This window comes from Ictidomys tridecemlineatus, chromosome 3 (assembly GCF_052094955.1).
Source record: "Ictidomys tridecemlineatus isolate mIctTri1 chromosome 3, mIctTri1.hap1, whole genome shotgun sequence".
In the NCBI taxonomy this organism is placed as follows: Eukaryota; Metazoa; Chordata; class Mammalia; order Rodentia; family Sciuridae; genus Ictidomys; species Ictidomys tridecemlineatus.
The window spans coordinates 81,548,764-81,619,412 of record NC_135479.1 but is presented as its reverse complement, the minus strand read 5'-3'; the positions used below and the strand labels follow the sequence as shown (position 1 = coordinate 81,619,412).

General features: G+C 47.6%; 1 protein-coding gene, 1 long non-coding RNA gene and 1 other non-coding gene across 5 annotated transcripts; 1 reads left to right on the top strand and 2 right to left on the bottom strand.

The window, feature by feature from the left end:
• Positions 1–3,231: 3,231 nt before the first annotated feature.
• On the bottom strand, positions 3,232–3,302 carry Trnaa-agc (transfer RNA alanine (anticodon AGC)). The gene has a single exon. It is a non-coding gene; the product is annotated as a tRNA-Ala (tRNA).
• A 7,921-nt stretch (positions 3,303–11,223) lies between these two features.
• LOC120884298 (uncharacterized) lies at positions 11,224–31,640 on the bottom strand. The gene is made up of 3 exons (XR_005726687.2): positions 31,241–31,640; positions 19,553–19,649; positions 11,224–11,624 (listed from the first exon to the last, which is right to left on the bottom strand). It is a non-coding gene; the product is annotated as an uncharacterized LOC120884298 (long non-coding RNA).
• Positions 31,641–37,994: 6,354 nt separating this feature from the next.
• Positions 37,995–55,094, top strand: Amotl2 (angiomotin like 2). Of its 3 annotated transcripts, none has more exons than XM_005327033.5 (10): positions 37,997–38,188; positions 41,046–41,820; positions 44,506–44,821; positions 45,739–45,883; positions 46,260–46,352; positions 49,529–49,824; positions 50,585–50,892; positions 51,388–51,605; positions 52,009–52,185; positions 53,212–55,094. In XM_005327033.5, the coding sequence occupies exons 2-10, from the start codon at positions 41,108–41,110 to the stop codon at positions 53,268–53,270; spliced, it is 2,325 nt and encodes a 774-aa protein (XP_005327090.1). In that variant the 5' UTR covers positions 37,997–38,188; positions 41,046–41,107; the 3' UTR covers positions 53,271–55,094. The 3 variants fall into 3 exon arrangements, with proteins under 3 accessions (XP_077899469.1, XP_005327090.1, XP_021583233.1); XM_021727558.3 differs by lacking the exon at positions 37,997–38,188 and adding an exon at positions 38,714–38,836; XM_078043343.1 differs by lacking the exon at positions 46,260–46,352 and having other exon boundaries at positions 37,995–38,188.
• Positions 55,095–70,649: the final 15,555 nt, after the last annotated feature.

Here is a 70,649-nt window from a genome sequence, read left to right as displayed (position 1 = left end):
CTCAGCCTCCTGAGCCACTGGGATTACAGATGTGAACCACCATACGTGGCTCTTTTGCCTTTTAAAAGGCTCATTCTAAAATTTATTCCACCTTTGAGCATTTTTATTGTTGTTTCTCTTCCACTAATTTCAGTTTTCATTTCCTTTTAAATCCCCCTTGCCCGATTTCTTTATTTAAAAGGAGGATCCGGGTTTTTTTATTATTATTAGTATTTCTTTTGATTTATTTTGTTTTTCTAACTTGTAAAATGAAGATTTAATTCCTTTAGTTTTTAGTTCCTTTACTTTTATTCTTAAATAATGAAGATAGTTTAAGCTATACAATTTCCTCTAAGTGTGGCATCCGCAGTGCCCACTGCCTTTGATGTGACCTAAATAGGTTATTGCTTTCTGGATTGTATGTGAGATACCTTTGCATGGTTTTATCTAAGAGGTGAGGGATATGGTAAAACAGTTGTAGGTTCATAGCAAAATTGAGAAAATAAGGCTGGGGTTGTGGCTCAGTGGTAGAGCGCTCGCCTAGCATGTGTGAATTACTGGGTTCAATCCTCAGCACCACATAAAAATAAATAAAATAAAGGTATTGTGTCCATCTACATCTAAAAAAAAAATTAGAAAAAAATTGAGAGAAGAGTACAGAGTTCTCACAGGTGCCACCCCTGCAAGCCACCCTGCCCACATGGCCTCCCGTGCTATCACCTCCCACCCCACATGCTACCTTGGGTAATGAATGACAAAACCCATGCCAACACATCACTATCACCTGAAGTCCATCATTTACACCAGGGTTCACATGGGTGTTTAGACTCTATGGGTTTTGGCAAATGCATAACTGACATGTGTCAACCACTATTAATATTAGAGTAGTTTCACAATCCTAAAAATCCTCTGTGCACTGCCTGTACCCCTCTCCCTCCCCACGATCCCTTTCTATTTCCTGTCTTCAAGGTTTCACCTTCTCGAGTCACATAGTTGAAATCATACGGATGAAGTCTTTTCAGATGGGCTTCTTCACTTAGAAATATTCATTGTTTCCTCCATATCTTTTCATGGCTGGATGGCTCATTTCTTTTTAGCACTGAATAATACTATACATATTGTACATCTCGATGTTCCACAGTTTACTTAACCTTTCACATACTGAGGGACATCTTGGTTGCTTTCAAATTTTGGCAACGCTGCATAAGGCTACTAGAAACATCCACAGGCGGGTCTTTGTGTAGAAGGAAGTTCTCAACTCGTTTGTGTAAATACCAGGGAATATGATCACTGAATTGTATGGCAAGAGTGTGTTTAATTTTCTATGAAACTGCCAGATCGTCTTTCAAAGTGGCTGTGCCATTTTTCATTCCCACCAGAAAGGAATAAGAGAGTTCCTTGCTCCAAGTCCCTGCTAGAGTTCGGTGAAGCCAGCATTCGAGCCATCTAGAATGGTACATCATCCGTGGCGTTTCCTCGTGGTTTCAACTGGCAAATCCTCAGTGACAAACAAGCATTTTCAAAGAGCATGCTTCCTAACTTTCAAGTGGGTTCGATTTTTGTGGGGGGTCACCTTATAATTATTGGTCACTGATTTAAATAATTACCATCAAGAATAGTTGGTAAGGCCACTACTTATTAAAATGTGTTAAGATTTTCATTAAGCACATGTCAAGTTTTTGCATCTGCTCTATGAAGATGGATATGCCTTACTCAAGAAAGGAAGATTCACCAGGCACAATGGCACAATCATCCCAGCCACTTGGGAGGCTGAGGCAAGATGATCACAAGTTCAAGACCAGCCTCAGCAACTTAGTGAAACCCTGTCTCAAAATTTTAAAAAAGGAGGCAGGGGCTAGGGATATATAACTCAGTGGTAAAGTGCCCCTGGATTTGACCCCCAGCACCAAAAAAAAAAAAAAAAAAAAAAAAGTGTGTGTGTGTGTGGGTGGGGGGGTTCTTGGGCTATTAAATTAGGGTTATTGAATATATTAGTTGATTCCTCTATATTAATAAACATAAACAATTTAAAAATGGTTTGATGTACATTTTTTTCACTTGATTTGTTTTGAAAGTGATATGCAGGGGCTGGGGATGTGGCTCAAGCGGTAGCGCGCTCGCCTGGCATGCGTGTGCGGCCCGGGTTCGATCCTCAGCACCACATACCAACAAAGATGTTGTGTCCCCCGAGAACTAAAAAAAATAAATAAATGTTAAAATTCTCTCTCTCTCTCTCTCTCTCTCTCTCTCTCTCTCTCTCTCTCTCTCTCTCTCTCTCCTCTTTAAAAAAAAAAAAAAAAAAAAAAAAAAAAAAAAAAAAGAAAGTGATATGCATTCCATAGAAACTGCACTTCAAATTTTGAAGTTTGATCTTTTCCCAGGTTAGCAATACACAGGATGGTGACTCTTTTTGTGACACTGGGTAGCCAAGTGATCTGCAGCTCCCTGTCATCCACTCAATTCACAGAGCAAACGACAAGCTCTATGTGGTGGACCAGGTGCTGAGCTGTGACATTCAGTAGTCAGGTGCATTAAATGCACTTTCAATTATTGTGACATAACCCCACTGTAAGTCAAGAAGCAAGTTAAAAGTGTGACTCCTAGGAACATAGAATGAATACCTGTAGAAGATTTTTATTCAACAGATTAACTAGTAATTGGCAAAATAGTTAAATGACTCAAAGGGAAATTTGAAGGCTGGATTTGTATAGGAAATTTGATCAATCAATGTTAGAGTAATATTGTCAGATTAGATGGCAAAAATTGGTTAATGTCCTATGAGGCAGTGAATCATAACCTTTTGAAACAGACTGAATTTGTCCCCAATTTGAAATTAGGAATGGCTTCCTCATGCTGAGAGCAAAGATGGCAGAGGCTGCAACCCTCTCCCAACTGTTTCTCCAATCTATTCCTCCATCCCTAACATCCTCTCTTTTACTATTCTAAGTTCTATAGCAAGGCCCCCTGTGATACCCTTTCTTCCCCGCAGTTAAAAAGATAAAATGTTTGGCCAGGCACGGTGGCATGCGGCTGGGGAGACTGAGGCTAAGCAACTCAGTGAGACCCTGTCTCAAAATACAAAATAGGGCTGGGGATGTGGCTCATGGTCCAGTGCCCCTGAGTTAGGCTATAGATCTATACCCTCCCAAACTGATTTTTTCCCCTAATTTCTATCTCTTTATTTTTTGCTTTCCGTGAACTGTATTTTGTTGTTGTTGTTGTTGTTGTTGTTGTTGCTGGGTTGTTGTGTTTTGGTGGTGCTGGGGATGGAACCCAGGGCCTTGTGCATGCTAGGCAAGTGCTCTACCACTGAGCTACATCCCTGGACCTGGATTTTTTACCTTAGTTTTCTCAGTTACTTATCTGAAATCTGAATCCCTATAATGACCATTCTCTCCTTCAGTTCATCCGATGAGCCATTTAGTTGGAAAATCAAATATTTTTAGCTCTGTACTCAGTTTGCTCTATTTAAATTTCTGGTTTTTTTTTTTTTTTAAAGATTTATGTTGTCATCTTTCTCTTTCAGTAGTTTTATGTCATTGGGTGTGTGTGTTGTTTGTCCCTCCTGACCTCCCTGTCTCTGCCAGCTCACTGGGGCTCAGGTCTAAGCCCGGAGGCACCCGAAGGAATGAAGGGATATTTTCTATTGGTAGAGAAAGCAAGGAAACACTGTCCTAATCATGGCAGCTGCAGGCATACTCCCCATCTCCCACAGAAGCCTCCCTGCTCTGGGTTCTGAAAGTATCCCAACATCAGAAACAAGGAAACCTAGCCCACTTGTTCAAGGGCTTCTTAGTCCTGAGATAAGGCACAGGGGACCAGGTGTCTTCATGTAGTGCAATGTCTTCCTTCCTTTGGGGATCTCAGTCTTTGAGGTCCAAGCCCTCCCTGGGATCCACTTCTCAGCCCTTGTTTCAAGCCTCCCCAGTATTTGTTGAACTAATGGTGAAGAGCTAGAGACCCAGGCCACACAGAGGCCCCCCCCCAGGCGAATAGGGCTTGGAAGGTGCTGGGTGTGCTGCTGGGGGCAGGCTCTGCCTGCAGCACAATGGGTGCTTCTCCACTACCTGGTTCACTGGTCTCTACAACTGTTTGACTCAAGAGGGAAACGGAGAAAAAAGAAAGCACATCCAGGTTACCACATCCCCAGAATGGGGTTGTAGTTCAGTGGAGAGCACTTGCCTAGCACGTATGAGGGACTGGGTTCAATTCTCAGCACCATGTACAAACATATAAAATAAAGGTTCATTGACAATGAAATATCTAAAAAAAAAAAAAAAAAAGATTTTAAAAAATAAAATTAAGTTTAAAAAGATTTGTAAAAAATACTTTGTTACAGAAATCACAAAGATGGTATGTAAACAGTAAAGTTTGAGAAAGACTACACCAGAACAATGTCCAGCTTCCCTTCCCCCTCTAGTGTTTGATTACGCTTCTCACAGAGTTTCCAGAATGTTCTAAGGGTGTGTGTTGGGTGTATGGCTGAAAATAAAAGGAAAAAAAAAAAAAAAGAGGGCTCACAATCATGATCAAGCTAGCCAAATAACTAGTTTAATGATTTTCTTCATGGCTGGACAAACCATACATCTCTATCATACGAGTCCCACATGCATAGGCAGACCTCGAAATAGAGGTAGATAATTAAAGAAAGCAAGGAAGCAGGAATTGTCATGTTCTAGAAACTGTCCAATTGAGTGATGACAGCAAGGACACAGAACCCTGGGACTACTAGGGAAAGGCAGGAGAGAAGTTCTGACTGTTCTGAGGGACATCCTCTCACAGCTTTCCTTCTCCGTGAGAGTCTGGGTTACTATGAAGGAGATTTTTCTTAATATCTTTATTTTTATGTGGTGCTGAGAATCGAACCCAGTGCTTCACGCATGCCAGGCGAGCGCGCTACCACTTGAGCCACATCCCGGCCCCTCTTTCTTTCTTTTTAAATAAGAACTTCACATTTCTTTTTGTTGTATAGTATTATCAATGCAATGTAGAAGTTTGAGAAAAAGAGCACACGGTTGCTGGCACCTTCTAAAGGCCCAAAGGCCCGGCTGGCACACACACATATCTCTCAAAGCCACAGACACACAAGTACCTTAAGCACTTGCAACCCCAGGTCACTCCTGTTGCCATTATCTCCACCGCAACAAATGGGTCCTGACACCTGATGTTGGTGAGTCTGGCCTGGACCCACATGGTTGCTTTATACCTTCCCGAAAGACTAAGTGTTGTTACCACTGTTCACTGGTGACGAGTCCTTACTTCCCCGAATGCACCAGGGAAGCACGCCAAGGCAAGTTTAGAGTGGAAAGTAAAAGCTTTATTAAAGGACAGCAGAAAAGACTTCTCCCTGGAGGAAAAAGAGGACCCGAAAGGCAGAATCCGTGGAAGGGGGAGTTCTTCCCTTTTTTATAGCTAAGGTCTTTTTAGTTTTCCCACATTCATGTCTTTTGTTTCCCTTTATCTTTCAATGATAAAATGCAGGTGGGAAGGCCCAAAAGGTGGGAGATAAGTGGGCTGGAGGTGTAATGTGGGCAGGAAGGGCCTGGGGCAGCTTTTGATTAGCATTTCCTTGTTTGCTGGGAGCTGTTTCATAAATAGTTGCATAGGATGGGTTCCGGCCCTTGGGGACATTAACATTTCAATTTCCCCAAGTGCTGCTCTGGTTTCCTGGACCCAATTCTCTATAATGGCCTTTATCTTACTTGATAATGGCCTTTATCTTACTTGATAATTAGATCCGATTTACCTAACCACACTAACTACCTATCTGTAAATCTGGCTTCAACTGTGACACTTAGCTGAGGGCTCACAAAAATGCCTTCCTGGCCTCAGGAAATTTTCTGTCCTGAGAGCTCTGCTTTCAGATCACCTGCCTCAACCAGGTTCAGGTCATTTTGTTTCAGATGGAACGGAATGCACAGGTAGGGGAACAGGTCATCTTTCAGTGTTGGGAAGGGGAGGGGACATTCCCTCCCCTCCACCAAGTGGCTGAGCCATGATCCACCTCTGATTCAGAGATTTCGGTCCCTGCCCTACCCGGGGCACTGAAGTCAGCTGTGTGCCATTGAAGAAAGCCACTGTGCCCTGGGCACTTGGGCTCACTGGCCCAGGGCCCCGCGTGAGTGTGTGTTCAGTATGTGTGTGTGTGTCTGTGTGTGTGTGTGTCCCAGCACGCACGCGGCTTTGGCCCAGCACTCTCGCCCCCAGCTCCTGGGGGACGCCGGGCACATTTGGCCAGAGCAGCACAATGGCCAGCTCTCCGCGGTTGGCGCGTGGCCGAGCCCGGGGGCTTTCAGTCGTTTTGCAGAATTCTCTTATTGTTCGCGAGTCTCGGTGGCCGTCGCCTGCGGCCCGGCGGGCTGCAGATCCATTCACCCGGCTGCCCGGCGTCCCGCGCACCTGCCCGGCGCCCCCACCCCGCCCGCCCGCCCGCCATCTGTCGTCTGAGCGCCATTGTAAGCAGCCGCGCCTGGCGTCCTGGACGACACCCAAGGGGACCCGGAGCTGAGGCCCGACCGGAGGCAAACAAGGAGGGTTTATTCTAGTCCCCGTTTGGAGGTGACCTTGAACAAAATAGCCAAGCCTGGAGCATCCGCCCGCTCCCCCGCCCTCCAGGGTTTCTTTAGGACCTTCTCCTGCACGGGGACCCGGGGGTCGGCCATCTGAGCCGGATCCTCCAGTTGAGGACGTCTGGGGTGTTCTTCTTTCCGGGAGGAGCCCTGCAGCGGGCAGATCGCGCCACTTGGCTTCCCGAAGAGCCCCCCCACCCCACCCCGGGAGCCCGTTTCGAATGCAGATGTGGGTTTTGTCTCCCGGGAGCCGGATCCTCTGAGTTCATCCCGATTGTCCGCGCCTCTTCGGATGCTGGGCTGAAAGGAGAGCTTCTCTTTCCTGCAGTTGCAAATGCAGCCCTTTCAAGCCACCCCCCCACCCCCACCCCCACCCCCGCCCCAGCCAGTCTGCGGCCTCAGCAGTCTGCATTTTGCCCATATTTGTTTTCTCTCTCACGTCCTTCCTATCAAGCGCTTGGCCATATTCTGACAAAGCTATGTCTTTGTCGTCGCGAGGTCGCGGTGAGCTTGCCTTTACATACAGACCATAGCCGTGCGCCTCCAGGATTCTACTCCGACCTCCCTCCCAGGCATCTCCCCCTCCTAGGCATCTCCCATCCCAGTGTAAGACTTGCATGGGTTCCCACTACCCGCTGCCCCCATGCACAACAGGGACATCAACTCTCCTGAGGGAAAACAAAGGGTCAAATACCCTAATACAGGAGGCGCCCACGGGCAGATGTGAACCTTATCTCTTTGTGCTTGTAAAACAAAAGCAATCCACACTCAATTTGGATTGCTATCACCCACTAGCATTTCCCTGCTAAGACAGGTGTCAGGCGGTCTGGGGCAGGATTTGAAGCTGGTCTTTCTGGGGTGACACCCCAATGCAGCTGTAGCTCCCTTTCTGTTGTCTCTTGACTGTTGCCCTGAGAAGGGAGGGCGAGACCCTAGAGGTTCCAGGAATTGCTGGGCTCTGCCAGTCAGACTGGGTCCCTCTGCCTCTTGGACTGGATTCCAGTTTACAGTTCTCTGCTGGGGAAAGTCCTGCAAGGGTCGTCATGGCTCTGGAACTCAGAACCAGGAATGCAGGAAACTTGAGTCCCTATTACAGTGCAGATCCCTCTTGGACAGAGTTGGGGAAAACAAGGAAAAAGAGAAGTGGATCTTTGAATCCCTCTTCCCATTGCCTTCAATTCACAAATGGTGTGTTTGTGAGTGTGTGTGCGCAGTAGTACATGTAAATAACACACACACACACACACACACAGCTAAATTAAAAGGAGCATAACGATTCAGTGAAAAAGCAAGTCTCCCTCCAGCCTAGGTGTCGTTTTTTTTTTCCTTTTCTGTTACGGGGTGGCTCCAGGGGGCCTTACACTTCCATCTCAGGTTCTGTGCTCCTTTATTATTGTTTCCAGCTGTGGGAGCCTCATCAAGACTCACCACTTGCCCTCCATAGTAAAGCAAGGGTAAGAGGCTACTGCAGAGGCTTTAGGACTGAGAAAGTGTTAAATGTGTTCCAGGCCAACAGAAGTGCTGTTAACCACTCTGTGAGCCAAAGTACTCTTATCTGTCCCCTCCTCTTGTCTGGCAGGGATTGAGGAGATAGGATTGAAAGGTCTTGGGTAAAAAAAGGAAAGGTTTGGCAGGTGGCAGGTTCTTAGAAAGTGCCCACTCCTAATCCCAGCTACTCAGGAGGCTGAGGAATGAGGATAGCAAGTTTGAGGCCAGCCTGGTGACTTAGCAAGATCCTGTCTTGAAATAAAAAGGGGTAAGGATGTGGCTCATTCATTGAGTCCCCCTGAGTTTAATCCCCAGTACAAAAAAAAAAAAAAAAAAAAAGGAAAGAAAGTAGAGGCAAGCTGGAGTTGAGGGGGGAGATAGAGATGGAGCTCTGGAGGAATGTCAGTTGGGTTATGCTTTATAACAAACAGCTGCAAAACATGCACAGTAACAAGCACTTCTCTCTTGCTCTGCCTTTGCAGGCTGCTGCAGGTTATGGGTCTGTGAGATGGCTGGGGTGGTTCTGTCCCCTGTGTCTTATTTGGGAGCTGGAATAAGAGGCTCAGCTCTCTAGGGGATTTTCTGGCAATGGCTGAACTGTGAGATGCCAAAGCAAGCTGTACAAGTGTAATACTTGCCTAGTGTTCTACGGGTCAAATAAGTCATATGACCCAATCCAGAGTCAGAGGGGATCAGTCCATCTGCCATGAAATAGTGGCAAAGTTGTATACTACCAGGGAACAAAGATTTGGAAGCAATTTTTCGATCTCTTTATATTATTTTTTCAGATGATGGCATCCATCTCTACATCCTTAAATACTGTTGATATAGCTTGGTTCTTGAATGTCCCACAAAGGCCCATATGTTAAAGGCTTGATCGATCTCCAAGGTGGCTCTGTTGGGAGGTAAGACCTATTGAGAGGTATAATTTGGGATGTGCCCTTGAAGGAGACTGTGAGACTTCAACCTCTCCTAGTGCTTTCTTTTGCTTCTGGATAATGAGGCAAGCAGTTTTACTCCACCACATACCTGCCAGGTGGAAAAGCAGTGGGTCTGCCCATCATGGACTGGAAAATTCTAAAACCATGAGCCCAAAACACCTTTTGTCTTTGTAAGTTAATTTTCTCAGGTATTTTGTTATAGTGGGGGAAAAGCTAACACACCTACTTGCTAAGATTCCCTAATGTACATTCCAGCCTATAGCTAACCTGGAAGATGCAAATAGCCTACAATTCCCACTCCCCACAATAGCTCCATGTGCACATCTCAGACTTCTCCAGATAGAAATCTCGACTTCCTGTCCCTAACCCAAGTCTGATTTCAGCAGTGGTCCCTCCTTCTACCTTCTTGTTCAAAGTAGAGGCAGAGGGTTACTTCCTCCAAAATGTGCCTTTCCTTAGTCCAAGCCCCCCAGCATGTCACACCTGAATAACTGCCATTTTCATATCTATGCCCCCTGCTTCTGCCCTACTCCCTTCAGTCTCTTCTCAATACAGCCACACTGGCTACTCATAAGTTATAAGTCAGATCATGTCCCTCCTCAGCTCCCATCTCAGAGAAAAGTTCCTTATAATGCAGCTAGAAGACCCAGAATTGTCCCGGACTTGGATGTCATTCCTTAGTTCTCAGTCCTCACACATCTGTTCCAGTCTTGCTGCCTCCCTTATTGCTCTGCAAATACCACCATGTGCCCCTGACCCCAGGGCCTTTGCTTTAACCATTCCTTCTACCTGGAATGCTCTTCCTCAAATATCTGCAGTGCCAGTGTCCCTGCTTCGCTTCTATAGGAAAATCTTCCTTAGCCACCTTATTATCCAAAACCTCACCCAACCCAAACTTCCAGACCCCCTTTCTTATCACCATCAAACACATGAAACAATTTGTTAGCTTTTTTTCCTTATTTTCTGTCTCTAGTGTGGATAGAGCCCTTTCCATGTATAGTAGCCATCCGAAATGACCATGTCCTAAGGAATCTCTGGAAACCTGGGATGGCTGGTTATCAAGAAGGCAGAGATTTTTCTGTTTTGGTCACTATTCTACACCTATCCCTGGTGCTTACTGGCACTCAGTAAGGAGTGGTTGAATGAATGAATGAACAGTTAGAATGATCATCTAACCATTGTAAATCAGAACATATCCCTGCTACGCTAAAAACTGTTCAGTGGCTCCAAGTTACTGTTTGGATATGAGGTGTCCCCCAGAAGTTCATGTGGGAGACAATGCAGGTGTGTTCAAAGCGATGGGGTTTATGAGAACTGTAACCAAGTGGATTGATCCACTTGAGTGGATTAACTGGGTGGTGACTGTAAGCAGGTAGGGTGTGGCTGGAGGAAGCCTTTGGCATTTACTTGTATTTCTGGTACCTCTTTCTCTCTCTCTCTCTCTCTCTCTCTCTCTCTCTCTCTCACTCTCTCTCTCTCATTCCTCACTGTTGAGAACTGAGTAAATAAATTCCTTCCGCCATGTCTTTCCACCATAATGGTCTGTATGCCTCACCTTGGACCCAGAGCTGTGGAGTCAGCCGACCTTGGATGGAACTTCTGAAATCGTGAGCCAAAATGAACTTCTTCTCTAAGTTTTTCTTGTTAGTTCTTTTGGTCATGGTGACAAAAGATGGCTAAAACACTCAACATTGTACCTAAGACAAAATCCAAACTCCTCACCTGGTCTCTGAAGCCTGCCTCTCCAGCCTGACTCTCACTGAGTCTGGGCCACCTGACCCCCTTCCGCCCATCATTCCCATACCTCTAGTTTTTGTAGTCACTCTTTCCTTGACTTTCCTTAAAGGCTCCTGCTCTTCCTTTGAGTTTCAGTTCAGACAATATCCTCCATAAATCCTTTTCATGTCGCTTTTCCAAGAGGCTTCTGGCCAGTGCTCCAGCCCCTCAGCCTGTTGATTTCTGGCCCACCACTCTTCACTAACATGTATCTTTGTTTATTTCTTGCTACCCATAATCACAGGAGCCACATCTGCCTGTTTTCTACCACAATCCCAGCCTACACCACCGGTGCTCTTGGGTATCTGCTAAAGCAATATTTTATGGTCAGGAAGAGAGAAGGGAGAGTTGGAAAGATTTCATGCACAGGGAGAGGAGTCGTTAATTTTACTGTAGACCAAATGGGCTCTTTGAACAATGGAAGGAGTATTTCCTTGAACCTTGTCAAGGAAGATACTAATGGCAATAAAAACAACATACATATCTTTTATTTGGTACTTAACATGGGCAGGGCATGGTGCTAAGCACTTTCTATTGAATCTTCACAATAACCTTATTATTATCTCTATTTTCAGGTAAGAGAACTAAGCCTAAGTAATGCTATCTGTTGTTTATCTAATATCCATTTTCCACGTCTCTACTAACAGGATTCTGAATGTACTCAGCCCTAGGTGATGGAGCAAAGTATTTCCAGACTCCCTTGTAGCTCAGGGTGACCGTTTGAGCCATTTCTGGGCGATGTGAATGAAGTGGAGTCTGTTGGAGGTGGAGGTATTCTGAGAATACTTCTTCTTTCTACCTTAAAGTGGTGTGTTGTCTGGAACCATGGCAGCCATCTTGTGACCAGGAAAAGCCCAAGGATGAAATCCATCTAAGTATGACAAACCAGAAAGAAAAAGAAGTGCTTGAATATTATGGTCACGTTGTTAAGCAGTTGAATCGACAACAGGCAACCATCGACCTCCTATCTTTCTGTTGCATGAATGAAATAAGGGCCTATTTGTTTAAGCCAAATTTGTAGTCACTTGCAGCAGAACACATTTTGAATTGGTAGAAGGGGATTCAGATAAGTTCAAAGAGAAGCAAGCCTAGAGAGGAAGAATCCCGTCTGGAGGTTGTGACCATGAAACTGCAGCAGTGTCAGGACTGGAACGAAAGCCCAGATCTTGTTATGGCAACTGAAAACTAAACAGATCCCGAAGACACGACTTGTGAGATGTCTTATGAGAAGGCACAAAAGGTCACTTCCTCTGCTGATCGGGATGTGATGGTGGAATTTCCAAAAGCGACAAGGAAACCTGTACAGAATGTTAAGGTACAAGATGCGAGGTCTCCTCCAGGCATGGCAGTGCATGCCTGTCATCCCAGAGGCTCCGGAGGCTGAGACAGGAGGATCACGAGTTCAAAGCCAGCCTCAGTAATGGCCAGGCCCTAAGCAACTCAGTGAGATCCTGTCTCTAAATAAAATACAAAATAGGACTGGGGATGGGGATCAGTGGTTGAGTACCCCTGAGTTCAACCCCTGGTACCCCCCAAAAACAAACAAGATGCGAGGTCTCACCATATGGGAAGCTATAAAAGAGTCAGCACTTTTTAGTTTCTACAGTGCTCCAGGCATCATGCCAGAAGATTTAGTGTCCGCCCTGGGACCCTCCCAATGGCCTTGCAGGAGAGCAGCTCACAGTACAGAAGAGAAACGGAAGCCCAGGAAGGCAGGGAAGGGAAATGCCCAAGAATTACAGACTCAAAGCAATCCTGCCCGAGCCCAGCGGGGTCTTTCTTTCCACTTTAAGTTTTTTTTTCATTTTAACATATAAACTAGCAAGCTGATTCTGAAGTTCCTATGCAAATATGAAAGGCTGAAATCTCAAAACAGCCTTCAAAAGGAGCTTAGGAATGAGAGGAGCAACACTCGATTTCAAGAATTATTGTAGTCGGGCCTCAGTGGCCCACCCCTGTAATCCCAGCGACTTGGGAGACTAAGGCAAGAAGATCACAAGTTTGAGGCCAGCCTCAGGCAATTTAGTGTGACCCTGTGTCATAATAAAATAAAAAGGGCTGGAGATGTAGCTCAGTGGTAGAGCATACTTGGTTCCAATCCAATCCTAGTCCAGTACCCCACCCCCACACACACCAAAAAAAATGTATATATGTTTTAATATTATAAAATATTAAAGCCAAGTGCAGTGGTACATGCCTGTCTTCAGAAGGCTGAAGCAGGAGGATCCCAAGTTCAAAGTTGAAGACCTGGGGGCTGGGATTGTGGCTCAAAGGTAGAGCGCTGACCTACCATGCGTGAGGCACTGGGTTCGATCCTCAGCACCACATAAAAATTAAAAAAAAAAAATGAAGATATTGTGTCCACCTATAACTAAAAAATAAATATTAAAAAAAAAAAAGTTGAAGACCTGAGCAATTTAGCAAGACCCTATCTCAAAATGAAAAGCAAAGCGGGCTGGGGATGTGTAGTTCAGTCGTAAAGTGCCTGCCTAGCACGCATGAGACCCTGGGCTCCAGCCCCAAACGGCAATGCATGTTTAATAAAGGACTTGCATCCAGAATATTGAAAGAACTCTAAAACTCAACGACAAGAAGAGAACCCAATTTAAAAGGGGAGGGGTAAAAAAATTTAAAAGGACACAGCACCACCAGGAAGATATAAGCTCATCAAACAAGGCAAATGAAAAGATACTCAACAACATTAGTCATTAGGGAAATTCAAAACAAAAACGAGATACTACTGCATTCCATTTAACATGGCTGAAATGAAAAAGATTGGCCACTCCAAGCACCAGTGGGTGGGTAGAAGTGATGCTCTCGTACATTATGGATGAGCATGCACAACCGCTTTCAAAAATCACTTGGCAATTCCTTTTAAAATGTTATCTATATACTTACCATATTAACCTGCTAGTCCTCTCCTAGGTGACTACCCAGGAGGAAAAGAATGTCTGTTCATACAAACACTCGTACATGAAGCAACAAAAGAAATAAACTATGTGCACAATATGGATGAATCTCAAGAGAATTATAGAGCTGAGGTTGTGGCTCAGCGGTAGAGTGCTCACCTAGCATGCATGGGGCACTGTGTTCGATCCTCAGCACCACATAAATATAAAATAAAGACATTGTGTCCACCTATAACTAAAAAAAATATTTTTTTTAAAAAGAGAGAATTATGCTAGGTGGGAAAAAATAGATAAAAAGGAGTACCTACTGGATTCCACTTATGTAAAGGTTTAGAAAACATAAACTAATTAGGAACAGAAAGCATATCAGTGGTTATCTGGGTATGAGGGGTTGGGGGTAAGGGAAGGACCATAACCAGGCATAAAGAAACTGGGAAGTGATGTATATGTTCACTCCCTTGATTGTTGTTATTAGTCAGCTTTCCTTTCCTATAATAAATAGATGAGCAAATCAACTTATAAAGACAAAAGGTTTGTTTTGGCTCACACTTGGCCCCACTTTCTGAAACTGTGACAAGATGGCACATTGTGGTGGGAGCACAAGAGGGAGAAAAACCAACTCGCCTCGTGGCCAAGAAGCAAAAGAGAGTGAGGAAGAGACCGGGGTCCCACAGTTCCCTTGAAGGACATGAAGATGTCTCTTTAGGCTTTACAGTCTCCCAAGAACACCACTGTGGGGACCCAGCCTTGAACACATGAACCTTTGAGGGACATTCAGGATCCAAACTGTACTAATGGCTTCATGGGTGTGTGCATTCAATCAAAACCTGAATTGTTTATTGCATGCCAATAATATCTTTTTACCCAATAAAAACCTTTTCTGAAAATACTCAGGAGCACTGAGGGGTGAGAGGGAATGTCAGAACCCTCACCAGATCACCAGGGCTCAAGAGCACCCCCACGGGCTGCCTCCCTACCCCCAGATGGCCAGAGTCTGTTGGCAGGAGCTATGTAGATGCAAATTACGGCTGGAATAGCTGGAATTCTTCATCTAAATTCCAGGAAATCCAGGGGATTCTGGGCACCATATGAAAATATAAGAGGGAAAATGTGGCTCATTTTCTAAAGAAAAATCAACTGTCTGTGATGAAATCCAGGAACCTCTGCAACATTCCTCCCCTTCCCCCCCCCCCCAGGCCTTTTCCTTGGTGTTCCTGGGCTGGGGTGGGTGTTGGAAAGAGAAAGCTCCAGTTCCGCCTGACCACTCCAGTCAGGGTCGGTGTTCACTGAGGCTGGCAGGAGATTCTCCATGGACAATCCAAATAGGTGAGGGACAGGCTGGCCGCAGCCCCAAACTGAAACATAGGAAATTAGACTGTTGGTGGAGGGGGCGTTAGAGCTGTGACCCGAAGGAGACCTGTGTCACTTGCAATTTTTCCTGGTGGCCAGACTGAGCTGAGGGCTGTTCCTAGCAAGCTCTGCTCCGGAGGCCACACCCACACCTCACACCCGGACCCTGACACACACCGACCCTGCCACCCTGGTGGCGGTGGGCACCTCGGCAAATCGATTACCATTGTTCTCCTCACCAGATGGAACTCTATCAGCAGAGTTTATCAATTTGTAACTTGGCCTTGATATTAGCTAGTCCTTTTCTGTGTCAGACACTGAGCGCCTACTGTATGCCAGGCACTCTTGTAGTCTCTGGGAATCCTGGCTTTGCATTCCAGAGGGGAAAACAGCCCACCAACAGGACCAAAAAAGGGAAGGTACAATGTGTCAGAGGAGGAGCAGGGGACAAGGACAGGGGATAGGGTGTGGGCAGAGCTGGGAGGGGGAGGAGATGGCATCCCACCTTTCTCCTAGGATGGTCCACCCACCCCTGATCTTACAGCAGACTGCAGAGAATCAGGGTTAACTTTGTTGCGCCCCCCCTCCATGCTGTATGGAGACCCCCTCACATTCTCAGTAGCTTCCTAGTCAGGCCCATCCCAGCCCCGTGACTACCCACTGTTTCAGGCTGCTTATCCCTGGGACCAAGAAAGAGCTAATTACCCCCAGATTTGAGTCCTTTCCTCATGTCCCTACTAAGAACCCCCTCATCTCACCACCTACACTTAGGAAGTTCCTGCCCCACAGTCTCTCATTATTGCTGCTCCATTACCATGCACCTTCCATTTATTCTGGGCTGCTTCTCCACCATGAGCATGTGGCACCCATTCCCATTTCCTTCCTGTGCCAGTTCTCATGGCCTCTTCCCCTAGACGCTCCTCACCTAGAATGCCTTCCTCCAGTTCCAACATCTTTAATGCTCAAAGGTGAAGTTCTCACCCACCTATGTCTAAAATCCTTCCCCTGCCCACATTAGGCCTAGGAACAAGCCCCCCCCCCTTTTCTCCATCTCCAACAGCAGATGAGGTCTGCACCTCATGACTGAGGGGTGTCTCTGTGCCACTGTTGTCTCTGACTGTTGACCTGGTCCCTCCCATGTCCTTTTTCCTTCTGTACCCTTGAAATCCAAGTTGGCACTGAGCACACAGAAGGTGCACCACAGATCCAGCTCATTCCACCCCTAAGAACAAAGCCTTGCTTTGTCCAGATCTCTCCCTTTCCATTGGAGACTTGAAAAAGGTTTGGAAAATTCCAGCATGGGAGTATTCAGCCTTATTTGAGTTGTGCAAGTGGGAAAAAAAAAAAATGTGCTTTTCCAAAAAATTAAAAAAATTCCCCAGCCTTTCCTCCCAAAGCAGTGCATAAACCTCTGAGCCCAGTGTGTGAGCTCTCCAGTTTCTTCACCTCCCTAAGGGAGTGAATTGTCCTCCATTTCTACATGGTGTGCACACATGCGTTTGGGGGTGAAGGAGGAGGATGTGGAAGTTAACCAATCTTGAAAATGAAGCATGTAACAAGTGGAAAGGAGTAAGCTTTTTCAAGGAGCGTGTCCCCTGGCTTTCCAGTGTGTAAAGGAAGCCGTGTCTTAACAGTAGAGTGCTCCTCTGATCTCTATTCTTCCTCTCCATTTATCCAAATTCATTCACTCACTCAACAAACACTAACTGAAGGTTAAATGCCAGTTGCAGCCTTAATTGCAATTGCAGCCCATAACGTGGTTCCCAGCACTCCCCATTTCCTGGGACTTCCATCTTGGGGGACCTTCCTCCCTTGAGTTTGCACTGGACCTACTTAACTGGCTTCAATGAAGAGACCTCAGAGAAAGTGCTGGAATGCCAAGGCCAACATTGAGTCCAGAGACATTCCCTTCCTTCTTGTGCGCTCTCTCTCTCTCTCTCTCTCTCTCTCTCTCTCTCTCTCTCTCTCTCTCGCCTACCGTCTTCTATGCAGTCAGTTGCCATGTTGTGAGCTGCGCTATGAAGAAAACCCCGAGTGCCAACCTGCAGTGCAGAATCTGCCAACGGTCAGCAAGGAACCGAGGTGCTCAGTCCAAACAGCCTGAAAGAATCTGAATCCTGCCAACAGCACATGAGCTTGGAAACAGATTGCTAGGGTTTGGATGTGTCCTCCAAGGGCATGTGTTGAAAGCTTAATCCCAGAAGCCTTGTGGCATTGGGAGAGGATCCTAATGAGAGGTGCAGAGTCACAAGGGTGCAGCCCTGGTGAGTGGATCAATGTCACGATTGCAGGATTAGGTTAGTTACCACAAGAGCAGGTTATTATAAAAGTGAGTCCTCCCTCAATGCTTTCTCTTCTGCACATGCTGGCTTGCACCTTCCCCTTCCGCCATTTAACATGAGCACAAAGACCCTTCCCAGTTGCAGGAGCCATGCCCCTGGGCTTCCCAGCCTCCAGATCTATGAGTTAAATAAACTTATTTTCTTCATAAATTTCCCAGTCTGTGGTCTGCTGTTATAGCAACAGAAAACAGACTGACACTCAGATTTTCCTCCATTTGAGTCTTAAGATGAGACGGTAGCCACAGCCACCACTTTGCTGGCAGCCTAGTGGGAGATGCTGAGCCATAGGTCTCGGCTAAGCAGCATCCGGATTCTGACGGACTGTAATGTAATGTAGTAAACACTGCTTTAAGCCATTAAGTTTTGGGGTAGTTTGTTTTGAAGCAATAAACATGACATAGGATATATGTCATTTGACAATTATGTGCCGGGAGCTCTTTTTGACCCTGGGGACACAGAAAAAGTAAACATACCTATCCCTTCCCTCATGTAGCTAACTATCTAGTGAGAAGACTTTGGCAGATGATCAATAAAACTTGATGGCCTCAATGGTCTGGGTGAGTCCCTTAGTCTCCTAAATTCATATGTCAGAAACTGAATCTCCAATGCAACAGTATTAGGAGGTGCAGCCTCATGGAAGTCCTTTAAGCCATGAGGGTGGAGTCCTTCTGAATGATGGGAGAGGCTTCTCTCTCCTCTGCTCTTGACCACCCCGTGGGGACACAGTAAGGGAGTCCAGCTTCTTGATATTGGACTTTCTCGCCTCCAGTACAGTGAGAGAAACCATTTCTATTCTTTATATATTACCCAGTCTCAGTTATTTTGTTATAGCAGCACAAAACAGGTTAAAACAAGGACAGAGGGGGGCTGGGGCTGTAGCTCAGTGGTAGAGCACTTGCCTAGCATGTGTGAGGCACTGGGTTCCATCCTTAATACTATATAAAAATAAACACATGGGGGCTGGGGATGTGGCTCAAGCGGTAGCGCGCTCGCCTAGCATGCGTGCTGCCCGGGTTCGATCCTCAGCAGCACCACATACCAACAAAGATGTTGTGTCCGCCGAGAACTAAGAAAAACTAAATAAATGTTAAAAAAATTCTCTCTCTCTCTCTCTGTCCCCCTCTGTCTCTCACTCTCTCTTTAAAAAAAAAAAAAAACACATAAAATAAAGGCACGCTGTCCATCTACAACTACAAAAAAATAATAACAATAAATAAGAAGGAAAAAAAAAGACAGAAAAAAATGAAGCCTGAAGAGGAGTGGGGAATGGATAAGGGTTCCTGGTGAGTGGTTGAGGTGGAAGTCACAGAGGTTGTGTCTTTAAACAGGGCAATCAGGAAAGGCCTTCAAGCGGTGATGTCAGAGTGAGCCATATGCTGTTTAGTCAAAGAGTGTCCCACGTGGATGGAACATTCTAGAATAAGCTTTTGTTTTACTTGGCAACGTAAAATTTAGAGATGGGAGGGCTCTTGGCTTGCCTTTCTATCTTAAAAGAAAGCAACTAAACACTAGCAACCCATCGGAAATGCATTCAAACTTTCCTCCTGTCCCCAAAGAGAGCTCAGAGGCCAGATGGGGTACGCTGCGCTTCCATGGGGTCAGTTTCTACAATTCTCAATATAGGCAGTTAACTCACCTTGGCAGCTGGGATTTCTGTGATTTTTAGAAGAGAAAAGAAGCTGCCCTTCTGGTCCTACTGTCTGCCCTGGCGTAGCTTTCCTGTCTGACTTGGAATGGGAGACCTGGGGGCTGGAGAGCTGGGACCCCAGCCGGAGGCACACCCTCTGGAGGAGACTTGAACTGTCCGGTTCACTTTTCGATCCTCTGTGTTACCAGTTCACATTGGGCCAGACCCCCTACCCACCCACCCCTCCCCCACCCCGACCCTGGATCTCAGAAAGTGAGTGGCTGTCCAGAGGTGGTCAGACCCAGGGCCGTTGATGACTATCGCTGCTACCCACATGGGCCTTGAGGCTTATCTAAAGAGTACAAGCAGAGAGCCACTTATAAAATGTTTTTGGTCAATTGTTATATTGTGTGTATAAACGAATATGTAACAACAAATTCTACTCCTATGTATGATTATAATATGCACCAAGACAAAATGTGAGTGGAGCTGCCCTTTGATAAAAATAGTTCTGACAAATTATTCTAATGTGAGAGAAAACAGAGGTTGGGTTAGACTCAGCAATTCTTACCCCGGTGGCCCATGCTGTAATTGTCACCCAAGCGATTCAGGAGGCTGATGCAGGAGGATTGCAAGTTTGAGGCCAGCCTCAGCAACTTGGTGAGACCCTGTTTCAAAATAAAAATAAAAAAGGACTGGGGATGTGGCTCAGTGGCAAAGCACCCCTGGATTCAATCCCCAGTGCCAAAAAATAATAAGAGACTCAGTGATTCTCTCCTTCACACCACGGTGCTTTGCCACCATGTTGTGAAGGTGGACATGGAGACCCCAACACCACAGAATGCTGATTTGTACTAGGAGATGCTAAGAGCAGCTGCCCTTCGAAATCCTATAAGAGTCAGATCCAACCCTTGGGTCACTCACTGCCTGTGACTCCTGCCAAACACTGGCTTTACTAGATACCTCTCATAGCCAAGAAAGAGGATGTGAGCTTTCCACCCAGCCTAGGTCACCCAGCTCTTCACCGTGTCCTCCCCCGCAATAAGAGTGCTCTACTTCTGTCCACAGGAAGGAAGGATGGGAAAAGGCACATTCCAGCCATTAAAAATGGGAACTTCTTTTTTTAAATCAACAAACCCACCTTGAGGAAACACTTATGGGACAAAAGAAAAATGATCCCAAAGGGCAGCGTGGAGATGCCCAAAGGAACAAGGAGCAAGGAAAAAAAAAAAAAAAAAGTACAGGAGTGGCTGGGTGTGATGGTGCATGCCTGTTCTCCTAACCACTCAGGAGGCTGAGGCAGGAGGATCCTGGGTTCAAAGCCAGCCTCAGCAACCATGCGGTGCTAAGCAACTCAGTGAGACCCTGTCTCTAAATAAAATACAAAATAGGGCTGGGGATGTGGCTCAGTGGTCGAATGCCCCTGAGTTCAATCCCTGGTACCAAAAGAAAAACAAAAAACAAAAAAACATGAACACAAAAGCACTAGATGAGAGAGAGAGAGAGTGATATAAAGTGTTCTAAGTCTTTCCCTTGCACTGTAGGGTGGAAGAAAGTGTTCATTTAACAAGTCAAGCTCTCAGGTGACCACTAAGAAAAAATAGAGGAAAGAATAACTCATAAGCTTAGTAGGATGAACAATAAAAAACTACCAAGTCCAAAAGAAAGCAAGAAAAGAGGGAAAAGAAATGTAAAATAAGTAAAATTTTAAAAAACAGTAAGATAGTAGATTTAACTCCAAATATATTAGTAATTTTATTAAATATAAATGGGCTAAAAGTTCCAACTGAAATCAAAGATTGTCAGACTGGATTTTTTTTTAAAAGAATACTGATTCAAGGACATTCATTCACCCATTTTCCTGGCTCTCCTTAAGCTTTGCCTTCTTACTCCGTGGAAGGCAAATTTGATAACTGAAGCTGCAGTGTTTATCTTACAACCATGAGGCTACTTGAGTGTGAAGCTGTGGCCAGAGGATGGAGAAGCAGGAAGAGAAGAAGAATCCGAGACACTGAAGACTTTACGGTGCTACCATACCAGCCCCAGCCTGCCCACCTGCTCACTCGATGCTTAAAAAAAAAAAAAAAAAAAAAAAAAAAACTTGTTTAAGTTCAAATCACAATTTGTGTAATATCTGATGTTCATGACCAAACACAATTCCAGATACACAAGCTCAGGACAATATATCTGCAAAAGCCACTGATTGTCAGATACTAACCTTGCCCAATTAAAGCCAGTGGGTTGTACCACATAAAGCCTGTAAGGAGCACATTGTCACCTGACCGAAAGAGAAGAGGCCATTGGACCGATCAGATCACAAGGAAGTTTTATTTTTGTAAAACTTTTTCTTTTTTGGGGGGAAAAAAAAAAAACCCTAACATGCACAAAATGTTGTAAATCTGATGTCAGCAAAAAAATCAGATAAAATTTCTCATATTTCTAGCTGCATTTGGAAAAAAAAACTTTTTATTTTGAGATAATTTTATATTCACATACAATTATAAGAAATACACAAAGATCCTTTGAGCACTTTTTTAAAATTTGCTTTTTATTAGTACATTATGATGATACATAATAGTGGGATTCATTATGCCATATTCATAGGAGCACATAACAGATCACAGGGAACCAACCGCCATTGATTTGGACTAGCCTTGGGCCTACACCATTAAGTGACCACTTCTCACACCTACAGAAATACTGCTTCGCTACCTTACAAGGAACAATGAGATGAGCGGTTTCCTCCGGGCAGCCACTAATCATAGAACAGCTTGGATCTACGTAGATGTCCAAGGGTTCACTCCACACACAAACATTTACAGAACATTTGCCATGTACTAAATACTGTCCCAGCCATCGGGGATACGGTATTGAACAAAATGGGTAAGACTCTTGGGCTACATGAAAAAAACAATTAATAAGAGAAAAAAAAAAAAGAGAGAGAGAGAGAAATAGTGTGTAGAACAACAATAAGTTGATGTGGGGGGGCTGGGGCCAGAGAAAGGGATCAAGGACTGGGGCAGGCTGACGTTTCATTAAAGTGATAAGGGAAGTTCAATGTGATGTTTGATAATGACCTGAATGGAGTCAGTGGAAGACCAAAAACAATGGGAAAAGTTCGTGCCCAAGCCGAGGACAGAGTCCAGGATGAATAAAACTTATCCCCAGGAATGGCTTTGGCTGGGGCTGCTGCTTGCTTGGCATGGCCCTGAAGTCTTTGTTAGGGGAACCTGGCACTGGGGAGGTCCCGCTGCAGTGGGGAGAGGTGGGACTTTAAAGAACCGTTCCATAGAAAGGGTCATCATGAAGCATGTTCTGGATGTCACTGGATGGATGGCTCCATCAATGCTCCCAACCTTGTGCCGACCTTGAGGTAGGAACTGTTAGGATGCTTCTTTTTTCCTGCACAAGCTGCGAGTTAGGTTAATCTTTTTGTCCAAGATGGCAAAGCCAGTGAGCAGGTGGGAGTCTTTCCCAGGCAGGTGGACTCAGCCCCTCACACAACCAGGCATTCCCGTCTCTAGCAACTGCCTGCCAGGCCAACACCCAAGAGCAGTCGGATCTGAAGGAGTTCCACCAGCTCAGAAGCAGAGAGAAAGGACCCAAAGGAAGACTTTGCCCTTCTTGGAAGTCTAGGCCGAGTGCTTCCCTCTTCCTCTGACTTGGTATTGTAAGGGGGCATTGTGGGTCCAGGAGACCGCTGGCAGTTGCAGGTGTGGGGGACAATGGGCCGGCCAGGTCCCACTATGAAGGGCTTTGCAGTGGCAGAGGAGAAGTTGTCATCTTTGTGTTCCCCATGCCATCCCCTCACCTGCTCTCCATGCACACTCCTCTCTAGACCTGCCTCCTTTAACCCTTGTCCCTGTGGAAATGCTTTTTGTGCCTCCAAAGGAGAGGGCCTGGAATGTGCTGGGATAATAGATCTCCCAGGGAACCCCATCTGGAGCAGGATCACCAGCTCTGCCAGCCGCTCACCATCAATAAGACCTTTCAGCCACAGGGTCAGCAACAGGGACTGGACCCCAGCAGATGTGAAGACACATGATTGGGGGGCTGGGGATGTGGCTCAAGCAGTAGCGTGCTCGCCTGGCATGCGTGCAGCCCGGGTTCGATCCTCAGCACCACATACAAACAAAGATGTTGTGTCCGCCGAAAACTAAAAAAAAATATATATATATATTTAAAAAAAAAAAAGACACATGATTGGGTCCACCCCAGATTTCAGATTCTTCTTTCTGAAGGGCAGAGCCAGTGAGTTCCCTGGGAAGTCTTCAGAAGAGAGACCCAAAGTCCTTTTCCTTCCTCCCACTTATTGTGTCTTCAGGGCCAGGCCCCATGAGGGGCGCTTTTCATCCTCACAACAAAAATCCACGAGGAAAAGTCCAGGAGGAGACTGAGGAAGAGAGAAATCACAACAAAGGCAATGCAGGCTCCTGACCTGGGGTCTTCGTCCCTCTCTCCTCCCTCCATTGTCCCCTTTCTGATCTCTTAATCCTCTCTCTGTTTCCTTTCTTCCTTCTCTTTCTTCTTTTCCTCTTTTTCTTTCTTCTCTGTATTAAATGATTCAATAAATATTTATGGCCAGGCGCGGTGGCACGCGCCTATAATCCCAGCAGCTCAGGAGGCTGAGGCAGGAGGATCTCGAGTTGAAAGCCAACCTCAGCAAAAGTGAGGCACTCAGCCATTCAATGAGACCCTGTCTCTAAATAAAATACAAAACTAGGGCTGGGGATGTGGCTCAGTGATCGAGTTCAATCTCTGGTACCCAATAAATGAATAAATAAATAAATATTTATACATCGATTGTTAGATCCCTACCCTGTGATTGGCACGGGGATCAAGCAGCAAAGACAAAGTCCCTCCCCTTCAAGTCCACATCAACTGGGGATAGACTGACCATAAAGAAATAATCAAAAGCATAGAGTATTAGGTGGCAGTGGAGGAGAGGCTGTGTCAAGTGTGTTGTTAGCCAGCCCTGAGCCATGGGGAAGGGGAAGGGCGATGAGGGTGAAACTTACAGAAAGGAAACCAGACATATGCTCCAAGGAGAGTCCACAGGTCACAGGACTGGGGATGGTAGGAAACGTTATCAAAGCAGGCCAGCATCAGGACACGGGAGCTGGAATGTCCAACCATTCCCAAGCCACAGAGAGTTATAATCCCTTAAGGAAAGTATTACGTAAAATCATAGGAACCTTATCAAAGCAGACAAGCTTCAGGAAAATGGGCCCAGAACTTTCCCCCCAGTCATGATTCATTATAATTCCTTAGGGGAATGACTGGTTCCAGACCATATTACCACTATCTCTTGTGACTAGATCACCAGGACTCTTCTTTATCACCAAAACCAGATCACCACTACTACTGTGACTGAGTCATCAGGATCCTCACATAGAAACTTACTAAGGGTTTGTGGCTCAGTGGTAGAGCACTTGCCTAGCCTGTGTGAGGCACTGGGTTCCATTCTCAGCACCACATGAAAATAAATAAATAAAAGAAAGGTCCATTGACAACTTATATATATATATATATATATATATATATATATATATATATATACACACCTTAGAAGTGAACCCTGTGGCTCTAGTCAGTGTTTTGGATAACGGCAGCCCAACCAACAGCATAACTTCAGGCTCCTGACAAAGTCCATGTGAGAGGCCAAACTGCTCTCAACTTCTGTCCACAGAGACTGATAGAAATAATAGTTCGTGATTGTTTGAAAAGTCACCAAGTTTGGGATAATTTGTTACACAGGAGCAGATAGCCAATACAGCAGGAAGAATGTTGAGATGGCATAGAAGGGAATCCAGAGAGGAAACCAAAGGTCTGCCTGTCCACCTGTGTGTGCCTTCAAGCTGAGCATGCAGGGATCTCTCTGCTCATGGATGCTGATCTGTTCAGAGGTGCATCCACAACCATCGCTGTTGACTGTTCTGCATGCCTGTTTATATACATGAGGACAGTTCTGAAAGCAATTTCTCTAATTCTCAGGGGCTATTATGTGATGGCACTCAGCTAAATTCTCAGTAGAACTTTGCATTAAATCTCACAACAAACCTTTGAGCTGAATATTATTATCCCCGAGTCTAAGACTATATCTGGTACACAGTAGATATGTACATTAGCATGGACTAGAATCTGGCAATGTATAGACATCCAAATTTCAGAGACTTATTAAAGAACAAGAAGTTTTAGACCTTTTTCATCAAAATCCTAGAGTTTTGGGCATGTAATGTGAAAACCCAGTGAATATAACCTTGACTGCTGTATTAATCAGAGTTGTCCAGAGAAACAGACCCAATAATATATATATATATATATATATATATATATATATATACACATATACATCTTACAGGTGTGTGTGTGATGTGTGTGTAAAGAAAGAGACGCATTGGTTTTAATGAATTGTCAAATTTGAAATCTGCAGGGGAGGATGACAGGCTGAAAATTCCAGCAAGCATTGATGCTTCGGCTGCAAAGGCAAAGGCAGTCTGCAGGTAGAATCCCTTCTACCTCAAGGGACCTCAGTTTCCTCTCTTGAGGTCTTCAGCTGATTCAGTGAGGCCACCCACATTACGAAGGGTAGTCTGCTCTGCTCAAAGTCTACTTATGTGATTGTTAGTCACATCTAAAAAATACCTTCACAGGAACATCTAGATCAGTGTGTGACCAAACTGGACACCATGGCCTAGCCAAGTATACTTAACCACTGAGACACATCCCCAGTCCTTTTTATTTATTGATTTTTTTTTTTTTTTAGACAGGATCTCGATAGGTTGCTTACAGCCTCAGTGAGTTGCTGCAACCCTCCTGCCTCAGCCCCTGGAGCTGCTGGGATTACAGGTGTACACCACCATACCTGGCTAGCTTTGGGCTTTCCGTCCTCCTACTTGAGTTAACAGGATTACTGACATACACCACCACGCCCAGAAAAATGCAACTATTTTGAGTTGCATTTTATATCCACAAGGGATCAAATGGATTCTTTTCCTATGAGTAAAAAAGCATAAATATTTCTGGGGAAAATATTTTACCATGTGCTTTGCTGAGGAGGAGATATTGCTTAAATATGTCAAGCATTTTATTCTTTGATATTTATTTATTGTGCTTATATGTTGCTAAGCTATTGCCACACACACACACACACACACACACACACACACACACACACACCTGCCTCCACATACTAACTCTGTGCATCAGCCGTGTGAGGGACACAGGAGCCTTGGAAGATCCAGGAAACCAGGCTGGACAATTCTCTCTGTGACCCTGGGGGTACCTATGGGCTTGCCAGTAACTATAAGGCTACAAATTGTTTTTACAGACTCATTTCCTAATCTCTTACCTATACCTGTGGGAATGGAGATAAGATCAGACATGAGATAAGATCCTAAAGGAGATTGTGGTTCTCTGCTTTTGTGTCTTTTCATGAGAAGATTTCAAGCAAGACAAAGTGAAAGTATAGCAAAGTTTACTAGAGGTGAAAGAAGGAATGGGAAGCACCCGCAGGGAGAGAGGCAGATCCAGCTTTTATTGGGGCAGAAGGGAGATTGTGAGAAGGTCCCACCCGAGTATCACCACTGGGCTTTGGATTGACAGACTATATTAGCCAACAACCTAAAGGCAATAGCTGGCTATCTTGGCCTGACTGACAGGTCCTCATTAGAGTATTACAGAGAAGCCAGGCGCGGTGGTGCACACCTGTAATCCTAGAGGCTTGGGAGGCTGAAGTAGGCAGATCATGAGTTCAAAGCCAGCCTCAGCAACAGAGAGACCCTAAGCAACTCAGTGAGACCCTGTCTCTAAATAAAATACAAAATAGGGCCGAAGATGTGGCTCAGTGGTCGAGTGCCCCTGAGTTCCATCCCCAGTACACCCCTCCCCCAAAATATGAACTATTATTATAGAATTTATGGTCGGTGGGCTCCAGTCTTTACCATTTCCTAAATCTGGACGTCTCTGATCTGAGTTGTCTGCAAAAACCTGTCTTAGAAATTAGACCCATTTGAGCAAATAAATCCTTGCCCTTTGGTTCTTACCCCTGCATTTATCTTTGGGACTTCCTGTTGTCCTGTTGTCAGAGGAACACTTTATAGGGCTGAAATCAGTCTAGGGTCCCGAAATAGCTCTCCTGTTAGACCTCGAGGTGTCACAGAGGCAGGGCTGCCCATTAACTGATTTGTTCTGTAGTAAACATTTTCTTAAACACCTGACCCACTGTTCATGTCTTACTGCTACCTATCCATAGAGGTGTCCCCTGGACTGCTTCCCTTCTGCCTCTCACCCTCACCCTCTGTTCTGGGCAAAGAAGTATCTCCCAGATAACCTGTCAGGACACTTACCACATACCCCATTCACATCAATGAGAAACACATGTCCAATAAAATGTTACCTTGTTTAATAGTTATTTGCCAAAATATGTTTTGGTCAATTGTATTCTAATGATCATTGTAATAACTGGGAATGAATGTCTCATTCCTAGAACATTTGAATCCTAGAAATTATGTAAATGTATGATTCGCTTTTATTTATATTTTTATTGCAGAGAAATATAAGGGATCAGCAAAAGACTTTCTAGAATCAAATTCTTTAGGGGAAGAGAATAGAAATACTGTACTTCACTGAATGATCATCGCCATTGTGTTAATATATATTCATAACTATTCCATGCATCCTAATCTTGAGCCAAAACCAGTTTAGTAATAAATGATTTTAAGTAATGCTAGCACAACTTAAAAAAAAAACTTCACATAATGGTTGCACCCCACTTTTTTGTGGTGTTGGGGATTGAACCCAGGGACTTGTACATGTGAGGCAAGCACTCTACCAACTGAACTATATTTCCAGCCCTGCATCCCACATTTTTTTGTCAAAAAAATTAAAATTGGCATAAAATCTGTGATGATTATGCAATGGAATATGGTACAATGACAATTTTTTAAAATTTTGGATTCTTGGGCTGAGATTGTGGCTCAGCAGTAGAGCACTTGCCAGCATGTGCAAGGTCCTGGGTTCGATTCTCAGCACCACATAAAAATAAATACATAAGCTACACATGACATTACAATGATCTTGGCAATTCATACATTTGAATCAATTGGGGCATAATTTCTCATTTTTCTGATTGTACATATTGCAGAATCACACTGGTCATAGAGTCACCTATATACTTACAGCAATCATAATTTAAAAAATTAAAAATAAATTATAAATAAATACATACATAAAACAAGGATACAACTACAACTAAAGAATAAATATTAATATTTATAACCATAATATTTATGATTAAAATTTTAATATTTATAAATATTAATATGTATAATCATAAATATTATGATTATAAATATAATAATTATAAATATTATAAATTTATATTTATAAATATTATAAATATGATTATAAATATTCACTTCCCAGGAAACAATAGCCTTCTATAGCTAGGCAGTATCAGGCACTTTCTAACCAGTTAGGAATTAATTCTTACAACAAATTTATGAGTAGATAGCATTCTTTTTCTTTCATAGTTGAGATATGATTGGTAGGCTTGAAGATCCGTACATAGACATATCCATTATGCACCATTCTCAATATATATATCCTGGGCTCTTCCTTCAGCTAAGGTGACCTTCTTCTTGATGTGGGGAGCATGCCTGTAGCCCCTGCAACACTGACAGCCTGCATGTAGCTCAGCTGCCTGGCTGCTGCCACTCTGACTGCCAAAGATGCTAGGACTGGTAAGTAACATTTTGTATTATTTGACTTATCCTTGAAGAAGTTAAGGTGCAAGTCACTTGCTTAATATTTGTTGCCCAGAGAGTAAGTGGATCGTCTCCATTTAATAGAGAGGGGAGAGAGCTGGGGATATAGCTCAGTTGGTAGAATGCTTACCTCGCATACACAAGGCCCTGGGTTTAATTCCCATTACCACCAAAAAAAAAAAAAAAAGTGAGAGGGAGATGATGGAGGGGGATAGACAAGTCACAGACTAGGAGAAAATATTTGTATAAAGAGCTTATATCCCAAATCTATAAAGAGCTCTTGCAATTCATTAAAAGGAAAGCAATTCACTGGGGTGGAAGCTCAGTGGTAGAGTGCTTGCCTTGCACTTGCACGTGTGAGGCACTGGGTTCTATCCTCAGCACTGCATAAAAGTAAATAAAATAAAGGTATTGTGTCGATCCACAACTAATAAAATTTTTTTTTTTTAGAGAGAATTTTTTAGTACTTATTTTTAGTTTTCGGCATACACATCTTTGTTTGTATGTGGTGCTAAGAATCTAACCCGGGCTGCACGCATGCCAGACAAGTGCGCTACCGCTTGAGCCATATCCCCAGTCCCTAAAAATATTTTTTTTAAAAAGGAAAGCAATTCAAGTTTTTAAGTGGGCACATTTAGACAGATATTTTATAAAATAAGATATGGTGGTGGGAATGTAGCTCAGTGGTAGAGTGCTTGCCTAGCATGGGCAAGGCCCTAGGTTCAATTCCCAGCACTGAAAAAAAAAATGCCCAATATCACTAGTCACTAGAGTTGCAGACTAAAACCTTAATGAGATACCATTACACACTAGACTGGGTAAAATTAAGAAGACTGGCAAATACCAAGTATTGGCAGATGTGGAGTATTGGGAACCCCTACCACCCATGGCAGGGATCCAAAATGGCACAGCACTTTGGAACATAGTGTACCAGTATGTTATAGGGTAAAGCATATATTTCCCATATACCTATTTATTCTATTCCTAGCTATCGACTAAAGAGAAATGAAAATGTATGTCTCCACAAAGCCTTGGATGTGAATGTGTATAGCAGCTTTATTTGTAGTTACCTCAAACTGAACACAACCCAAGTATTCATCTCCTGGTGAAAGGGCAAACAGTCCACACTATGGAATACTACTCAGCAATAAAAAGCAATGAAATAGTAATATTCTTCCCGCACCAGCCACTTCAGATTTGCCAAAAGGGTATGAGAAAACAGGCTGGAGAGTCAGGACCCAACAGACCTCCTGACAGAATTTAGCGGAGGATTAGTCAAAACAGGTGCTGCATTATTTGCTGTCTCCAACTCTGGAGCCATCTTGGATTCTCCACTAGAGTGTTAGGCTCTCTGCTCCCATTTGTCCGCTGCCTGATATCTTTTGAGGTCAGCCTAATTTCTTTCCACCTGTCCTCACTTACTAGGGTGACTTAAGCCAAATATCCGGCTTCTTTCCTACAGGCATTTTCAGTCCCTTCACCTAGATAGATGCCACCATGACACCGATTGTGGGTTCCCTTGGCACACTGAATCAGTGCCCAGGGAGCACACCCTGAGAGCCTCTGCACAAAACAAGGAGAGCTTATCATGTTTCCCAAGAGACATTCCAGGCTTCAACCCTACCCTGCCAAACAGAACCTTTCCAAAGAGACTCAGAGCTCAGCCTGCAGGAAGCAGCAGAAGGCTGAGGGAGGCGAAGCCCTCTTCCCCACCCTCTTCTATGAATACTCAAAAGAACAGGGGGGGACCTGGGTGCAGAAGCCTCTGGCCAGCCTGCTCCTGTAGCACCACCAGCTTCCTGAAGGCAAAGGGTACCCAAAGGGAGCACCAAGAGCCTCCTGAATTGCAGCTCAGCCCCCAGCCTTGAGTGTTTCTGTCCAAGGTCATGGCTTTAAACCCTGGAGTACCAGAGTGAGTACCTGTGCCTCTGTGGTCCAGAGTACTAACAGAAGGCCCCACACCCCAGGCTTATCCTTGGCAGATGGATGGGAACCCAGCCCACAACTTGGAAAGCAAGTCCTGAAGTGGTAGAACCAGCCAGACAACCCGGAGCTTGCCAGCTTCCTGTCCTAGGTGCCCACACCAGTCCTGAAGAGGCCCCCGGAATGAGCTACTGCGGTGGGAAAAGAGAAAGAGGAGGCTGGGTGGGTGGAGCCTCTTCACCCTGGCTCCGCCCCAAGCTACAAGGAGGAAAGAGCCTGAGCAAAAAGTCCAAGCTGTCAGCAAAAGAAATCAGGAGTGGAGATGGGAAGAGGGTGTCAACAACATTCCAGAAGGTGGAAAAACAGATCGTTGAGATTTTCACTTTCTCCCCATCGCGGAATGTTTAGAGAAAGAGAGGTAAAGCCAGCTCAGCACAGCCTCAGACAATCTCAGGAAATGGAGGCCCCAGCACCTCGAGGAAGGTGGGGGTGGGTGCAGTTGGAAACAGGAAGTCTGGTTGGAACTCTCCAAAATGCCCTCCCTCCCCATGTAGAGGCAAGATCCGCACCTCAGTTTTTGGCCAAACTTCAGAGTTGTCCTCTGGAGAGACCAGCTGTGGGGTCCTGGTGTGGCTCATTACCCCGACCACCTTGGGCATCTCTTCTCTTGCTGCTGTAAAACCTAGAAGCCCCGCTTCCAGCAAGAAGAGGCACCTTCACTAATAAGCTGGTCCAAGGCAATGACCTATGTATGCTGCTGTTTTTTGGGGGGGCAGGTCACCAGTATTAATCAGGGCCACAACCTCATCCCCTCCTTTTCCTGTGAGCCCCACCAAAAGACCAACTCAGCCCCACACACAGGTCTTCCATTGGCTGCTAAATGCCTGAATCTTAAGTAGGACCCAACAGCCAAGAATTAAAGTCGTTTTGGGAAAGCCGTAACTATGAGAAACAGAGACCAAAACAAACAGAAAAAAAAAAAAAAAAAAGGAACTCTAAGGAAATGGAGATAATGTGGAGATTGGAACAAGAATATAATTTTCATTAGAATTACTACTGCCGGGGGAATAAGAGATTAATTCATGAACCAAGAAGCCAATGTTAGAAAAAGGAACCCTGCACCAGAAACAGCTCTTGAAAATTAAAAATAATGAAAAAAAAAGAAAGAAAGAAAGCTGCAAACAAAGAGGAGGAATTTTCTAGAAAAGAAAAGAATACTAATGTATAAGAGTAGAATAAAGACACTGACACATGAACAGGTTTTGTTGTTGTTGTTGTTGTTGTTTTGTTTTTAATTTGTTCCTATAGATTCATTCTATAACCCAGAAACAGGAGGACAGGAATTCAGGAAACAAGGGACCAGAGTGAAGTGAACTGAGGGGACTCCCCAGCAAGATGAAGAGAGGTCTCAAAATGCAAGTTGTTTGCGGGGACCAAAAAAGGTGACCCACTGTCCAACTCTGCAGAAGGGAGGCTACCTACACAGAGATGGACCCAATGGAACAGCAATGGGTCCACATTTATAGAGGAGATTTATAGAGTTCTCTCTAGGCACAGATTAATGCCATCTAGAAAGAACTCCAAGCAAATGGAGTCCAGGTAAGGTGGGGCTTGTTGGTAATCCCAGCTACTTGGGAGGCTTGAACTTGATCTCAAGTTCAAGGCCAGCCTCAGCAATTTAGCAAGATCCTATCTCAAAATAAAAAGGGCAAGGTGTGGTGGCACATGCCTGTAATCCCAGTGGTTCAGGAGGCTGAGGCAAGAGGATCAGGAGTTCAAAGCCAGCCTTAGCAACAACTGAGACTCAACTCAGTGAGACCCTGTCTCTAAATAAAATACAAAATAGGGCTGGGGACGTGGCTCATGGTCATGGTCAGGTGCCCGTAAGTTAAATTCCTAGTACCCTTCCCCCATAATAAATAAATAAATAAGACTGGGAATGTAGGTCAGTGGTAGAACACCCCTTGGTTCAATTCCCAGTATATAAAAAAAAGAAAGATAGTAAACATATCAATTTTCTTTCAATTTTCTTATGTCCTTTGGAATCCCTCTGTTCTGGGACTCCTGGAGAGGGACATGTGGGTGGCCATGTGGGTGGCTGAAGTTCAGTTGCCACTGAGGAATGGCTCAATGCTTCCTACTTCTGTTTTAGTGGGACAGGGGGTCTGTACTGTTAGTGCACATTCTGCAGATTGGGGGGGAGGGGGAGGGGAAAGGGGAGGGGGTGGGGTGGGGAGGGGGGTGGGGAGGGGACACCTCACAGTCCAAGTTGACCTGTTTGAGAAGCACCTCCTCCTGTATGCCTGCTATGACTGCCTCCCTGAATCCTGCTGGCTTCCTTCAATGCGGGACTCTACTCTGCAGAGCACTTCTCTCCTGTATTGAGAGCCCTACAAGGATGAAGAGAGGCTGGTTCTGAGTGGGGACTCAGGAAGTATTTGTTAAATGAATGAGTGAAATACAGGACAGAATTAGATGCACAGAGGGTGAATGGGTGAGTGAATGCAAAGTACTTTACCAGTGTCAATTGACATAGAATTGTTTGTATGAAAGCTGGTGTGTCTTTCAGGACCATGTGAAAGCCCAGGAGAAGCTGAAATGGGAGGAAAACTAAGAAACAATACAACTGAACCCAGTGTCCATTTTTTAGAGGGATCTGGGAGACATCTGTATCACAATGAAATCTTGTCCCATCCCAAACATCTCATCTCTCACTCCTCCAATCCTTCCCATCCCCACTTCCAAAACCAGACCCCAAGGCCTACCTGGGGAGCCCTGGGCTGAGCTGAGCTGACCCAAGCAGCTGGGAATGCAGCTCACTAGGGGGCACTCTTTGGTCATACTGGCCCTTCCCTAGTAGACACAAAATCTTACCCTGGGCCCTTTCCTACAAGACCTGCAAACCCAGAGGCTTCCTGCATTCTCTGAAGCCTTCTATCAAGAGCAGAGGATTTTTTTCTAGACAGCAATGGCATGCCCACCAAATCAGTACCCACAGTCCAAGGTAGCTTTGCAGAAAAGGCAGGTGACTGAGACTAAGCTAATATTTCTAAAAGATCTTCCTTTAGCTGGGATGGCACATACCTGTAATCCCAGCAGCTCTGGAGGTTGAGGCAGGAGGATGGCAAGTTCAAAACCAGCCTCAGCAACTTAGCAAGGCCCTAAGCAATTTAGTGAGACCCTGTCTCAAAATAAAATACAAAAAGGGTGGTGAACAGAGGAAGTGGTTAAGCACCCTTGGGTTCAATCCCCAGTACAAAAAAAAAAAAAAAAGATCTTTTTTATTTATAGGCCTGAAGTTCCCAGTTCCAATCCCTTCCCTTTCTGATTGATGACTCAGACATAGACTGAAGGGTGCACTCCCACAGTTTCTCCTCTTATTCGCCTATATCCATTAAACACATGTTTCAGGCAGGACTGAGAGTGATGGAGGAAATGGCAGCAATGGTCAGAGGTCCCTTCCCATTCTGTGGTCTCACCATTTGCAAAAATCTCCCCAGCCCTTGACCTTCAGGGACAAAGGACCACAGAAAAAAGCTAATAACTCAAGGGGTGCATGCAATTTGGAAAGACAAGGATCCTTCATTTTTTTTAGGAAACCATCCTCTGACCTCAACCATTATGGAGTTTTAATTCACAAAGGCTTCAAAGTTGGATTTAATTCCCAGAGACACAGATTGAGGGGAGGGGGTGGGGGTGGGGCAACCTGTGAGAGATTCCAGGGCCTAGAGTGCAAGGGAGCTGGGACCTCAAGGAGCAGAAAGCAAGGGCTTTGGAGAGAAAATTTAGAGGGAGGGGTGGTGAAGGGGGTGAAGAGGGACAGGACTTTGCACAAGGACAAAGAGAAGAAGGCTCTGACTTGGATCCTCTTGTCTTGGAAGTAGCACTGGAATTTCCATCTCAATGTCCAGGGATCTTCCTGTAGTTTGCTTCCTGCCCCAGATTCTGGTAGGCTTCCGGTTCCCATAACCTGTCAAAGGGAATGTTCAGGGGAGGCTGGAAAGGGGAATTTCACAACTAGCCATCTTCTTTTGATGTTGCCATCCAGGCCCTGAAGCCCCTCCCCCACCAATCAACCATTTGGAAAGTGAGAGGGACCCGGTTCCTTCTCAGCTCCATGGAAGCGGGCTGCTAAGGGAACGGGGTTCTTTCCCCCTAAGAACCCCTTAATATTTCAGTCAGGTGCAATGAGATGCAGCTGCAGGGCCAGACTGAATTTCTATCACAGGCACAGACCCAGGCTAAGGAAGAATGAGGGTGTGATTGCCTGGATCTCTTGCAAATCCCCGTACACACCTATGATACACCACGCCCCTGCGGACCGCCCTCTGCAGGGCAGAGGCCTGAAGCCTGTCTTGGTCTGAGAACTGGGTCACTTCTGCATCTTTCCTGGGCAGGATTCCAGACAAAGCCAGCCACACAGTCACCTAGGAAGAATCATTACCCGCGGGTTGGGAAGGGGGAGGTGGGGGGAGGGGCAAGGCAGGCCTAGAGACGTGGATGAGGAAGAAAACCCTTGCCTCTCTTCTCCTGTCAGCAAAGATTTATATGCAAGCAGCCTGGCCAGCCTGTGCCCACCTATGAGTATCTGCTTCAGGCACATTTGAGCACACACATACTTCAGGTGCGCGCACGCGCGCGCGCGCACACACACACACACACACACACACACACACACTTTTTAGAAGGGCTTTATTAAAAATTAACAATGTCCTTGGCTATTGAGCTTGCAAAATTTCCTTGTCCCTGGTTCCCTCCAGCAAAGTCTGGGAATTGGAAACTCCATGCTGAGGAGAGGAAGGGAGGGCCCGGCCAGTGGTAGTGATCAGGTAGACTCTCCTGGGGGTCTGGGACTGTCATCCCTTCACCCAACCACTCTGAAGAGCCAGGCATAGCTGCCAGCTCAGGCAGGTTCCACTGAGGCCCCTGGCCCTGCCCTGCTTGAGAGACCCTTCCCTCCATTCTTCTTGCAGAAAGGAGAAAAAAAAAAAAAAAGAAAATGTTTTTCTTCTTTTAGAAAGTTTACAAATTTATCCATTCAAGTGTTGGGATCCCCCTACTCCTCCTGTCTCTCTGGGTCCATCTTGGTCTGCAGCAAGCTTGCCCCCCACTCTAAGAGGTACCTCCTTAACCTCAGCTTCCCTGAACTGACCCCTTTCTGCAACCATTTGAAGAACATTTGTTAAGCATTTTGTTAGCCCCCCCCCCCAAAAGCCCCGGAAAGACAGGACTGTCCCATGTGGCCTTTGTCCTGGTTTTGCAACCCCAGAGTGCACATACCCACACCCACTCTCATTCATACCTCCACCAAGTGTTTCCAAGAAGAATGCTATTCACAAGGCAAGGCCTCCTGGGAACCCTTGTCTCTTCCCTCTCCTTTATAAAATTCCTGTCTACTGTGTCTAGTTAAGAGAGCCATATAGTGGCCATAGCTTCTCTTTGTTAGCTTGCCATAAATGACCCATTTTCTCATTTGTCTCAGATCCAATCACTATTTGAAAGGCAATATTTGGCTTCCAAATAAAACACACACACACACACACACACACACACACACACACTTTTTTAAAGGAGGGCTTTACTAAAAATTAAGAATGTCCTTGGCTTTCCTATCCTCTACTATCCCCCCCTCCCCTCCCCTCCCCTCCCATCTTCTCTCTCTACCCCATCTACTGTAATTCATTTCTCTCTCTTGTTTTTTTTTTCCCCTTTCCCCTCACTTCCTCTTATATGTAATACAGCATACACTAGTATGGCAGTAGGTAAAAAAGTGGATATGTAACCGATGTGAATCTGCAATATGTATATAGGGTAAAAATAGGAGTTCATAATCCACTTGAATCAAATGTATGAAATATGATATGTCAAGAACTTTGTAATGTTTTGAACAACTAATAATAAAAAAATTTTAAAAATTCTCTCTCTCTAAAAAAAAAGTAAATAAAGTATCTTGAAATTAAAAAAAAAAAAAAAAAAAGAATGTCCTTGGCTATTGAGCTTGCAAAGTTTCCTTGTCGCTGGTTCCCTCCAGAAAAGTCTAGGAATTACAAACTCCATGCTGAGGGGAGGAGAGGAGGGCCCAGCCAGGGATAGTGATCAGCCCAGACCCTCCTGGTGTTCTGAGACTGTCATCCCTCCACCCCACCCTCATCTCATGAACCTATGGAGAGGCCCAGTGTGGTCAGGACTCAGGAATGGCCCGAGGAGCTGTGGAGGTAGGGAGGAAGGTGCATGTGACCCTATCAGAATAGGCTTTGGGAAGAAGGTGTTCTCCACCTCACAGCCTGGTGGCTATATAGGGGAGGAAGGGGCTGGGGGCAAAGAAGTTTCCCTGTAGATGAGAAAGAGCAGGAGTCAAAGAAGTAGGCACAAGGGAGAGTCCTTGGCCAGCAGGGGTGTGGAAAGAGGTGAAAGAAGAAAGACACTGGAACAGGGAGAGAGGAGAAGTCTCAGGGCTTGCCCTGTTCATCTAGTGAATCCTGATTCAGGTGAGCAAAGAAGGGAGATGGCTTCATCAATGACTCTCTGTGGGACCCTAGGTAAGATGTTTAACCTCCCTGGGCCTTGGTTTCCTCATTTATGACAAGAATGATAAACGAACTTGCATGGTGACATGGGAGGGCAGAATGATGACAGTGAAAAGCCGGTGGCGGCATGCTTAAAGGGGCGCCGATTACTACCTTAGAAGAGTTGGACAGAATGCTTGACAGAGGGTGATTCATTTGGGTAGGTGGCTCGAATTCACCGGATTTCTCAACCCAGATTCACACTTCCTGGGGAGACTGGTCTTAAGAACTGGCGAAGGTGTTTGTAAACAATAAAAGTGCAATTCAAAGGTTGCCGCTGGGGGTGAAAACAGAGGGGGTGAGGGGAGAGGCTCGCCACTGGAAACAGAATCATCTCTTTGCTCCGGTACGGTCCAAATGGACTGGATGTGGACGTCTTTGTAGCCTAACCCCCCCCCCAACAACGCTCGGAGCACCCCTCCCTCAGCATCCCCGGGATTCGGGGTGCACATCCCAGCGTGGCTTCCAGTCGAAGGCTTTAGGGATGGCGGCTGAGCAAGGCGGGGAAGAAGTGGGGGCGTGATCGGCCGAGTTGGATTAAATCGTCCCCAGCAGCTCAGACGGCGGAGCAGGGGGAGAGGACCGAGCGCCGCGGCTGGGGGCCGGGGCGGCGGGGGAGCGGAGCTCAGCGGCCAGCCCTGCGCCCAGCCCGCAGCGCCGCCTCCCGGGAGGAAGGCGGGGGCCGGGCGGGGGAGCGGGAGGAGGCGGAGGGCGGAGGAGGGCGGCGCGCTGAGAGGTTATTTGTGGTTCGCTTTGATCCCGAGGGGGAACCTGAAACTCTCACATTCCTGGCATAGCAGCCGCCTCCAGCGCCGGCCGACCCTGGGGCTGCGCGCTGGAGCCCGACCGGCACAGAGCGTCGGCGCCACCGACGAGTGCGCACCTCCGCTGTGGAGCTGAGCGGGCTGGGACGTCTGTTCTGATCGCGGCGGGCACCAGCGGGTCTCAGCGGTAAGGAAGGCCGCTGGGTGCTTCCAGGGACTGCGTGGGGCCGGCCGATCGAGCCTGAGTCCGGGTGCAGCCCGGCCTTTTCCGGGACCTGGCGTCCTCAGGGCGCTCTTTCGAGGCAGCCGCAAAGCCCAAGTACACCTGGAGAGCGCTGCGCCGTGCGCTTTGGGCGGGTGGGAGGTCTCTTGAAGGTGCATGGATCCTGGAGGCTGGAAAAGGGAGCAGACTCTGGGGAGCGCGGGGTTGGTATTTTGGTTGGGGGTCCAGTGAGGGGGGTCGCGGGAAGAGGTTGCAAGGTCCTCTTGCAAATCAAGGTCCTTGGAAATCAAGGTTGCAGGGCCTTGGCAGCCGATTTGGTTAGGTGAGGGGGTACAGGTGTCTGCCCCCAACTAGCCCAAGAATTCCTCTTTGTCTTCCTTGGAAAATCCTCTTTGGAGCCACGAACTGGCTCTCACTTAGAAAGAATGCAGTCTGCTGTCCAGCCCGGTGACGTCAGCGCTGGAGTATTTGGAAAACAAAGAGGGCTGGGGAGGGAGGAAGGGAGGCGGACCCGCGACGCTTAAAGACCTTTCCTGGCTGCGGACTGCCCTCGCCCGCTCGCCCTAGGCTCTCGGGGCGGCTACCGGTGCTTGTGGTCCGCCTAGGGTCGGGGTAGGTTGGGAGCCCTGGTCGGGTGCGATCTGATTTAGAGACTGGCTTTGGTTCCTTTGGCGAGAGTGAAGCCAGGCAAAAGCTTGCAGACGCGTGCTTGCTTTCAAAGGAGGCTTGCCGAGAGCACAGCGCTCTAGCACCTCAGGGGTGCAAGGTTCGGGTAAGGGAAGCAGGTTTTAATAACGGTTGAGCTTTTAGGTATCTGAAAGGTTGTGCATCTCCGAGACAAATTGGCGATAAGAGGCCTCGGAGATTTTCCTTGCGTCCAGTCCTGGCACATTGTTGGCGCGCCTGGAATCTGTGGGGAAGGTTCTGCATTCCTTCTTGCCGCTCCCCGATCCTGCTCAGCAGGAGTCAGCTCAGATAGTGATTAACTTAGGAAATGCCTCACTGGCGAAACCCCATGTGAACTGACTCCTGTTGGCTTGTTTTGCCTCTGGTAACTCTCTATAGTCTTAAACATCCGGGGAGGAGGGTTGGGTGCCAGGAAGCATGGGTACCTAGGTGTCCTCCAGACTGGTCTCCCACTACCAGCTCTGGGCAGCTGGAATCTTGGGAGTGGGGGAGTGAATTGGGAATGGCTGTTCTGCCAAGCCCAAACAGACAAGGCACTGGAGCTAGTTCTGTGCGGGAGGAGAGGCTACATTCCCCTGTTACCCTTCCACAGTACCTGTGGCAGTGCAGTTTGTTTGGTTTTCTCTGAATCCCAGTTTAGAGGTTTGTGTTGGAGGAGTCTGTGGAAAGGAAGCTGGGTGAGGGAGGCAGGCAGCCTTCCAGGCTATGAGCCACTAGGAAGGAGCCCAGGCTTAGAAGGGAACACCTAGATTTTGGGCACAGTCTCCAGCCCCAGGTGGCTGTAACAAAGAGCTTCTCCCTCTCCCTCCAATTGGCCCAGGTAATTGTTACTGATGTCAACAAAGATATTGAGTGATCATCCCCTATGTCCCTAGAGGACCAATGGGGGCTTTTCCAAGGAGCAAATTGGGGGAAAAAAAAATCAAAGACACCATGCCATTCTTTCTTCACCCTGACTCCCTTGCAGTAACTGTGAGCAGGTGACCAACCTGCTAACCTTGCTGGGTAGCACCTTTTGGCTTTATCTCACCAAACCATTGTCCTATTGTTCTGTAGCCTCCCCCACCCCCGTCCCTTATTCTCTGGTCTAGATGCAGGTTCTCCCTCTTCTTACCTTGTAGAACTACCAACAGACTGCCAAGGTCTTCTGTGACAAAGAGTCCAAGATTAATTTTATCAGCAGCCCTTGATGAAGTAGAGCCTAGAGTCTATCCTAGGAGCTCTCTGATTCAGGAACAGTGAGGGCAGAGGGAAGATGGCTGGGGGAGGATAGAGTGTAGTAGATTGTGACAAAGCTAGACTTATCATGTGTCAAAAACTAGGGCTCCTGTTTACTCCTAGCCTGGACAGCTCAGTGGTTGGATCCGCCTGGAGTTGTCATTAAGAATGTTTGACGGGCCCCTGACTGCAGGAGCTGAGGTTCCTGCTAGGTTACCCTGTGGGTTTCTGTTGTATTTTTTTTTTTTTTAAAGAGTGAGTGAGAGAGAGGGGGACAGAGAGAGAGAGAGAGAGAATTTTAACATTTATTTATTTTTTCTTAGTTCTCGGCGGACACAACATCTTTGTTGGTATGTGGTGCTGCTGAGGATCGAACCCGGGCCGCACGCATGCTAGGCGAGCGCGCTACCGCTTGAGCCACATCCCCAGCCCCTCTGTTGTATTCTCTAGGCTTAGTAGGTCTTCATGAATATCATTACAATGATGACCTTGCCAAGGATTTGCAGTGTTCTGGAAGCTCAGTAGTCAGTGCCTCTATTCATTCTCAACTCCCTGAGCAAGCAGTATTTGCTTTTTTTAAAAAAAAAATTATTTTTTAGTTGTTATTGGACACAATACCTTTATTTTATTTATTTAAATGTGATGCTGAGGATCGAACCTTGCACATGCTGGGAACACTTTACGCTCAGCCACATCCCCAGCCCCTGCCCCCCCCCCAAAGGAAGAAACTGAGGCTCAGGGGTTAAGTGACTTGCTTTAATCCATAGGTGGCAGCGTTAGCACTTGGACCCAAGCTTGCATGAAACCTTCCCATCCCAGCCTTGTTCTTTACCATTGTGCTTTCAACCTGCTATAATGAAAAGCCCTCCCCTTTCTCACATGCTCCCACTGAATGCTCTTCTGTCTCTCTTGCCAGGTGCTCTGGGGCCAGGTGCCTGTTGGCCATTGTCTAGGCAGGTGTGTGCAAGCCAAAGAAACATGAGGACCCTGGAAGATTCCTCAGGGACAGTCCTGCACCGCCTCATCCAGGAGCAGCTGCGCTACGGCAACCTGGCGGAGACACGCACGCTGCTGGCCATCCAACAGCAGGCCCTGCGGGGTGGGGCCGCAGCTGGGGGCTCCCTGGAGATTTTGGCACCTGAGGACAATCAAGGGCTCCAGCAGGCCACTAGGCAAGAGCCCCAGGGCCAGGAGCACCAGGGTGGTGAGACCCACCTGGCAGAGAACACCTTCTACCGGCTGTGCTCACAGCCCAGCAAGGGCGAAGAGCTGCCCACCTATGAGGAGGCCAAAGCCCACTCTCAGTACTATGCAGCCCAGCAGGCGGGGTCTCGCCCGCAGGTCGGGGACCGGGATCCTCGCGGGGCCCCAGGAGGCACCCGGCGGCAGGATGAAGCTCTGCGGGAGCTGCGGCATGGGCACGTGCGCTCCCTGAGTGAAAGGCTCCTGCAGCTGTCCCTGGAGAGAAACGGAGCCCGGGTTCCCAGCCACATGAGCTCCTCCCACAGCTTCCCACAGCTGGCGCGCAGCCAGCAGGGTCCCCCACCCAGGGGCTCCCCTGCTGAGGGCCCAGAGCCCCGTGGGCCCCCACCTCAGTACCCACATGTTGTACTAGCCCACGAGACCACTGCTGTCACTGACCCGAGGTATCGCGCCCGCAACAGCCCACACTTTCAGCATGCGGAAGTCAGGTAACAACCTCCATCTGCTCTTTCAAATCTTGGCTTTCTTCCAGGGTACTCTCCGAGGCTGTAGAGTTTCAAGATCACACCTTGGGTCTGAGCTTCCCCACCCACCCCAGTTCCTGATCTAATCCTTCCTTCTTGAGAAGGGAGAGCCAGTGGCTGAAGGAAAAGGGAACTTAGCCAAGGTCACATAAGAAGTTCAGAGGAGCATTGCCTAGACTCAGAGGTAGACACCTGCTTAGTTGTAACCTTCAAGTAAGTAGGGTTCCCAGAGGATTTGAATTGTAGCAGAGGTTAAAGGTGACATTTCAGAATTTCCCAAAGACAGAGAATGGCAATCATTGCTGAACTCTCCCCAAGTTCAGCAGAAAGGAGAGACCTCCCCTGAAGGTGTTTTATATACATATTTTTGGTAGTGCTGGGGAATAGAACCCAGGGCCTTGTGCATGCAAGGCAAGCGCTGTACCTACTGAACTGTATCCCCAGCCCCTAGAAGGTGTTTTAAAAACATGCTTGCTATGATTATTGGGAGGGGCTCCTGATGAGATTATAAGAACCAGGTGGCCACCTTGTCAGCTGTCAGCTGTCCTGTCTCTGCTCCTCATTTGAGTGTGAAGAGAAACCATTAGAGGATGTGATTTATCTTAAAAAGGCACATACATGGGTGATAAATGGCTGTGTGGAGAGTGGAGGCAGGAAGCCCGATGATTGCAGAAATACAGGTTTTAGATAGAAGGCTCTTCCATGGTCATCTCACTTGGTCCTGAGAAGCCAGCCATCACTTCTGCATCTCTACCCAGACGGGTCCAGGAACCCCCACCAGAGATGCCCCATGGATTAATAACTGTCTTCCTCCCAGTGGCTGAAGCTCAAAGTCTGGTTCTCTTCATTCTTGCTGAGTCTTCATTTAGTCACCACCTTTCCCACCATTTGGCCTTTCCTGGGAAAGATGCCTTTTCTTGCTCTCGAGAAATGAGTGACGTGATGTTGCTGGTATGGAGGAACCAGAGGATGGAGTCTCTTGGTTTCTCTCCAGCCTCCACCCCATCCAGACTCCCACCTTATCTCCCTTCTCAGGACCGATCAGGAAGAGTATCGGAAGCTGAGTCTGAGGTTTCTTCTTTTGGGCCAGCCCTATTGAACCCCTGTCAGGAAAAGATAATATCTTGTGCAAGGAAATTGACTATTTGCAGGAGAACAAAAAGACATGGGGTGGGGAGGGGGGACAAGGGGCAGGGAATGCAAGTGTGAAGGCTATTCTTTCTTGGAGCTAAGTCATCTCCAAAGAATGTGTCTACCCTGCCTGGTGCAGAGGGCAGAAAGCTCTGAAGCCACCTTGAGAACTAGCCACATGTAGCAGAGAGAGTTTGGACTTCACAGTGGAGAACTTCTGGCCAGTTCTGGCCAGTTCTCACTGGAAGCCCCACTTTAAGTAGCCCACTGCCCTCTCTTTTGTAGCTGATCAGATGAAGACTATTTGTTGGGAGCTGGGTCAGGAATTTTAGCCGAGGGAGAGTCACAGGCTTGAGGGCTGAGGAGATGGACCTGGAGTGGATTTCAGGGCTTCTGGAATTTGGAAAAGTCTTTGTGAATCTGAAGTAGTTGTGACAGTGGGAATCCTAAAGCTCTAGAAAACTCTCTGGCTTTTTGTTCCTCCCCTCAACATGCAGCCCTGAGGTTGATGTTACACCAGTGCCAGGGGCCAGTAGAGCATTGTTCCCTGTTCCCTGTAGCCTGAACTCACCCACCATACTAGTCCAGAGATGGCCCCTCATTCTTTAAATTGAGTGAGCTGAGTCCCCATTAGGAGAGGTGGGAATGAACCCCCCCATTATGGGAGTACCAGCACTCTACTAGGCCTTACCTGTGGGCCTGGAGACCTTGGTGATTAGCAGAGGAATGGCAATGCCAAGGGGTAGAGGCACTTGCCAAGGGTCAAATGGCAGGAGCTGTGATTTGAACATCTATTCGTCAGACTCTTATCCTGCAATCTGTCTTGTCTAACCATTAACTGGAGTCTTCTAAAAATGTTTTCAGTGTTTGCGGGGGTGGTATTACAGGCCCTGAAACAGAAAACTTGAATGTGCTGCTTTGGCGGTCCTGAAAGGGGCAGCTTATAACAAACACAGAGTAGCTGCTGGGGACCCACCACCAAGTGGCCCCAGGGTCTGAAAGGCTACGTGCTCAGTCATGATCACGGTGGCCTCCAGACCTCAAAAGAACCTTGTATAGATTAGGAGGATCTAGGCTGCATTTTTTTTTTTTTGATATTTATTTATTTTTTTTAGTTTTTTGGCGGACACTACATCTTTGTTTGTATGTGGTGCTGAGGATCGAACCCGGGCCGCACGCATGCCACGGGAGCGCGCTACCACTTGAGCCACATCCCCAGCCCTAGGCTGCATTTTTTAATGGTGCCTCACTTAAGCAATGGTTGCTTAGGAGGCCCAGGATTGCTTAGGCTGATCCCCAAAGCCCTGACCTCAGTGAGGCAGGACACAAAGCACCATCCTCCATTAATCCCTCCAGTCCTCTTCTTTGGCTCTTGAGAGTTCAGGCAGACATCATTTGGAAAAAGCCTTCCCCACTGGTTTCTGCTAACTCTGGGAGGCTGTGTAACAGTCAGCAGCCATATTGGTCATTTATTAATATAGGTATAGTCTCTGAGCATCATCTCTTCTGTTTCCCCAGGATCCTGCAGGCCCAGGTACCTCCCGTGTTCCTCCAGCAGCAGCAACAGCAGTACCAGTACCTGCAGCAGCCCCAGGAGCACTCCCCGCCCCCACCCCCTCATCCAGCCGCCCTTGGTCATGGACCCTTGGGCTCCGCCAATCCACCTGGGGTGGGAGGACCAGCGAGTGCCCAAGCCTCGACAGCCACCTCGGGCAGTGCCCACCTTGCCCAGATGGAGGCCCTGCTGAGGGAGAATGCCAGGTTACAGAGGGATAACGAGAAGCTGCAGAGGGAGCTGGAGAGCTCAGCAGAGAAGGCAGGCCGCATTGAGAAGGTAGGTCCTGCCAGGGACCCTGGCGGTCTGGCTGGGGAGTGGGCAGTGCAAAGAGAGATGGGATCCTGAAAGCCTGGGTCTGGCTGGACTTCTCTCCACCCTTCCATTCCCCCACCCCCTTCACTCCTCATGCACCCTCCCAAGCTGACTCCAGACAGCTGGGCAACAGCCGAGAGGCCTACAGGCCTGGAGCATGAGCAGTTGCTGGCCAGTGGCAGTTAGAAAGAGCTCATTCACCAGCCCCCTGCACTCTTGCCCTGCACACACCCCTCCCGCAGACACCTCCCACAGAGAGCCCTTTGTGTCCCCCACACAACAGCCAGTCTGTTCTAGGCCAAAGAGAAAACCCCTCCTCTTGGGAAAAAAAGCCACTTGTTGGCATGGCAAGCCAGCTAGGAACACGTGCGGAACCTGTGGCAGCCAAGTGGGAGGGGCAGCCGGGCCTAGGCTAGCCTTTGGCTTGGATGGGGCCACTTCAGGGGCAGATATTCCAGACAGAGGCAGCTCAGGCTCTGGTCTTTAGTGGAGGTTTACCACTGTGCACCAAAGTTCGGTTTTAACGGATAGCCTCAGGCTCTCATGATTGTCCTTTGGTGTCCTGTTGATCCATCCAGAACATGCCCGCTCCTGACCCTTTGCTCAGAAAAATGCTTCTTATTGAATGATGGGCACAGAAAAGCTAGGTTCATTCAGCCTCTGGTCCTTGGGGCAGCAGATGGGACCCTACTGTGGTCCCAGTAGTCTGGTTCACCTCAGGAGGCTGCAGGCTTCTGACCAACCCACTGGAGCCATCTGGAGCTCCTGTTCTTTGCCCTCTCATCTCTCCCCTTTTCTAATGGAAAGTACTGCCAGTCTCCAGCCTGGGATCGATCCTGGGATCCCTCCCCTTCCTTCAGCTTGCTGTCTGTCCCTTGCAGCTGGAGAGTGAGATCCAGCAGCTCTCAGAGGCTCACGAGAGTCTGACAAGGGCCTCTTCCAAGCGTGAGGCCCTGGAGAAGACCATGAGGAACAAGATGGACAGTGAAATGAGGCGGCTACAGGATTTCAACCGTGATCTTAGAGGTGAGGGCTGGGGAGAGTCTTTGGGCCCTCTGGCGCCGGGGGAGTCTTCATAATCTGTGTTCTCTGCAAACATAAGTGCCAGGCTGAGACTCTTGGGGAGCCACCCTTATGGAGAGATTCTTGTCTCTGTGTTCTGGGTTTTGGAATTCCTTATGGAGTTCTCACCATATGGCCCAGATCATGACCTCTGAGAGGGTGCTCCCTTCTTATTGGGACCTGAGCTGAGCTGGAATTATAAACAGTGAGCTACAGCAGGTCCTTATGAGCCCATTCCCAGCCCAGAGGATGCAGCCTCACAGATAAAAAGAACCCCAGGGAAAACCCAAAGCATGCAGCATCACCTAACACCGAAACATCTTTCTTTCGCTTAAAATAGAGAGATTGGAGTCTGCAAACCGCCGCCTGGCGAGCAAGACACAGGAGGCCCAAGCCGGCAGTCAGGACATGGTGGCCAAGCTGCTTGCTCAGAGTAAGTAGTGGTCTCCCTAAGAAGCCTAACCAATATGCAGGCAATAGCACCACTGATCTCTTGGATGGAGAGAGGGGGTTGGTCCTTTCCCTTGCAAAGCAGTACTTTGGGCACAAGTTCATTAAATGGCTACTATATGCCCAACACTAAACGAATGGGAGAGAGGGTGGCTTCCATAGAAGAATAAGATCTGGATCTCTGTTTATTGGGAAGGACAAGAGGGAAGTTGTGGTTTGCTGAGCTATGGTACTGACCATCATTGCAGTGTTGGTCAGCATTTTCGGGTGCATTGGGCAGTAGGGGATACAGGATTGCCCTGGTCACAGTAGGATGAAGGAGAATGAACAGTCTGAGGTTTTCAGGGAGTCCCAGGCAGCAGAAAGTTTGGGAGTGCTTGATGGGAATGAGAAGCTGGGGAGGATGGTGGAGAGCCATCCATAGCAAGGCAGCCAACAGTCTAAAGGGGTTCTGGAGGCTTCTCTGTAAAGGAGGAGGGCCGTGCATCCTTGAATGATGAATTCATTGACTATCCCATCCATCCCTTCATTCATTCATTTGTTCATTAGCAGAACTGGGCTAAGCACCTGACAGGTGTTTAGCAGAGGGTGGGAGCAGACCCAGGAATTGGCATGGGAGGTCCAGAGAGAAGCCATGAGCTTAACTGAGGAACAGATTCCCATACATTCAGAAGTGTTCATGATTCAGGAGACTGATCAGGAGATCCCTGGATCAGGAGGCCTAACTGGGGGAGGGGGGGGCTTCTGGGGATCTCAGGGGTGGAATAGAGAGCCAGAGGTGAAGAAGCCATTAGATAGCTTCCCTGGAAGTGCATGGAGAAGCCACTGAAGGCATCAAGGGTTTGAGGAGGCAAAGCAGGCAAAGTGATAGGCAGGCAAAGTGAGGTGGCAATGGCTACCTCTCTCTAGAGAGGAGTGGAGGGAGAAAAGGAAGAGGAGGTTGCACTTGGGAGAGTATCCATGGCAGGGCCAGGCAGATGAGGGGTGCCCTGTAGGGAAGGGAGGGCTGGCTTTTAGGGCCTGGCTCAGCCAAAGAAAGGCCAGTTTCTGGAAGCCTGTAAAGGAGGAGGGTGGGGGGAGGCAGGCAGGAGGCGTTTCCGCTCCCCAGGGAGCTGGGGAGCCAGGCTGTTCTTGGCTTCTCACTGGAGCCATTAATCTCACAGCAGCGGGTGACCTGGATGCCTGGCATTCCAGAGCCACTGGGCTGTTCCGCTCCTGGCTGCCCCCACCCCCTGCATGGCCCTTGGAGGCAGGGCGATCACAAAGGGAGAAAAAGGAGACTGGAAAGTGGGGGTGGGGGTACCTAGCAGGCACTTCTACATCTCCTGGCCAGGCTGCATGGAAGCCCGCCAGCTGGCCTCCAAAGGTCCAGCCTTCCACCTCCATCAGGAACCTTAAAGATTGTGATGGGCTGAAAGGGCACAGGCAGCTTTTCTTGGCCCACAATAGGCATTTCCCAGGGCCGCAGGACCAGTGGAGTTCTCAGAGAAGATGGCTCTGGTTGACCTTTTTGGCAATCAGACAGCACTAGTACAAAAATGTGGCCATTGCCATTTCCAACGGCTTTTACCCACCAGCAAGCCATAGAGCTGGCAGCTCTGTCCCTCTGACCCCTCTGATCAGGCCCTGCCCTCCTGCCAGCTCTGCCTCTTGGGCATCTGCCTCTCGCTCTTACAGGTTCTCAGACTGTAAGGGTGGGATGGACTTCTACCTCCTAGTCAAACTAAGGCAGGTCTTGTGTGAACCCTAAGTAACAGGGCTCTGTGGACCCAAACAGAAAGGGGTACTGTCCCAGTCCACCGTGCCTGACCCCACCCACCCCACTCACTGGGTGTTAAGAGTATGGATAGTTCAATTTCAGTTTTTTTTTCTTTCTAAGCCAAAGAATGAGACCAGTCAGCCTGGGCCCAGTCTTCAAAATTCTATAGTGAACCAGGAGATGACCTGGGTTGACTCTGTCGCCTTCCTGTCCTCCTGCGGGCCCTGAGTCAATGGATCTTCCCTTCTGCTTGCCAGGGGTAGTGAGGGTCTGATAATGACAAGTCCTTAGTCACATGTGTCTAAAATTTAAAATGAGTTAAGATGAAACCTTCAGTTTCTCCATCTTACTAGCTCCATTTCAAGTGCTCGATAGCCACATGTGGCCTAGTGATCACTGCTTTGGACAGCACAATATAGAATAATTCCATGATAGCAAAAAATGTCATTATTCCAGAGATAGTAGTGCCTTTGGGTTTATTAGGCAGGCCCCATGGTCCCATCCACCTCCTGCTCTTCAGTAAAGTAAAAAGAGCCCATTTCTTGGGGACCAGCCTGAGACTCCCAAGCAGCCGGTGCACAGAAGTGGATTTAAGCCCAGAACATTGGCTAGAGGACTCTGATCTGGCCCAGGCCTCAGTCAGCATTAAAAGTCAGGATAGCTGGAACCACAGACCCCAATCTTTCAACCAGAGACATTTGCAGTGTGCTGCAAGTTTGTGTTCCTTGGCCAAAATCTAGGTCCCCAGACCATGGGAGGAAATGTGGTACTAAACAGGAGAGACCTGGATCTGCAGAAGGAGATGTAGGGGCCCATTGTAGGGGCAAATACCTCACACCACAGCCTGGGCTTTTGGAGCCAGACCAGCCTGGATTCCCATCTGGCAGCCCCAGTCCCGCTCCTCTGTTTTTCCCCCTCTAGGTTGGGGAAGAAATTTGTCCTGCTCAAAGAATTTAGTGAAATGAGTTACCTGCATGCCTGGCTCATGGGGTGGCAGATAGTGGTTCTCTTGTCTCTTTCTTCATTCTCCCTCCTGAATGATGACGATGTCACCGTCCCCCAGAGCCTTCATTTTCTCACCTATAAAAGGACATCATAGGCATCCCAGTTCCTAACCACCAGTCCGAAAGTTACCATGGGGCTCAAGGGAAATTGTGAATTATGGCATCTGGCACAGGTGCAGTGTTTGGGGCTGTCCCAGTAGAAAGGTAGTATAGCCTATTTGCTCCTGCAGGGGTCCTGGAGCCAGGCTCTGTCATTTACTCCTGACTTCATCTGAGCCTCAGTTAACTCCTGTGAAATGGGTTCATCACAGAACCTACCTCCTTGGGACTGTCAAGAGAGTGGGGCCAGCCAGGGTGGTTGCCATCACTGACCAAGCCCCTTCTTTCTCCCTGCAGGCTACGAGCAGCAACAGGAGCAAGAGAAGCTGGAGAGGGAGATGGCGCTGCTGCGCGGTGCCATCGAGGACCAGCGGCGGCGTGCAGAGCTGCTGGAACAGGCTCTGGGCAATGCTCAGGGTCGTGCAGCGCGTGCCGAGGAGGAGCTGCGCAAGAAGCAGGCGTATGTGGAGAAGGTGGAGCGGCTGCAGCAGGCGCTTGGGCAGCTGCAAGCGGCCTGCGAGAAGCGAGAGCAGCTGGAACTGCGTCTGCGGACGCGCCTGGAGCAGGAACTCAAGGCCCTGCGCGCACAGCAGGTGAGCCGGGAAGCCATGCAGGAAGCAGAGTTAAGGCAGCATCTGAGGAAGCCTCAGCCTCCTGGGAACGCACCGGTGTCTGATCCGTGTACCCCCTTTACCCAGTGGCCACTCACTCAAGTAGCAGAGGCTCTGCTACGTGGCCTGAGTCCAAGCATGGGCGACTCTTCTTTTTTTAGTACTGGGGATTGAACTTGGGTAGTTCACCTTTGAGCCCCATCCCCAGCCCTTTTTTTGTATTTTATTTAGAGACAGGGTCTCACTGAGTTGCTTAGGACCTTGCTAAGAGTTTGGCTTTGAAATCCTGATCCTCCTGCCTCAGCTTCCCAACCTGTTGGGATTATCGTCTTGCGCCACCATGCCTGGCTAGGGGGAATTTTTTTATGTTTTATTTTGAAACAGAGTCTAAGCTGCTTAGGGTCTCACTAAGTGGCCAAGGCTGGCTTTGAATTATAACCCTCCTGCCTCAGTCTCCCTAGCTGATGGGATTACACCCATGGGCCACCACATCTGGCCAGTATGATTATTGATAGCCGTCCTGATCCTAGTAGTTTAGAGAGTCATTTATATGGTCCTTGGCCACAGGATTCAGGGGTAGGATGTGGGGATCTGTGCTGCCTCTCTCTGGGGCACAGCAGCATGGAGAGTCTGTGTTATATGAGGCTAAACAAACACATGGGAGTAGTAGGCATCTGTGTGAGGATGTGGAGCTACTGTACCACAACTCCCACCCTTGACCTCAGTGCATCTTTCTCTGCAGAGACAGACGGGCACCCACAGTAGTGGTGGCAGCAGTGGTGGTTCCCCAGAGCTCAGTGCCCTGCGACTCTCAGAACAGCTGCGGGAGAAGGAGGAACAGATCCTGGCGCTGGAGGCCGACATGACCAAGTGGGAGCAGAAGTATTTGGAGGAACGTGCCATGAGGCAGTTTGCCATGGACGCTGCTGCCACCGCAGCTGCCCAGAGGGACACTACTCTCATCCGACACTCCCCCCAGCCCTCGCCCAGCAGTAGCTTCAATGAGGGCCTGCTCGCAGGTGGCCACAGACATCAGGAGATGGAAAGCAGGTTCGACACCAGGCCAGGCTTGGGCCCTGTGGTGTGGGTGGGGTGGCTGAATCTGCCCTGTCCTTGATCCCTGGTAAATAGGCCTCTGTCCCCACTCAGCTCAGTGGGCCCTCCTATTTCTAAGCTGACTCTATATTTGACTAACTTCTTGGCCTTGGAGATGGTAGCTACCATCCAGGCTCTAAGCTTCTCCACCTTCTCTGGGGCTTTGCCCTTCAGGACAAGAGAGGGTCAGATCATTGCTGCCTTCGGTGAGTCCAGACCACCACCACCACCACCACTCCCCCCCCCATGACAAGCTTTTGCCATGTGAGAAGCACTCAGAGCCTCACAAGCCTGGGCTTAGAGCATCAAAATGCAGAGCTGTGCTGGCATCTGCAGCCTCACACCAGGTCCCTGATGCAAAAGAGAGGGTCCCCCCCCACCCCCCAGGGCTGTAGGGAGGGAGGCTGGGGCTGTGGATCTGATGAGGGTGCTTGGCCTTTCTCCCCTCAGGTTAAAAGTGCTCCACGCCCAGATCCTGGAGAAAGATGCAGTGATAAAGGTCCTTCAGCAGCGGTCCAGGAAAGACCCTGGCAAGGCCCCCCAGGGCTCCCTGCGGCCCGCCAAGTCAGTGCCATCTATCTTTGTGGCTGCAGCAGCAGGGACCCAGGGCTGGCAAGGGCTTTCATCAAGTGAGCGGCAAGCAGATGCCCCCACCCAGATGACTATAGGTAAGAGGAGGCTCCTGGGGGTGGGGGTAGATGGAGATTTCTCAGGTTCAAACAGAGTACCAGACCTTTCCTCCCGGCACCAAGGATGAAAAGAGCCAGGCATAATAGAGTTTTCTGTGCAGATCCATCTTCTCTACAAACCCCTTCCACTCTTCCTAATCAGATACCACAGAAATTCTAGATTGATTCTGCAAAGGAAGGTTCTACCCTTCAAAACCCTCTGTAGCCAACTCAGCCTGATGGTTACTCCCATTCGCATTTAGTCTTATTAGAGTTATTGCAAATCGTGAGCAATCCGTACAGCCTTCGGTGTGTCCTAGGTTCTGTTCACTTGGGGTGTTTTTCATAGAAGCTACCTCTTATAAGCCAGGTAGTAATCATCCATCTCCTGCCTTTCCCCCAGACAGGGCACCGTCGGAGGAGACAGCAGCTACAGCTTCTCTCCCTGCCCATACCAAACATGGGAGCAGAGATGGAAGCACCCAGACTGATGGCCTGCCAGACAGCACCTCTACCTGCCTGGCACCAGAGCCCGATGGCCTGCTAGGGTGCAGCAGTGGCCAGAAGGCAACCTCTCTGGGTGAGCTGCACATTTCTCCTTGGCTTTTGTGCTGGGTGGTGCTGAGGGTGCACTTGGTATGAACTAGAACACCAAGGCCCTCTCTCCATACCCCTCCTGGTTATTCCCTGTCCTCCATGGGGAGCCCTTCATAATGAGAGGTGAGGAGAGGCATCTGACCCATCTCAGTGTGAACACCAGGGCTGTTGGCTATGTGAGTCGAGGGATCGGAAGCCCTGATTCGAGACAGATCCAAATTCAGGAAGAAAGCAACAGAACAGAAAGAACTTTATCTCCTCCTCCTTCATGGTTTTCCTGACATATTTCATTGCCAGTTTAAATAGCTAAGATAATGAAGCCTGGCAAGTTATCCTGAGGGCACTCTCAAGTTAGGAGACTGTTTAAAAAAAGAGTCCAGGAAGGAGAAACTTGAGAACAGGCTTTTTTTTTTTTTTTCTTTTTGGCTCCCCTTCTACATTAGCCTTTGCATATTTGCCTGTGCCTCATGATCTTAAAAAAAACCACAGGCATGGAAAGAATGCAGCAGCCTCCCTCCCGCAGGGCCCTCCATGACTCCTTCCAAGCCCTTCAACCAGTTCAAAGTTAGAAACAAAGGCAACTTCCCCATTGGAGGCTGGGGGTCTGGGCCAAGAGCTGAGAAACAGCAGAGTGTTGTTCTAGGTTGGCCTGGTTATGGGCTGAGGGGCTGGAGGATCACAAGTTCAAAGCCCGCCTCAGCAACTTTGCAAGACCCTGTCTCAAAAATTAAAATAGAGGGCTGGGGATGTGGCTCAAGCGGTAGCACACTCACCTGGCATGCATGCGGCCCAGGTTCAATCCTCAGCACCACATACCAACAAAGATGTTATGTCCGCCGAGAACTAAAAAATAAATATTAAAAAAAAAATTAAAATAGAAAAGGGCTGGGGATGTAGTATTTGCCTAGCATACATATGGCTCTGGTTAGATCCCCAGTGTTGCAAAAGGAGGGAAAAAAAAGAAAGTACCAGTCTGGTAACGGGTGCCTATGTTCTTGTCTCTCCCCAGACTCCATAGCAACATCCCGAGTCCAGGATTTGTCGGACATGGTGGAGATACTGATCTGAAGGAGGTGGTGCCTTGAGGACCCTCAACCTCGCCCTCTCCTCCCCTGCCCTTGGCCATTCCAGCAGCTCCTTCTTCAACTGCTGCTTCCCCGCTTTCCCCAGCCAATGACCATCTGGTCCTGAGAGCTCAGGAAGGAGTGTTGCAGGGGAGAAGGGAGCTGAGAAGAGACCAGCTCCCTAGAAGACTGCTTCTTAGTCCATACTCCTCCCCTGCCCATGAAGAATAAGGATTCACCCTCTGCCTGCTGCCCAGGGCTAGCAGATGGGGTAGCAACTAAGAGCCCAGAAAGGAACTGAGCCCACTCTGACCTGCCACCTGCCACTTGGCACTCAGGCAGGGAAGGAGAGGGGATGTGTTGGTTTTGGGGGCTGATTGCCCAGGTTAGCTGCCCATGGGCATCAGTGGGGCTGGTTCATGAATCAGGCCAGCCATGTTCTTTGGCTAAGTGTGGTCCCAGCCAACATCATCTGCTCTCCAGTTCTTCACTGTCATCTTGGGATCGCTGCACCTTGAGTCTTTGGGGGACTGTTGAGGATGTGAGTCCTGTGGAAGCCACAGTCTCATCCCTCCTCAGTTAAGAGTGGGTTGGGGCCATTTGAGCGGCCTGGGAGACAGTTTCCAGTTTGTAAATAATTCCCTTGCTTGTGGAACAGAGAAAACCGAGGCACGCTGGTTCCGATTTGTCTTCAGGGGTGGTGTTTCCCTGTCCCTGCTGCCACAGTTCCTGAAAACTTCTGACTGGCTTCCCAATTATTATTCCTTCTCAAGTTCTTGGTCCATGGATTTTGATGCTGGTTGTTTCAATGGGACATTGGCGGCCTGTCCTTCCATCTGGAACCTTGTATCAAATGCCCCATGGGATCCCCACCATCAACCTGTTGAAATGGCTCCACAACTCCTGTCCCTGGGACATCCTGTCAGTTTGATTATAAATTGAGCCAGAGGAAATGAGCCACCACACATGGACAACTGCCATGCCACTTGTAGATGAAGGTGACCCACCCAGCACCAGTTCTCTGAGGAAGCTGGAGTTATCTTGTTCTCATACTGTTGTTTGTTCCCACCTGGAGGGATTGGGAGAGGATGCTGTGCTGTTGAAGACTAGTCAGTGAACTACAAGATGTGACTTGACATGGAGCCTCCATCACAAAATGGCGCCCATGTGGAGCCTCCATCACAAAATGGCGCCCACGAGGCTGGCTCCTCACGTGACCCATGCGCAGCCCCCAGGCACGGCCGGATACTTTGAAACTAGTGTGGCAGCCTGCAGCAGCAGAGATTTTTTTGACTTTGGTCTTAAAAGTCCTCCAATTCAGTCAGTAGTGATTGGTGGGTTTTAGCAGTTGCCTTTACTGTTTTCAGTTCTTGAATATTTGTCTTTTTTTTTTCCCCTTTCTTGTTTTTTAGTTCTGTACGTGTTTGTTTCATTTCCATGTTCCCCAAGTGATCTTTTTAAACATTTGCATTTGCTGGACAATTGCATATTTTTTTAATTCCCCAACCCCTGAAAAATACATTTGGTTCATGTGCATTGTTTACAAAGCAAAAAAAAAGAAAAAGAGGAAAAAAAAAAACAACAACAAATATCATGAAAGGAAAAAAAAACAACTTAATATATTTTGGATTAATATTTGGTATTTCTTTTAAAGTATTTTTTTGTGCTGTGAACATTTTCTGCCAAAGACCGTGATGTGTGTCTGTATGTTTAAGTTATCATAAATATTTAAATGTAAACATGGCTGTTTTGTTATGCCACCCTGTACCAGGATTGCTGCTGCATTCCACTGGGTGTAACAGTATTTTAATAAAAAAATTTATGAAGAGTGATGTGTTTGAACTGAGGGAAGGAAACGGGGTAAGAATTTTATAGGGCCACCCATGTCAGGGTCCTATCTCCAAGAACCCAAGAGAAGTCCTAGGAATTCTGTGAAGTTGCTTTAAGAAGAGTTGGAATGAGGATGTGGTTGACTTCCAGAGGAAGTTCTTAGAGTGTTGGGAGGGGCTGAGCACAATGGCTCAGGCCTGTAATTCCAGCAGCTCAGGAGGCTGAGGCTAGAGAATCAAAGTCAGATCAAAGCCATCCTCAGCAATTTAGCAAGGCCTTAAGCAACTCACTGAGACCCTGTATTTAAATAAAATACAAAAAAGGACTGAGGATGGGGGTTCAGTGATTGCGTTCCAATCCTCCATACAAAAAGAAAAAAAAATATGTTGGAAGGGAAAGGAGACTGTCAGATGGTGGCTTCCCTGGGTAGCTTCGACCATACTATATAGTAGGAGTAGTACTCCACTGTGTCCAAAATTGCCATTCTTAACCCCACTCCTACCTTCCTTCCCATCCAAGTAACCAGGCACCATGCCTATTGTCTGCTTGGACACATGCAGAAGATGTTCATGTGTGTGGCATGTTCTTGGGCACCTCTTATGCTGTAGCATCACTCACTCCCAATGCCCGGGAAAGTGTATTGCTTTGATTCAAAAAAAAGAAAACCATTCTCAATCTTTGGATTTCTTCCCAATGGTAGCAGCAGACAGAAAGCTGACCATCAGGCAGCCAGACAGGCTCTGAGACATGTAACAGCACCAGTTACCCCATGACCATGGGTGAGGTATCCTCAGACAGGTATGGGGACTTTGTAGCCATGTTGATGAGTAACCAAACTGCTATCCTAAAGAAGGTGTTCCTATGCCAGCCTTCCTGCCCATGGGAATGAAGTTAAGCAAGTGGAAGAATTCAGAACCTCCAAAATTTTTCTAGGAACTTTGCAGATGACAACAGACCCTACCAAATGAGGTGATCACCCAGCCCTCCAGCCTGCTTCCTGCCATCTGGGCAACATGGAGGGCTGCCTTGCTCTCTCCAAACCCTGGACTGGGGTTTTGGCTGTGCAAATAGGTTTCTCACCTGAAAGGCAGCCTGAATGATTGGCTCCTGCACTAGTCCTCTGCTAACATTCTGTGTTCAAATCAAAATGGCAGGTTCAATGGCAGGGGATTCCTACTCAACTCTATCTGCCACATGCACCCCCAAAAGCTCTGGACGGTGGGGGTTGCAGCTGAGACCCGGAGCAGTAAGCCCAGAGCACCGCCCCAACCCAGTACCTTTGGCCAGTGGCTTTTGAAGAGTTTGTGCCTTTTGTGGAATCTAGTCTGCTAGGAGCCACCTTCCTAGTTCCTTGGGTTATGATGAAATCCATCCCAAGGTACCCATACATGTTCAGGCATGTATATTATGTGTGCATACATGTGTCTGGCCACGTATCCCAGAGGAAGGTGCAAGGAGCACCATACTTTCTAGCTGGTGCCCTTACAAGGCACTGGAGCTCTTCATTCAATTTGGATTGATCAGCTTGGAGAGGGGGCTGATTGGTGCACTTTGAAATGTAGCCCAGTCAAACTCCAGAAGTGACAGAGCAATGGAGCAGCAGGCTGTGGTGGATTTGAACATACCCTAGGGAAAGAGGTGTTTGCCCCAGGTTTCTAGATATCTGTGGAGGAGTGAGGCCTTGGCCAGAGCCTGGGCCCCTTGGAGGCCAAGCTCTTCTTTGAAGAGACTCTGTCCCTACCCAGGGCCAGGACCAACAGAGCTTGGGGGTGGGGGTGACTCAGGGGGGCAGCACACTGCCCCAGAACAGAAGAACAGCCCAGGAGTCATGAGAGGCTGCCCCAGCCTCTCATCTCTCACCTCCTAGTTAATTGTTAACTCTTCCTCTGGCTCAAGAATGTGCCAGGCTCAGAGAGCTTGATAAAAATGTGCCAAGATGGGGGCAGCCAATCGAGACCCAATCACCCCTAGATAACTAAAGCCACTTCACTGTCCCCAAGGACCCCACTGGACAGGAAACTTGTATGCAGTGTCACTGTCTTGTCTCCTAGCCCAAGTGGGGAGTTTGCTGGAATGCAGTCTCCCCCAACAGCTCTTGCAGTGTGTATCAGAGCCCTCAGGAGGTAGACCAGAAACCCCAGCGACAAGCAGCGTGTTCATGGACACTCCATGCTTGAATCTAGTATGTGTGCTGAGCAACTGAGCTCTCAGTGTCTTTTTTCAAAACAAGATAGAAATCACATACCATAAAATTCTCCCTTTTGAAGTGTGCGAGTCTGGTATAGTATGTCACGGCAACCACTTTGAGCTAGTGGTCAACCATGGGTCAACATCAAATGCCCACCAGTGCGCCATATGGACACCATTAGCAGTGTTATTTGATCTGGTATGTTCACACTTGTCGGGCTGCTATTTCCCACACTTTGAACTTTCTGTAGCTGACCACTGCCTCCTTCCACCCCCTTGGGCCCGGCAGCTTGGCTGCATCTCCACACGGCTGTAGTGGGGAAACTGTGTGCTCTGAGTTGGAATCCTCTACCCTCTGTCCCCTGTGCCAGGGCATGGGTTCTAGTTGAGGCTTGGGAAGGACGCCCAGGAACCCTGAGCCCCAAAGTACCCAGTGTCTGCTGACTGTTTTCCAGAGTCAAAGAGGATCACCAGGGGTGGATCCAGGTCTGTGAGGCCTGAAGCTTATACTTTTTCTCAAAAAAAAAAATAGATGAGGGGTCTTTGAGAAAAAGAGTACAAGCCAGATATGGTGGTACGCGCCTGTAATCTCAGCAACTCGGGAGGCTGAAGTAAGAGGATCACAAATTCAAGACCAGCCTCAGCAACTTTCTGAGGCCCTATAAGCAGCTTAGCAAGACCTTGTATCAAAATTAAAAATAAATAAATAAAAATGGCTGGGGATGTGGCTCAGTGGTTAAGCACCCCTGGGTTCAATCCCTGGTACCAAAAAAAAAAAAAAGAATAAGTATGCAAAATGGTGAATATGAAATTAGATCCAAGTCAGGCACAGTAGCATGTGCCTATAATCTCAGCAACTTGGAGGCTGAGGCAGGAGGATCCTGCATTAGAGGCTACCCTCAGCAACCTAAGCAAGATCCTCAGCAACTTAAGGAGATCCAGTCTCAAGATAAAAAAAAAAAAAAAAAAAAAAAAAAAAAAAAAAAAAAAAAAAACAAGGACAGAAAGTGTAGCTCAGTAATAGAACTCTCCTGGCTTTAACCACCAATACTGGGGGGAAAAAAAATGGGTCTAGAGTCAGTTCAACAGAACACTCTAAGATCTAGCTTCATTAGCTTGGCAGTTTCATTAGCTTCACATTAACTTCATCTGCATCTGGGCACATCTGTCTCCCCAAGGGAATGAAGATCAGGAGGTGTCCACAGTGGTTGGCTCCTTCCTTATCTCTCCCCAGGAAGCCCTGGTGCTGAAACTCCATGAAACTACAGTTTTTTTCTCCTTGGGGCAAAAATACTTACAAAGGGGGCCCAAGGGCCTGGTGGGGAGTATGTCACCATGAAGCCTGAACAGCAGGGCTACCAGCTCACCAAGACGCAGGCCTAAGACTGGCCCACATCAGCACTGAGCCCTCACCCACCAAGCAAACCTCCAGCCCTGGGGTGGGCACACAGGGCAGCCAGTTTCCACTCAATTGTAGTTCGAATACGTTTTGCTCTACTCTGAGGGACTGTCAGCCTTTGATTCTGATCCAGCCAAATGACAAGATCTGTCCAAAGGCTGCTACCTGGGGACACATTCCAGATGTGTTGGGCAACAATGTGGCCACTTCCCTGCTCTGGTTTCCCTCCTTTGCATCATTTTGGCCTTCTCTTCTAGCTCTGGAGGCCCCGCCCAGACTCTCCTCTGTGGCCTTGGCTTGCTCAAGGAGAAACACTGTGGAAATCCTCCTAGCCTATTGCATCAGCAGCAAAAATACCAAACACCCTACCAGTAGACTGATTAACTGCACAACCCACAGCAAAGCCTTGCCCTGAAAACTTTAGAGTAAACTTTAAATTTAAAAAGAAAGAAAAGGGCTGGGAATGTGGCTCAGGCGGTAGCGCGCTCATCTGGCATGCGTGCGGCCCGGGTTCAATCCTCAGCACCACATACAAACAAAGATGTTGTGTCCGCCTAGAACTAAGAAATAAATATTAAACAAAAAAATAAAAAGAAAGAAAAACAGCCTTCCTTCCCCTAAGACTTTTCTGGCAGGTTCAAGTCTTGGGTCTCAGCACAGTTGAATTCTTTCCTCCATTCTATTTCTCTATCAGTGGCCGTGCTCTCTTTAAATTCATTCATTCATTCATTTTATACATGTCTATTGAGAACCTGCCATTTGCCCAGCACTGTGGCAAGACAGCAAGGGTACAGAAAAAGGCAAAGTGTGTGTCCCAACACCTTTATGTCCCTGATGTTTGATCTTTATACCCCATTTCAAGCCAAGCACAGGGGTGTTCAGAAGAGTTGGATAAACTCTGGCTCCAAATAATCATCAGCCTTCTGCGCATACCAAGCCATACAAATAGCAGGTAGATGTGGCTCTGGGTGTCCCATGGTCCTCACTTCTAGGCCTCTGTGCATGCCATCCCTGTGCCCTGGAATGAGTTTCTCCTCTCATTGCTCCTCCAGCCTGAGCATTTCTTCTTCCTGACACCCTCTGCATTCAGCTTCCTTTGTGCGCCCACAGGATCATGAGAGGGAGAAGTGGCACTTGCAGTGTGTGGTGCTGGGGATTGAAGCCAGGGCCTTGTGCATGGGAGGCAAGCACTCTGCCAACTGAGCTACAACCCCAGCTTCTGACCTTTTCAATTAGACTGAGGTTTACTTCCTATGCAGGACCAGAGTCACAGGTGGCCCAGAACACTACCTTAGCCCAGAGGATATTTTGACCAGAGGTCCCAGGCCCCTCCTCCTGGGCCAGACCCCAGCCCTTTGCTATTCCCTGGAGGTGGGAAAGAATGAAAGGGACTCTGTGGGTGGAGTCTTCAGGACCGAGAAGAAGCCGAGCCCCAGGGCTCCGCCACGCTGCAAAGGAGTGAATGTGCAGGTGGCCATGGGCGTGTGAGCTCCAAACCAGCCCTGTCGCATGGCTGGCCCCTGAGTCAGGCCCAGGCGCTGACAGCCACATGGGCCTGGGCCAGCCTAGCCGTGGGAATGGCAGGCAGAACCAGATCTCCCTCCACCCCCTAGAAAGCTGCTCCTGCCTGGTCCTGCCAGCCCTGCGCTCCCCTGGGCTGGGGTGGGGTGGAGACAGATTACTTTTGATCAGGGGAGGCCATTCCCTGCATGGTGCTTCAGTCCTGAGAACAACTCACAGGGGTTCAGACCAAGAGCACAGATCAGAGCCGGTCAGGGACAAGGTCCCTGCAGAGTTTCCAGGTAATCCTTGAGTGCCAATCTCCTTCCCCCTCCTCCCCAGAAGCAGAAGCCCCACAGACAAGGCAGAGGGAGAGGCTGGTGATGCTTTCCAGGGAATGCAGAGTGCTGCTTGGCTCTGAGCCCCTATCCCTTTTGTTTCCAAGTGTGTAGGAAAGGAGGACCCCCTCCTGGGCCACAGGAAAGAACCTGGCCTCCACACCTGTGGTCCTGTGATCCAGGTTGGGCAACCTGGTCCAAGGTGTGTTCCCAAGGCCTGCTCGCTTCCAGCTGCCCCCACGCTGGTACCTCTAGGCCTGGACCCAGGAACAATGAAGCCAGGACAGTGCCATGGGATTGAGCCTTTGTTGACCTCCCACCCTGTGTGCCATTGACCACGTCTTCAGTACACACTCATTCAAATAGCCTTAGCCGGTGCAGTGGCACATGCCTGTAATCCCAATAGCTTGGGTGGGCTGATGTAGGAGGATCTTGAGTCCAAAGCTAGCCTCAGCAGAAGCGAGGTGCTAAGCAACTCAGTGAGACTCTGTCTCTAAATAAAATACAAAATAGGGCTGGGGATGTGGCTCAGTGGTCAAGGGCCCCTGAGTTCAACACCTGGTACCTGCCCCTCCCCAAAAAAATAGCCTTTAAATACCTACTGTGTGCCAGACACTATTCTAGGTGCTAGAGAGATGGTGGAGTAGAAGGCAGACAAAATCCCTGTGCTACGAATTGACATTACAGCAGGGATGGGGCGAGGAGCAAATAAACAGGAAACCAAATAAACCCTAAAAATTGTGTTAGAACAATGATCCTTAAAACGCCTTGCGGTGAAAAGCTAGTAGATTGTCTTCACCCAATCTGCATTTGGATTTCTGGGCAACATCAAATTGCTAAGGAAGATTCACGGTATCTAGCCAGGTGTGGCATTCCACACCTTTAATCCCAGCGATTTGGGGGGCTGGGGCAGGAGGATCCAAAGTTTAAGGCTAGCCTCAGCAACTTAATGAGACCTTCTTTCAAAATAAAAGATAAAAAGGGCTGGGGATGTAGCTCAGTGGTAAGAAGGTCCCTGGGTTCAAAACTTAGTACTAAAAGAAAAAAAAATGATTTATAGTTTCTATAGATGCTACTGTATGGACATTTCCAAACGCACACTCTGAATTTCTGTACTTGTGTGCTCTTGTGCTGGTCCACACTATAAGACAGGGTTTGGGGAAAAGAGAAGAGAGCTCAGGTGTTCAAAGCTGGCAAACCTGGGGGGGGGGGTGTGCAGCTGCAGTTTTTTGTTTTTTTTTTTTTTTAGAGGAGAGAGAGAGTGAGAGAGAGAGAGAGAATTTTTAACATTTATTTTTCAGTTCTCGGCGGACACAACATCTTTGTTGGTATGTGGTGCTGAGGATCGAACCTGGGACGCACGGCATGCCAGGCGAGCACGCTACCGCTTGAGCCATATCCCCAGCCCAAGCTGCAGTTTTAAAAGGCTGTTGACACAAAAAATATTGAAAGAGGTGAGGGAGTGAGCCTCATGTATATCTGAGGAAGGTGCGTTCCAAATAGGAAATAAGAAGAGAGAGTTTATAAACTTGGCCTTGGACTGGTTGAAGGCTCCTTGGTGAAGGCTTCTTGAGGAGCCAGGCACAGGGACAGGGTGTTGGGCAGGTGAGGCCTCAGGGGGCCACACCCCCGGCACCCAGCACACCAGATACAGGCCTTTTTCCTGACTTTATGTGCAGTTTGTGTGCTCAGAGAGTGCATCTCCCACCAGCTTTGAGAGAAGAGGTGCTTCTCGCCCAAGGGGTGGTTTGAGACTCATTTCTGTGTCTGCACAGCTGTCGGGCCATGACACTGGGGAAGGTTCCCTGTGTTTCTACATCTGTATCCTGCCCCTGTGGCACAGGAGACTCATGGCAAGATGGAGATCCCTTGGTCCACTGAATGCACTCCTCACCTGCATGTGTCCCAACGCGGAGACGGACAGATAACTTCATGGGTTTGGCCACATGCACACCAACATCCATCATAAACACAATGGGAGCGTGCATGCTGTGCACACACACTACATGTACACGTACACACATGTTCTTGTAGACCTGCAACCACACCCCACCACACACACCCTCCCAGACACACACGTGTGCCCCTCCCCTGCTTGAACACAGGCTCATCTCCCTGAAGGAGAGTTTCTCCTCTGTGCAAATAGGTGGAGGGGACAAATTTCACCCACACGACCAAGTGGCCCTAACCAACACAGCCCTGAAGGGGAAAGTAGAAGGCCCACCACCTCTCTCCTGACCTTCCCTTCTGGAGGGCAAGGTCGGGGTGGGGTCAGGTTTGGGCAGGAGGAGACTCGGAACTCCTAGGTGCTGACTCAGTCCAGGAGCAGATAGCCTGGCATTCCTGACAAGTAGGTCACCAGGACTGGCCCACACGTTGGGACCGAAGGTCGACTGGGAAAGACTTGGGGAAAACCCAGCTGTTGTGAGCAGCAGGTGTTAAATGGGTAAAGCGCTCTCATTCCTGCCTGAGCAGGGTTCTGTCTGGGCAGCGCTGGGGCTGGGGCTTGGGCCTGGGTGTCAGCACCAGGGTTGTTGCTGGATGCATCATAGACAGCTTGGGAGGGGCCCAGCACTGGGAAGGATGAGAGAGGAGAGAGGATGCATCACCAATGTTGTGATTTTTAAAACTTTATTTTTTCATACCAGGGGTGCTTTACCACTGAGCCACATCCTCAATTCTTTTTCTTATCTTTCTTTTTTTTTTTTTTTCTTAGTGAGACAGGATCTCACTAAGTTGCTTAGGACCTAAGTTGCTGAGACTGGCTTTGAATTTACAATCCTCCTGCCTCAGACTCCTGAGTTGCTGGGATCACAAGCATGCACCACCACACCAGACATATTGTGATTTGTGCGTGTGTGTGTGTGTGTGTGTGTGTGTGTGTGTGTCTGTGTGCTAGGCACGCATTCTTTGTGCATTATCTTGCAGGATACAGCAAGTTAGTTTTTATTGATTCCATTGGGGAGCTGAAGGTCAGAAGCCTTTGATAAATTAATCTAGATCCTCAGCTAACAAAAGCAGAACTGGGATCTGAGTCAAGACTCTGGATCTCAGACCCTACATCATCATGTTGAAGCTGGAACTCACAACTCTGTGTGTGTCTGTGTGTGTGTGTGTGTGTGTGACACAGGGAATTAAACCTAGAGCAACTCTGCCCTTGAACTTCATTCCCAGGCCTTTTATTTTTTATTCTGAGACAGGGGTCTTGTTAAGTTGCCCAAGCTGGCCCAGAACTTGCAATCCTCCTGTCTCAGCCTCTCAAATTAATGAGATTAAAGGCCTGCACCACCATACACAGTTAGAACTTGCCTTTAAACAAACAAGAGGAGCTTTGTGATTCAGGCAAGAAAACTAAATGTGATATTCTGGATGGGATCCTTGAACAGGCAGAGAATAATAGGGAAAGCCAGGGACATCTGAATAAAGTATGGACTTCAGTTAATGATTATGTATTGCTATTTGTTCATTAATTTGTGACAAAGGTAGCATACCAATGCAAATTGGTATGCAAAAAAGAGGGGAAACTGGGTGTGAAGCATGTAGTACTGATAAGCTTAACCTTGGTACAACTTCTAAGCAGGTTCCATGACTAATCTTGAAAACAGAGCTCTTAAGCTCCACCCTGGAGGCTGACAAGAGTGTTAAATGAGATAATAGATGAAGACCTCCAAGGCATGATGTCTGGCATAGAATACGTGTTTAAGAAATGAGGACATTATTATTTTATGCTAAATTCTTAGTTACTTTTACAATTATTCTAGAAGGAAGTCAATTCCCTCATTAGCTTCATTTTACTTATAACTTTAAAAATCAGACTGGATGTAGGGGGCACATGCCTATAATCCCAGCGGCTCAGGAGGCTGAGGCAGGAGGGTTGCAAGTTTGAGGCCAGCCTGGGCAATTTAGTGAGATCCTATCCCCAAATAAAATGGGCTGCAGATGTAGCTCAGGGGTAGAGCCATTCCCAGCACCACACCCACATACGAGTCTGTCAGTCTCCCTCAGTAGGTACCACTGGGCCAACCCCAGACCCAAAGAGTGTGAGGTCTGCCCTAGAGCATCTCTTACCCCTCTCTCCTACCTGGATAAGCAAGAGAGACAGCTTCCCATTGTTTCCTTCCCTCCTGAACTACCTGCCCCCATGTCAGGATGGCAATAAGGACAGTCCAATGGCAAAGCCCTGCCCTTCAGCTCCAGGAGTGGACCCTAGTTCTTCTCTCCCCCTTTGGAGGGACTTCCTCTCTGCATTCTGGCATGGGCCCCGGCCCCTGAACTCTTCCACACCAGCCTTATCAGGGTAAGGCAGAGTCCCCCAGGAACACATTGGCTACCCTGCTATCAATGAGGGTACATTTAGAGATGGCCTTGGCCCTTCCCTCCCAGGAAGCAGATCAGCAGAACCAGCAAGGCCAGAGTTTTGGCCTGAAAGGCCCTGGAGACCAGGACCAGGGACAACATCCTGGCCCACCTCACAGTCCTTACTAATATGGTCCTTTCAACACAGCCACAGTTAGAGTTGACCACGACCTTGAAGGAAATTGATCTTTGTTTGTTGTTTGTTTAATGGCACTGGGGGAAAGGGGACAGAACCCACAGATGCTCCACCACTGAGAGCTATATCTTGACACTTTTTCATTTTTCATTTTGAGACAGGGTCTTGCTAAATTGCCGATGCTGGCCTCAAACTTGCAATCATCCTGCCTCAGCCTCCCGAGTCGCCCCCAGCTACTCAGAGGCATGCACCACAGAGCCTGGCTTGAAGAAAACTGAAGAAGAAAAGTTGGACAGGCAGAAGGAGAAGTAGGGTATCAGCAGGCAGTAAGGACTATGGAAGGTAAAGGAGGGTGGGGTCTGGAAAGTACACAGGACCTGGCAGTTGAGAGATCAGAAGAGGCCATCGGGAGCAAACTTTTACAACTAGGTGTTGAGGTTGCTCTACAAGAATGTTTGTTTTAGCATTGCTCATAATAGTGAACAGTCAAAAATAACTTCAAAGTGACAGGAGACAGAAATATAAATTCTGATTTAGCCATGCACAGGTGAAAAACTGAGAGCTCACAGGTTTCATATAGCTTTTAAGAAGAATGGGATTTTTGCTAACATTAAAAAGATTGAGCCAGGTGGTGGCACATGTCTGCAATCCTAGCAGCTTGGGAGGCTGAGGCAGGAGGATCTCGAGTTCAAAGTCAGCCTCAGCAACTTAGCAAGACCCTGCCTCTAAATAAGATGTAAAAAAAAAAAAAAATGCTAGGGATGTGGTTCAGTGGTTAAGTGCCCCTGGGTGTGAGCTCTGGTACAAAAAAAAAATTGAGAAGTTTTATGAAATATATAAACAAAACTCCAGATGTCCAGATTCTCATGATCACCAGAAACTGGGAATACGGGACCCTCATTTCTATGTGACATAGGAATCACTAGAGCAAGAAGCAGCTTGTCTCCTTCAAATGAGGATGTCTGTCAGGTGGCCAGGGTTTCTACCCCACTGAAGTCACACCTTTTGGTCTTCATTAGCTTTAGGTGGAGTTTTTTGTGCACGATGTTCCCCGTGCCAGGAAAGTTCCCTCCGTAGCTGTATCCTCCAGGGGTTAGCATAAGTCTCCTCTTCAGAGATGATTTTCCTGACTAGCTCAGACTGAGGAAGGTCACCCATTGTATGTTTTCACTGAAGCCTCATAAAACTCTTCACTGTTGTCACTAAGGAAGTATTTGTGACAATTCTCCCGTACAGAAGAATTCCATTTAATAAACACAAGAGGAATGAGGAAATACAAAGTCACCGTTAGGACTCCAGATCTCTGAAGGCAAGATCCACCCATGGATATTCAAGCTCTGGGTGAAAGTTTAAGAAACATGGTATTTGAGCTGGGTGTGGTTGTGGTGGACTACGCCTGCTGTCCAGTGACTGGGGAGGATGAGGCAAGAGGATCAGTTTGAGTTTGAGGCCAGCCTCAGCAACTTAGCAAGATCCTGTTTCAAAATGAAAAATACGGTAGAGTGCCCCTAGGGTTTAATCCCCAGTACCACAAAAAGAAAAAAAAAAAAAAAGAAAAGAGAAAGAAAGATGGTATTTGGATGGTATTTGGCATAGTCTCAAAATATTCTCCCCAGATAATCGTGTGTGTGTGTGTGTGTGTGTGTGTGTGTGTATACACAAGGGGTGTTTAACCACTGTGTGTGTGTGTGTGTGTGTGTGTGTAAGTGTACACCAGGGGTGTTTAACCACTGAGCCACATTCCCAGCCCTTTTCCTTTAGGGTCTCAATAAGTTGCATAGGGCTTTGCACAATTACTGAGGTTGGCTTTGAACTTGCACTCCTCCTGCCTCAGCCTCCAAATCTGCTGAGATTACAGGCGTGCCTGCTCTCCCCAAATAAATTTTCAACTATAAAAAAGAAAAACACGGATCTTAGAGAAACTCAGCTGATTTTACTGTGACAAAGTTAACATCACCAATAAGATATCTGAATATCTTGGACCCCAGATACGACGCTCTGAGAAGAGTAGATCACTCTCACCGGATCTTTTCCAATAAAGGTTAACCTTGGTCTCATCATGAGAAAACCTCAGAAATTGAGGGACATTCTATAAAACAACTACCCAGAACCCTTGAAAAGTCTCAAGGTCATGAGAGCCAAAGAAGGACTGAGGAACTGTCACATTGGAGGACACGAAGGAAATGTTGACAACCAGACGCACCATGAGACATGGGATCGGATCCTAGAACAGAAACCAAAAAGTGGGCAAGCAAATTCGTACTGAACAGGTTTGTGCCAATGTTAACTTCTCCACTTTCACAAATATAATGTGCATGAGATGCTCATCTCAGGGAAGCTGGGTGAAGTCAGATGAGAATTCTCAGCATCATTTTTGCAATCCATCTGTAAGTCTAAAATGATCCCCAAAATTTAAGCAATTGGTGGGTGGGCATGGTGGTGCACATCTGCAGTCCCAGCAATTTGGGAGGCTGAGACTGGAGGATAGTAAGTAACTTAGCGAGATCGTGTCTCAAGATAAAAAAATAAAAAGGGCTGGGGATGAGGCTCAGTGGTAAAGTGCCCCTGGGTTCAATCCCTAGTACAAAAAAAAAAAAAAGCCATTGGTGTCATTGCTAGATACCTGAGTCTTTTTTAGACTATGAATTTCATGAGGATGAACTGTGTATGCACTGTCCTTTCATCATTGACATTGGCATTATATAAAGTGGCCTGCACACTGTGGGTGTTCAATTAATACATGCTGAATGAACAGGTGCATCCTTATTGATATTGAAGACTGTCCATGAGTATTATGAAATGAAAAACAGAGAACACAAAACAGCACATGTGGGAGGTCCCACTTTCAGCTTTGAAAAATTATACGTCAATATTTACATAAATGAGGGCTGGGGTTTGGCTCAGTGGTAGAGCGTTTGCCTAGCATGTGTGAGGCACTGGGTTTGATTCTCAGCACCACATATAAATAAATGAATAGGGCTGGAGGTGTGGCTCAAGCGGTAGCGCGCTCGCCTGGCATGCCTGCGGCCCGGGTTCGATCCTCAGCACCACATACAAACAAAGATGTTGTGTCCACCGAGAACTAAAAAATACATATTAAAAATTCTCTCTCTCTCTCTCTCTCTCTCCTCACTCTCTCTAAAAAATAAATAAATAAATAAATAAATAAATAAAGGTCCATCAACAACTAAACAAAAAATTTGCATAAATGAGACTCTAAGGATTTAAAAACAAAATGTTAGCAGTGACTCTTGCTGGAAGATAATATCATGGGTAGTTTTTCTTTTCTTCTTTGCTAAAGTTTCATAAACTTTTTGTGTAGAAAAGAGTGTGTACACACACACTCACTTTCATTTCAGCGAAGGCCCCTGAGTACTATCCCTGGTTCCTGAGTGCAGAGGTGGGTTCCAGCACATGCGCAGACCTGAGGCCTGGGAGTCCTGGGAACCCGTGACCCAGATGCAGTGGGGGCTGTAGATAGCACAGGGGTGGGTTGCTGAATGGGTGTGCTGATTCTCCTCTGCTTCTTAGCTCCTCCATTCAGGGCATTAACTTTTTTCTGCCTTTCTGTCTTTTTTGTGTGTGTGAAACTGCAAATTGAACCCAGTAGTGCTCCACAACTGAGCTATATCTCCATCCCTTTTTATTTTTATTTTTATTTTATTTTTATTTTTTTAAAGAGAGAGTGAGAGAGGAGAGAGAGAGAAAGAGAGAGAGAGAGAATTTTTAATATTTATTTTTTAGTTCTCGGCGGACACAACATCTTTGTTGGTATGTGGTGCTGAGGATCGAACCCTGGCCGCACGCTAGCGCGCTACCGCTTGAGCCACATCCCCAGCCCCAATCCCTTTTTATTTTTGAGACAGGGTCTCACCAAGTTAAGGAGGCTGGTCTTGAACTTGTGATCCTCCTGCCTCAGCATCCCAGATAGCTAAGATTAGAGGTGTGCCCACTACCATCACGAGTTCAAGACCTATATCCAAGTAAGGCCACGTTTACAGGTACCAGGATTTTAAACTTGAACTCTCTTTTTGGGAAATACAATCTAACCTACTACAGCTGGGAACTGTCCTGTACCCATTTCCTATCCCTGTGTAACACACCACTTCAAAACTTAGCTGCCTCAAATAACAATGATTTTATTTGCTCACATTTCCATGAATCGGTAATTAGGACTGGTCTCAACTGGGATCATTAGTCATTAGTGTGGCTACAGCCTTCTGGTGGCCCCACTGGGCTTGGAAAGCCTCAGATGGCTTTTATTCAAATGTCTGACCTTTTTATTTATTTATTTATTTATTATTTATTTATTTATTTATTTGATACTGGGGATTGAATCCAGGGGCCCTCTACCACAGAGCTACATCCTCAACCCATTTTGTTTTAATTTTCAGATAGGGTCTCGTGTCACTAAATTGCTTAGGGCCTTGCTAAATTGCTCAGGCTGGCCTAGAATACTTGGGATCCTCCTGCCTCAGCCTCCTAAACTGCTGGGATTACAGGTGTACACCACCATGCCTGACATATGTCTGACTCTTGATGCTGGCTGCAGTCAGTCAGTCTGGTGATTCTCAACTGAGATGGCCCTTGCCCGCTCCGCAGGGCCTCTCTGGCTCTAGCAGGCTAGCTCAGACTTGTTCACAGGCAGTTCAGCAGGTTCAAAGAGAGCCAAAGCTATGAGGCCTCTTGAGGACAGGGCTGCTGCATTCTGGTGATCAAAGCAAGTCACAGGCAAGCTCAAGTTCAGGAGGTGGAGAAATACACTTGAACTCTTTATAGGGGAAGAGCAGTCAGGTGGCCGGAAGGCATGCACACAAGAATGGAAGGAATCCCTGACGCCATCTTCATCAATAGTCTCCCTCAGACCTCAAGTTCGTGAGATAAAAAAAAGATCCAGACCCTTCTGTGGCGAAGCTAGTGTAGCAGCAGCTGACAGGATGCACAGGAGCAAGTGCCATGAGGTAGAGTACAGGGACAGGAGAAGCAGGGGACTTCTTGGTGTGTAGAGAGTTAGAAGGGGGGCTGAACACTGACCTGACCTTGCCCTCTGAGTCCCAGGTCAAGGGCTCTCTTTTGTGTGTCTGGATCTGGATGACATGATCCCCGTGTCCTGGGCTCTTATAGGGCCCACTCACAGGCTCAGATAGTCATTGCTGGGATCATAGTTTAATCTCAAAGCATTGGTGGCATGATCTCAAATCCTAAAAGAAGCAGCTAGGTTCTCACGAACAGTGCGGACTCGGGCAAGAGATCGTTGGACAAGAATTGCTGCAGAAATTGGTGCAGCCAATTTGGAAAGCAGTATGGAGATTTCTTGGAAAGCTGGGAATAGAACCACCATTTGACCCAGCTATTCCCCTTCTGGGTCTATTCCCTAAAGACCTAAAAAGAGCATGCTACAGGGACACTGCTACATCGATGTTCATAGCAGCACAATTCACAATAGCAAGACTGTGGAAGCAACCTAGATGCCCTTCAATAGACGAATGGATAAAAAAAATGTGGCATTTATACAGGATGGAGTATTACTCTGCATTAAAAAATGACAAAATCATAGAATTTGCAGGGAAATGGATGGCATTAGAGCAGATTATGCTAAGTGAAGCTAGCCAATCCCTAAAAAACAAATGCCAAATG

What these genes read in the sequence shown, in the direction of transcription:
- Amotl2 (XM_005327033.5), top strand. Translation starts at nt 41,108, where the DNA reads ATGAGGACCCTGGAAGATTCCTCAGGGACAGTCCTGCACCGCCTCATC. An exon ending in AGGCAGGCCGCATTGAGAAG is followed by an intron (nt 44,822 to 45,738) that starts GTAGGTCCTGCC and finishes TGTCCCTTGCAG; the next exon opens with CTGGAGAGTGAGATCCAGCA. An exon ending in AGGCCCTGCGCGCACAGCAG is followed by an intron (nt 49,825 to 50,584) that starts GTGAGCCGGGAA and finishes CTTTCTCTGCAG; the next exon opens with AGACAGACGGGCACCCACAG.